Source organism: Telopea speciosissima, chromosome 2, assembly GCF_018873765.1.
Source record: "Telopea speciosissima isolate NSW1024214 ecotype Mountain lineage chromosome 2, Tspe_v1, whole genome shotgun sequence".
Classification (NCBI taxonomy): Eukaryota; Viridiplantae; Streptophyta; class Magnoliopsida; order Proteales; family Proteaceae; genus Telopea; species Telopea speciosissima.
The window spans coordinates 79,766,318-79,838,406 of record NC_057917.1 but is presented as its reverse complement, the minus strand read 5'-3'; the positions used below and the strand labels follow the sequence as shown (position 1 = coordinate 79,838,406).

The 72,089-nt window shown below is 38.0% G+C and overlaps 1 protein-coding gene, 1 long non-coding RNA gene and 1 other non-coding gene across 3 annotated transcripts; 1 reads left to right on the top strand and 2 right to left on the bottom strand.

The window, feature by feature from the left end:
- Positions 1-16,191: 16,191 nt before the first annotated feature.
- On the bottom strand, positions 16,192-16,401 carry LOC122653340. The gene has a single exon (XR_006331772.1). It is a non-coding gene; the product is annotated as a small nucleolar RNA U3 (small nucleolar RNA).
- Positions 16,402-42,107: 25,706 nt separating this feature from the next.
- On the top strand, positions 42,108-63,518 carry LOC122651960. The gene is made up of 3 exons (XR_006331535.1): positions 42,108-42,118; positions 51,866-51,873; positions 63,375-63,518. It is a non-coding gene; the product is annotated as an uncharacterized LOC122651960 (long non-coding RNA).
- Positions 63,099-70,082, bottom strand: LOC122651959 (uncharacterized oxidoreductase At1g06690, chloroplastic). The gene is made up of 11 exons (XM_043845552.1): positions 69,761-70,082; positions 68,717-68,808; positions 68,580-68,620; positions 68,228-68,392; positions 68,114-68,136; positions 67,911-67,982; positions 67,416-67,583; positions 66,741-66,823; positions 65,018-65,080; positions 63,405-63,592; positions 63,099-63,270 (listed from the first exon to the last, which is right to left on the bottom strand). The coding sequence occupies exons 1-10, from the start codon at positions 69,969-69,971 to the stop codon at positions 63,407-63,409; spliced, it is 1,104 nt and encodes a 367-aa protein (XP_043701487.1). The 5' UTR covers positions 69,972-70,082; the 3' UTR covers positions 63,099-63,270; positions 63,405-63,406.
- Between the last annotated feature and the right edge of the window lie 2,007 nt (positions 70,083-72,089).

The following is a 72,089-nucleotide window of genomic DNA, read 5'->3' as shown; positions in this document are numbered from 1 at the left end:
GATATTTCTCTTAGATATTGTATTGGTCGGTCTGTTGATTGTTCAGGAGATTTCCCAAAAAACTAATAAAGATTATCAAGATTAATTGTACATAGCATAAGCCTCAACCCTAAAGTTGGATTTTATAGATCCATCCCAATGACCTTTTCTCTCCTATATATGCAGGGTGTGGCGGAATCATTCATATTGATATAGGAATCGAGAATCGGCCTATGAATCGGTCTGATTAAAGGTTAATTTCAATGAAAATGATTAGGAATTGGTGTATTCGGATCCTATTTTAATCTAAATCGGACGATTCATCGATCTAAGGATTCTCGATTCTTAAAACCCTACTCCCATGATCCCTTTGTTGTTGTTTCTCTTTTTTTGCTCTCTTTTTGGACAAATGGGCTCACCACTATGGTGGCCTGGACACTTACTCTCATTTCATTTCCTTCTTCTCTCCCTCCTAATTACTTATTTACTCAATATCAGTGTCAGCAGTGATGGGAGGCGGAGGCGTGAATACTACTAGCACGTACAGAGAATCAGGAACTAGTTTTACACTTTTACCTCCTGGTTACAGATTTTGTCCCAACGACGATGAACTTATTATTATACACCACCTTAAGATGAAGAAAATCAATGAGCGAAGCTTCTGGTTATATATTCTATCGAACAACGGACGATTTGTAAACTATCTCAAACAGAAAATAAATGAACAACGGATGATTTATTTTCTGTCTGAGATAGTTTATAAAAAGTTCGTTCGTGTGGAGCCGTGTCTAGAAGGTAGCATGACATCTTGTGCAAACCCAATGATGAAGGTGGTCTTGGTAAACAAGTTGCCATTCTTTTTAATGACGTCATATGTAGCAGGTATGTGCACTCTCGATATCTCAATAATGGTTCAATTTGGGGGTCTCTTAATCCCCTGGCTTTGGCTCTGATAAAATATCATCCTCTCCATGTATAGTGTATGGTATGGAGCACCCATGCAATTAATGGGTCGCCAAAGAGATCAACGCATTGAAACTCTTCGGGAGAATGCATAGAGTTGTTTTCGGACTCTGATCGATCTATATTTTGTATTTCCTGCTACAATCAATGAATGTATGTTTGGATTTCAGATTCAGGTTCAGATTCATGGGGTGATTTCATGATGAGTACGTACATGTGTTTTTTTTTTGGGTTATGGTGGGTAGGAATCCAAACTTCTGTTGATAAGATTGCTACCGATATGTGTAGGAGTTCGGACTCTCAGCACGTACCAAAAGGTGATTATACATATGAAGGCAAACCACCTGTCTTATTTTTACCATTTACAAGGGGAGGAGGAGTTTTTATGGAAACAAAATTAAAGCGTGATTGGCTAGCTCAAACATGTACATACGTTCACCTGTTTATACGTGTTGATGATCCATTCTCTGCTGGAGGTGTTGTTTGGGGTGTGGAGGATCTGAGAAATTGGTGCATCTGTGAGATAAAAAAAGGAGTCTCATGGACTATCTAAAATTGTAAGTATAAAGATACTGAAAGCAAGAACAAAACTTCAGCCACTCATTCATTTTGTTCTCTTACTTGGGTTCAGAGATGGGTTGAGTTAAATGCGTTATGCATGTATTTTCTAGGTCTCTTAGAGCATTCTTCAATATCGATAGATGATTACATTAATTCATAGTTAGTTGAAGTGTTCAATCGGATTTGGCTCTCCACCAATCGTGGCTGGAGTTGGAGCCTCCAGCATCCCCCTTTCTTCTTGAGCTCAGCATCATTGGATGTCACATCTTTCACTTGTCGAGGAAATAGGTGGCCACATAATAACCTTGTGGGGTTTGAAAAAATTGCAATGTTGTGAGGCTTGCATGCTATTGGAATTTTACCTTGTTCTCCAAAAGACAAAAAAAACACAAATGACTACCCAACTTCACCCCTCCCCCGCTCCCTCCAAAACATGAATTCTTTCTAGTGAGTTATTTTCATGGACAGTAGTCTAGGAAGGAATTTAGGATAGGCACTTTAGTTTTCTAACGTGAAAGGTCAGAATGGAACAATTCTATGAACAGGTAGACCCTATGGCCATGCTTTGTCGAGCTTTCAACCTATTGGGGTTTTCCCAAGTGATAAAATAAAGCTCTGTAGAATCCAAGATTATGGGAGATTGAATGGTAATACACGGACAACTGAAAATACGAGCAATGCATGTTGCGTGGAAAGGGTATCATGATATCTTTTGCGGGGCACTGCCCTCTGCATCTTGACATAAGAGTATGCAAAATTATCCCTCTACCTTCTGTGAAATAAAAAAACTCCTCTCTTTGGATCCCACATTGTTGCAGACTCTACATGACCAGACTTTGATCATTTGCCCTTGAATTTGACTGTAGAATTTGATGTGCTATCAGGACCATTTCCTAGAGACACAATCAAAATAACACATGAAATTGCAATGTGGCAGCAGAACAAGATCTCTGTCCAACTCAACTTTTTTTTTTTATTTTTTAATAACGTTTCGCATAAACTTTTTTGCCTTCCCTTTTTGAGTAAAGTTGGGGTTGGAGTCAATGATAGACGCGCAAAGTTGGTGTTTAATTTTTTAGCGTGTAATGTTAGTATTTATTAATTTATTGTGAATAAGGACGTCATGGATATTAAAAAATTCGTATGTGATCTGCGTTCGTATCCGTTTAAGAGGATCTGAATCTGTTCAAAAACTAATTGGATACAAATATGATAATCCCCCTATTTGATCGATTGTTATCTGATTTGTTTAGCAATCTGACAATAATAAAATGTTTAAAATATATCTTTGTGTCCGTCTATCCAATTAAGTTACCTTATTGGATTTCGTTTTCTTTTTTTTTTATAATTTTATAAATTAAGATAATAAGATTATTTTTTTTTAGATTTTCTATTTGTTTATATATATTATTTTATGCACGTTGATACATGGAATCACATATCAATTAAAATAAATACAAGATAAATATCAAAAGTAAAAAATATAAGAAAATCAAGGACTAAGAATAGTAGAAGTTTTGTGGTCTTAAACCCACGAACTTACCAGTTCTTGGTTGCATTTTATAAATATTTTCAAGAATGCATTAAAATTTGGGCATTAAACCTTCACAAGATAGCTTCTTCTTCTGGTACCAAGGTTTAAGGATTTGGTATCGGGCACATAGCTAGCTAGTTTGGATATATCCCACTAACATGGGTTGGGATGGGGAAGATGGGGGAGGGTAGAGAAGTAGGGTATGTACAGGGTTGTAGGGGGAGAGGAGACTAAGAACGGGAGAGGGAGTATATGAGATAAGGTCAATTATCTCCTACTCTGGATGATCCAATCAATAGCATGTGAGACCGGGTCAATTTTCAGTCATTGGTTTTGGATACTGTGTATCAATACCTTGTGTTTATCATGCTATCTATCTATCTGTATTATGTATTTGGTTTTCTTTTGTTTGGCGTTGAGTGCCCATGAATTAATAGCCTTCTTTTCTATCGATAAATACTTTGGGGATTAAGTAAATTTTTTCAAAATTAAAACTAATAGATGTAAAAGAAATTTTAAGCATATTTATCTTGTAATTAAATTTCTTATCTAGTGGATTTGAGAAATTTGTCCTTTATCTATTATGGTCAAAGAAAATTCTTTATCACTTAAGTGGACATGCACCGTAATGAACATGTGCTCAAAAATCTCAAAATTGATGGGTAAAAACGTTATTGTCTTTTAATTAGGAAGAAATTTCTTCTTACAATCCCGAGTGCAGCTCACGTTCACATACGTGAGTGTACGAGAAGGGCTCACAGGTGTCAAGATGGAATCCACCCCATGTGGGTCCCACAGGTTGGATTTCATCTTGACGGCTTTGTGCGGTTCTCAAATGCTCACGTACGTGAACGGGAGCCCAAGTCGACCCGCCCCTTCCCTTCGTCTTATTCCTACAACACCAACCCTCCCCATCCCTTACTGAACAATTTTGTTATGTAAACGTGTTGTTTTACGTAAGGTTAATATGGGTTACATGGTAATTATGGGAAAATGTCGATATGGGAAGTCAGTAGAGGGATGCAAACCAGCAAGATGAAGCAAAAGGGCAAAGGAACAAAAGCATGAAAATAGGATTTGGATAGATTTGGATTTGATCCTGATTTTTGTTAAAAATAGGATTTTTTAAATCTTTTTACTCTTGGTCCTAAGGATGTCAGCTTGGAAGCAGAACCGATAAATCGAATTCGAATCCGGACTGAATAACCGGAACCTAACCGAACCAAATGGAATTTAGTTAAAATTTAGAATTAAGGAATAGAACCAAGGCTAGGCTTGGTTAGTTTCCGGATCCAACATAGGAACCAACAGCTAGAATCAAAATCGAACCGAATTTGGGAACCGATATATTATAAGACTAATATATTATAGTATAATACTAATATATTATATTATATTAATACATTATAATAATCATATATTATACTATATTTTACTAGTTTTAGACTTTATAATAATATTATATTATAATATAATATATTATACTATATATAAGGTATAAATCAAGTACAATAACTAGATCCAAACCGTATAAGAATCAAAATTTTAAACCGGAATCGTACAAGTTTGGTGTGAGTACCAAATTTCATAACCGAGGCAGGACTTGGTCCGTGTCTCCCTAGAACCGAACCGAATACCTATTCCAGACTGATTTACACTCTTGTTCCATATCAATCCATTGATACAAGATTCCCATAATCAATATCATCACAGAAAAAAATCCTCTCCAATTCCTTAGGGCTTCGTTTGGTTGCAAAGGGAATTAAAGGGAAGGGAAGTGAAATTTTTTAACTTAAAAGATAAACTTTTATAATCATTACCCAATGTGACTATATCACTAAATCTAAATCATTCCATATTTGATTATTAAATTTCATTTTACTCTGCATCCTTTTTCCTTTGATTTAAAAAGTGAAATAAAAATTACATGTAATTTCATTACTAAATATGATAAGAAATTTATGTAGTTTAGACAATGGAAAGCCGTATTTGATGAAAGTCGTATGTACGGCTTGGGGGGAGATCTTTCATATCTTTCGAGATCCACCCTACAATATGCGGTCAAAAAGCCAAAATAAATGATTTTAGACCTTCTAAAAAGAAAACAGATTCTTGAACCTCTTTCACGCTTTTGTCACGTTGAAGTATTGCAGAAGAAAAAACTACAAAATTCGATTCAATTTATCATAATCGATTAGTTAATATTGTTGGTTAACCGTATTCTGAAACACGGAAAAAAATCATTGGCTTATTTCTCTTTTTAGGTTTAAAAATTTTTACTTCTCTTCCCTTAAATTTTCCTTGCAACCAAACGTAGCCTAAAGGTGCAATGCGGTGTAGTTTAGGGTTGAGATGTTTACACCTAGCAGGCTTGAGATCCAACGGTACAGAGCTAGAGAAAAAAGACAAAAAAAACTGACTCAATCGAGCTCAAGCCGTTGGATGTTGCGCTTGCCAGGTGTCGACATCTCAACTCGGCACTGCCGCATTGTACCTTAGGCACCGTTTGTTTTGGAATTGGGCTCACTTGCAGGTACGAGAACGACTCACAGCCGTTCAAATGGAAATCACTCCATGTGAGCTATTCTCGTACGTTCACGTACGAACATGATCCTGGCTCTTTGTTTCACGGGGACTTTGGAGTGGGAGTCCCTGACAAGTGGTCCCCAAATACCAATTGGTCGGGTGTAAATGAATAGCCGAAATCCGTTTTCGTATTCGTGCCATATTCGTTTAGAACTATCCGAATCCGTCAGAAAGCTAAACGGATGGGGATACGGATAGGCTATAGCTATCTGAAAAGCTATATTTACATATAAATGGATAAAATAATTGATCTGTATTTAGGTCTCTATCCGTTTAGCACTATTCGAATCCGTTCAATAGCTAATTGAATGCAGATGCGGATATAGCAGTATCCAACCGAATCCGATCCGTTTAGAATTCTATCAAAACTAGTAAGGATTATTAAGGAATGGGATAAACACTAACTTAAAGGCATTTTGCTATGCTGTTTCTCACCATTTCTAAAGAAGGGAAAGTGACAGAGAAAGGAGGTGGGAAGGTGAGAAGAGAGTTGCGAGAGTTCTTGTTTAAAATATCCGGCGGATCAAATCGGAGTGAAGAGCACAGAGGTGCGATTTGTCCTACAAACCTCCAGCGATGGTCGCTTCTGATTTCCCAACCCCTGCAATTTCTGCCCTAGAAATCTCCTTCTCCTTCGTTCTCATTCACCGCTTCTGGTTTCCCGTCCTTATCGATCTCTTCATCGGATCTCTCATAGAACTCGAAAATTTCGATTGTACAACTGATGCAGAGACTAGAGAAATGGATGCTAATCGAGGTAAGCCTGAATGATTTCAATATTTTGATCGATCTCTTCATCGGATCTCTCCTGAGATTCCTGCACAAATTTTTTTTATGTTCAATATTTTGACTTTTGAGAGTTCAGTTTTACAGATAGTTCGGTTTCAGATGGGGCGGCTAAAGCAAAGAGTTCGGTTTGAGATGGGGAGGCTAATGCAAATAGTTCGGTTTCAGATGGGACGGCGAATGCAAAAGAGTTCGGTTGGGCGGAGGTCCAGACAGAGGCGTTGGTTACCGTTTTCCCTGGATTTCTGCGGGATTTTGCGGGTGGGAAAAACCAATTCTCAAAATCAAAAAGTTCTCGAGCCAATTTCCCAACCCTTGCAGACAAACGACCGAAAATTTCCCTGGGGTTGGAATGTTCGTACAACTATCCTACCCCATAACTCCCAACCCACCAAACTCCCTCTAAACAAACGTTGCCTTCGGAATTGGAAAGAATTTTAATCCTATCGTCCCCTGTCGATTCCAATATGAACCACCCCATTCGAACTATCCAATACCGATTCACCCAACTGAAATTCCATAGCGGGAAAACCTACTGATCAAGAACCAGCGTTTTTATTTATATTTTCATCATCTTTTTTTTCTTCTTCTCCCAGATTTTCCTTCTTGTTGCTCTCATTTCAATTTCATCTTCTTCCCTCCCTCCTTTCTTTGGTTCTCTCAGTGTCTGGAAGCCATGGCCAGTATTGAAAATTATCAACTCGTGCTACCATCTGGTTTCTGTTTCCGTCCAACGGACAATGAAATCTTGCACTATCTCAAACGGAAAATCAATGATCCGGGGTTCTCCCCCAACTTCTTAAAAGCAGTGGATTTCTATGCTTTTCGTCCAGAAGAACTAATTAGTAAGTTATCTCATTTCTGTACATTTTTTATTTTCTAACTTTGTTTCAGTATCTTAATATCTTCTTGTGGGTTTTCCGTATCTTTTTTTTTTGCAGGAAACTATGCCCGTCAACAGGAAAGCGCATTGTACTTTTTCAGTCCGACGAAGCGGACTGGTCCAAAGAGTTCCAGAGAAAGTCGTACAACACCAAGAGGTTTCTGGAAAACATCCGGTGCTGAAGTCGAAATTAAAGATCCAACTTTAAACCCAATCGGGTTTCGAAGGCATTTTGCCTTCTTTTCAAAGCAGAATGGACAAGAGGAAAAGACCTCCTGGAATATGCAAGAATTTAGATGTCCGGAGGGCCGGAGAAATCAAGTCGATGAACTAGATCCAATGAAGGTATGCAGTTTAGTCTCTCTCTTCTATCAGTTGATAAGTATTTATCAACTTATATCTCTCTTCCCCTTTCTTTTCAGTTGGATGATTGGGTGGTTTGTAAATTATATAACACAAGCCAAAAAGTCTTGGGACGAGGTGTAGCAGAGAACGAGGTAAAAGGACATCAAGAAGAAGAAGAAAGGTACATGATCAACTTTCAGATCTTTCTCTATCTTTTAATAGTTGTTTTTTTTTATTTTTTATCATGCTTCTATATCCTGTTAGCCTTGTAATCCTTCGCTTTGTTTGTTTCCGTTTGCCTTATTTGTTTCCTGTTAGGTTGTTTTCTCTCTTTGCTTGATTTGTTTTATGTTTATTTGCTTTCTCTCGTTATGTGGTTTTTGTTTCTGTTAGTGATTAGGTCCTTCCATCCTTGTGCTTTCTTGGTGTGATGTCGCTTTCTTCAACCTGTTATCTGTTAGTATAGGTTACTTTGCGATGTGCTTTTTCTCTGGTCTCCGTCTTCAGCTTTCTTTATCTGATCCTATTATGTTTGGCCTTCTACACCTTACTGGATTGTAAGGGTTTGATCGGTCTCTCGTGTAACTAACCTTTTTGGTCTGAAATTTTGGGAATCAGTTCACATACTGGGGGCGACTAATCCACTTGCTTCTGATTTCCTAAAACTTCCTCTCCTGTGAGAACCGAACGTCGGACTATTTCTGAACATGCAACTACCATCAGTTCTGATCTCTGAATTTTCCTGAATATATTACCTGTTTTTTGGTGAGATATTAGTCGGGATTAAGAGGGTAGGGGATTACGAATCTTATCCTTAAGTTTCATGTTATAACCCTCCCCAGATCCTACAATGCCAGGAACCTTGTGCACTGGGGACGCCCTTTTTTGGGTGATCTATTAAGGTCGGTTATACTGTCCTTAACGTTGGAATCGTGAGGAAGAAGAAGACATCCAGTCTTCTTATTTGCTTTTAAGGACAGACGTCTGAAATTACACAACCCTCCCCTGCTTTTTTTAAATTTGTTATCTCCAGTCTGAATTTTAATACCAGATTTGTCATTTTTCTTCATAATCTTAATTACTGTAACGTCCTGATCCTGTTTACTTTATTCTTAAGGGTCCTAAACTGCCAGAAATTTACAATACTCCCATTGACCGCATTATTTTGAGTTTTTTCATTCCAGTGGACCCATAGCGACCCAAATTTAGGGTTTTAGAAGCCGGGGTTGCATCAAGAGTGTTATCATTCCATACGAGCATTGAAGATGATACTTCCTACAACCATGCACATATGGCCTTCTGATTCATTGTTACAGGCAATTTAAGGGGTCATCTCTTGGGTTGGAAGTAGGATAGAAACCAGATTAGCCACACCCATTAACTGCCTGATTTTATGTACCTTTCCACCAAAAAAGGGCATCCCAATGCACGAGGCTCCCGCTACTGCAGGTCTGGGAGGGGCAAATAAATGAATGCAGCCTTACCCCCTGCTTTGTGGGAGAGGCTGTTTCCAAGTTTTGAACCCGCAACCAACAGGTTGCAATAGCACAAATGACATTTCCACCAATTCTTATTTCTTTTTACCTGTTTGAGATCATCTCAATTGGATAGTTAGGGTCATCTAGTAATGTTTTTCGCCAATACCCCATCCAAATGATGGCCCACTAATTGAACAGTCCAAACACCAAAGGGATGAGTAGATGGGCCACCATGTAGGAAGCAATATATGTTTTTTTTTTGGTCTGTCAGGGACTCAGGGCACATCATTTTCTTGAGTAACAGATAAGTACACTATTTGCTAATTGTTTCCTGTTTAAACAAAGTGTGGCCATCTTTTTCCTCATCCACCTCGTTTTCCCTTGTTGAAAGTCTACTTATTTTATGGAAAGTTCCCTCAAATTCAGGGGCAATTGATTTTTGTTTTAAATAAACACCCATAGCTACTGAATTGCATTTTATCTATTTATTTCATTGTCCAGTAGTTTACATTTTCTGATTGTTTCCGGAGATTTTGATTCATGGTAATTGTGTGATTGACAAGTAGTTTTGTGAGACTGTGAAGAGGAGCTTGAAGACAACTTTAGTTTTTGCAGTTGGCAATTTTGCTCAGCAAATCTTCTTCTCTGTGGAAGGGAGGACTTTTAGGGTTGTCTCCTTGATGTGAAATGAAGGGTCTTATAACCTTAGTGACGAGGACAGCCACCATAGAAGAAGGTTACTTTGATAATTCCTTGCGATGAAGGAAACCAAAAGCAACTATTGGCTAATCCCATGATGTCCCAGTGCCATGAAAAGGGATTGGATTTCATTTCTGTGTCATTCTACCAGCGAATTTCTTGGTTTTTTTTGTGGGTTTGTTGGCCTTAGAAACTGGCTGAGAGAGGGCATGCATTGTTCAGCTCTGCACTCCTTTAATGGCTGTCAGAATGAACTTATGTTGGAGAGATGATCCTTCCAACTGTTTGTGTATCTAGAGGTGATGATGCATTAAGGGGAGAGTTAGAAGGTGGTTTGAATGGCTAGCCTACTCAAGAAAAATTTTGGCATCATTTTTTTTTTTTGTCTGGGTAAGATTTGGCCTAGGTTCTCCTGTTTTGTCAATTGAGGTTTCCTATAAGTTCTCTTTTGGAAAAGGGGGGGGGGGGGGGAGGTGGAGTGGAGTCGTCGCAGTGTTTTCCTGGTCAAAATTTTGTACAGTCTGGCTTAGTCTTTGTTTTTTGGGTCATGATTTGAGTACTATTGTGTTCTGAATGTCTTCAAGATCTTGGCCCCTTTTTTGGAGGCTTTATTGTTCTCTTTTCTGGACTGGTTGGGCCTTTGTGGGGTTGTCTTTTGCACCTAAGTTCTTCCTACCTTCTTTTTCTTTCTTTTTCTCGTCTAATACTTTTTTTTATGATTAAAGAAGAAAGTTGAAGGAACAATCATGGTCAATATTGAATCTTTAATAAAGTGATGTGATATGCATCCTCCCATGGTGTGGAAGATAGCTCATCCGTAGGTGTGGATGACCATGGTCAACAAATGCATTAAGATGTATTAAGTCAGTGCTACATGCAACATAGATACCATCAGGCAATAATTACTTTCTGATGAGCCCAAGGTTGCATGATTTGATCTAGTTATCGTGAAACTAGTTAAAATTTGTGGTCCATGATAAATTTTTCTATATTAGGAATTCAACTAATCCCGAACCAGAAAATCGAGCAAGACACTAGTTCTTACTGGATCACAGAACAAGGAAACAACCCAAAAAAAATGAGTGAAAACTGAGTATCACAACTAATAGAAGAATGGATAAATCTGGCCTGTTTGAATAGGATAACTAGAATAGAAAGAAGGGATAAAAGGGCAGGAATCCACATGTAGTGGTTTTGGAATCTACGAAAATCCATGAAGAGAATGCACTATTCCACTAAGGAGTTCACCTTATCCTTCACTTGGAATCCACCATGCACACTACTAAATCCACAACTACTGATTCACAACAGCCAAAGTCGCAGAAAACTGAACTAAAACATTACTTCTAATTATTTGGGGAGGGCCTATAGCCTATGTGAGCTAATCCAAGTAGGGTAGTATATGGATTGATTACGGATAATCTCAAAGAAAGTAATATAAATCATCAACAGATAAAGGATAAGAAATAGAGAAATCGGATTATTAACATCAGACCAATTCCAGCTTAAGATAAGATAAAATAATAAATAAGAAGTGAAATAGAAAACAAATACTAAGATCCCAATTAATCCAGTATTCCTACCTCCTACCAATATTTTAGGATTATTAATTTTGCCCATTACAATAAAAATCCCTTGGACCAAAGGCCCAAGCTGATGTGAGGATGTAACCTGGCGCATACCTTATTTCCACTAAATAAGCCACTGCTGTGATTTATCTCCATCAGAAATATTTTGTTTCTATGTTAAGGCATCATTGGTTCCCATTAAAATGAATTCAATGTTTTTTTTTATTTGGATAAAATATTTACAGTGGTTTTTATTTTTTACTTTTGTAGAAGTGGGAATTGCTATATGATTAGTCTTTTTTTTTTTAGTGACAAATTCAATGTCGTAAACTTACCATTATCCATGGTGAATAGTCCCTTATCTCCTCTTTCTTAATATCCACAATTTGTCTAATTTTCAGGTATAAGCATTCTTTTGACCTGAACGTTGAAGCGGACCTCGATTAATAAGAGGTGGGATACTTTGTAACTGTTCTTTCCCCCCCCCCCCCTCATATGTCTAAAAGTTTGAACTCCTGCTTCTTCGAAGTGAATAGTCCCTTATCTCCTCTTTCTTTTTAAGATTCTGAAAGCAAGAATAAAACTTGAGGCATTGATTCATTCTGTTCTCTTACTTGGGCTCAGAGATGGGTTGAGTTAAATGCGTTATACATGTATTTTCTAGGTCTCTCTTAGAGCATTCTTCAATATCGATAGATGATTATACATTAATTCATAGTTAGTTGAAGTGAAGTTGGGGCTGTAGTCAATGATAGACGTGCAATGTTAGTGTTTAATTTTTTAGCATGTAATGTTAGTATTTATTAATTTCTTGTGAATAATGATGTCACGGATATTCAAAATTTCGTATTTGGGCGCGTTCGTATCCGTTTAGGAGGATCCGAATCTGTTAAAAAACTAATCGGATACAAATATGATAATCCCCCTATTGGATCGATTATTATCTGATTCGTTTAGCAATTCGACGGTTTAATAGGAAGTAAAGAAAGGACCACAGATGGAGGTTTTATGAAGAGAAAAGGCTGCAAATGGCAGGGGAATAAAAGAAAAGATTGTGATGAAATTGTGATTGACGGTGGGTATGGTAGGGATGATAATTGAAGTTGAAGAAAAGTTAAAACAGAAAATAAAGATAGTTTTAGCTGCTAGAGATCCACTTGAGCCCACCGTAGGAGTCCACCTAGGTCCACCAAAATTATCCATAGTCCACCTGAGTCCACAAGATATAATTCTTCAGAGAAGAGTTCTTTTTTTTTTTCAAATTTGGAATGGCCCTACAGCCTCCACGATTTTTGTATTTATAAGGGAGGAAGAGGTGAAACTACCTCTTGGATACATGCACTAAATACTAAATAAATGAACTGTTGGAATTCCAAAGCTGAGTGGGATTCCAACACCTAGAAACTAATCCCAATACATAGGAAATAACTCTCAAAAGAATAGAAGCTTGTTTCTAGACTTTAGAACTACAAACAAGGAAAATAATAAATCTACATATTATGAAAAGACACAAAAAACAACTAACTACAAACACTTAATGCTGTCTAGGAATTTTAAAAGACAAATAACAAATTTTAGTCTTTTGGGGCCAAACTTGAGTACCCCAAGAAGTCCGTGGTTTTGTTGAGAGGGCCAGAGTCATTTCAGTCCAGGCTGGACAGAACTGGGCTGAACTTGAACTTGGGCTGGGCTTGAACCAGCCGGATGCTCTGCATCAACTCTTCCCCAGTTAAAATTATTTGTCTCCGACGAATGGAAATGAGACAAGTAGTTGTAATAGAGATCCGGGTTGAGGTCCTTGAAGGTAGCCTCATGTATCCAACTGAGAGTTGTCTTGGGACTACCTCTCCAATTCACCAAAAACTTATAGTGACACCCGCATTGAGTATTCACAAAATTGTACCCAACAACACTTGCAATGTGTCAACGAGACGTGAGTTTCGCCTTCTTGTGAGATGAGAAAGCTCCAGTTGTGATGGACTGTCATTTTTTTTATAGGAAGGAGTTGAAGAAAATCAACTTGGGTGTCCACGTGTGGGTTGCAGTCCTCACACATCCGTGCTCCTTTGGGGTTGTTTTTCATACAATAAGTATGCTCAGCGCCATGACTACACTTGCTACAAAAGACAAGGTGTTCTCTCCATCCTTCATTGCCGCAGAAGTTACTGACTTGCTTTGGGTGGAAGACGACTTCTTATCATCAGAATTAAAGTAGTTGTTTTGTGAATATACATATGAAAGGGGGCTGATGTGGAATGGCTGATTGTGATCAATCCTCCTGCTGTCCTCAGCTTGAGTTTGGCTGCAAAGTTCAAGGCTTTTGTGGGGAGGCAAATCATTAGTGACCTCAACCTTGTGATCTAAATTTTCCTCAACCACTTGAAGCTGATGTAGAACAAGTACTGCTGGGGTATATTCAAATTCATCATCGCCATTGACCTCATTAGTATCGCAAGGTATGCCATTATTGATTTCTAGGATCGAGCCCTACCACATGATCCTAGTCAGAATGAACTTATGTTGCACGGGTCCTTGTCCTCCAAACAATGCTATCCGCAGTCATACTAGGATCAAGCCCTGCCACATGCATATCATTTCTTACCACTTATCAAATAGTCATTTTAGGCTTGTCCCTACCTCTTTTAGCTGCTTCAAATCGAATTTGGTCACTCTTCCTTACTGGTGCATCCATGGGTTTCTGTTGAACATGACCATACCACCTCAAGCGGCTCTCACGGAGCTTGTCCTGGATTGGTGCAACCCCCAATTCGGTTCTAATACAATCATTCCTTACTCTATCTCTCTTGGTCTTGCCGCACATCCTCCTCAACATCCTCATCTCCGCTACGCTCATCTTATCAATATTACTCTTCTTAATGGCCCATAAATCACTGGTCTTATTATTGTCTTGTAGAATTTCCCCTTAAGCTTAATAGGCATGCGTTTGTCACATAAAACTCCTAAAGCACTTCTCCATTTCATCCATCCTACTTTAACTCTGTAGGAAACATCATCCTCTATACACCCTCCAATTCCTCCAATTCCTCTTCCTGTGGTTGTCACGCGACCAAAATGAATCCTACCGTTCATTTCAAAATTTACTTTTTTGCTTTTCCCAAAAAATAACTTTTCTATGCTTTTTATTTTTTTCCCACTATACACATTCTCCTCTCGATTCTCTCTCATCTCGACCTCTGCAACCTATGTGTGTGAGAGGGACAAGAGTCTGCCGGAGTTCAAAATCGGACTATTTCTTTGATTCCTCTCTAGATCTGCAACCTGCACGAACCTGTCGGAGAAGTTCTTTTTGGACCGCTCTTTCTCTGTGAACCCTTACCCACCTCTGAGTTTTCTGGAGCAACCGCACTGTGGTCTGTTCTCTAGCATGCGAAACCTTACCCTCCTTGGTTCGTTCAAGAGGAACCTCTCTGTGGTCCCTTTACCCTCACTCTTCTCGGTTTGCGGTATCAACCTTGCCTTGCCGGAGGACCTCCAAGTTCGACCCCCTGTTCCTTTAACTATCAGGTTCGAGCCACTCTCTCACTCCTCTTTCTCTTGAGTTATGTTTGGTTTCTTTGATGTTTATTTAGGATAGAAGAAAATACCATTATCTATTTATTCCTTTTGCATTGCCTTTGATGATTCATTTAGGGTACACGGGGCTCATTCAATCTGTAATTCTTTTCTTGTATTTTTGGCTCAACCAGAATTGATCCCCACTTAAAGATTTGTTTCTTCTTCCCTTCTTCAATATGGAGATAAATTGGGTTTGAAATCTGCAATCAGAACCACTATTCCTCTCTTCGATGTGAATTTCCCTGTGGTTTTTCTCCTGTTCATCATCTTCAGAATGAGAAGACAGGATTCAGTAGGGCGGATGTTAGTTTCTGGACTACTTGGATCATCAGGATCGTTGTCCGGTGATTTTTCTCTTGAGAGTCCCACTGCAGCCCTCGCAGTAGCTGTTGCATAAGCTGCAGATTCAAAAGCAGCTTGAGCTGCAGAAATAACATCTCTGTATTGCTTCCTTGTCTTCATGGATTCAGAGAATTGCTCTTCTCTCTCAATGTTTCAAAAATTCTAAAAAGTCGTACCTCTTGATTCCTTGTACCTCAGTAGTCACAGAAGACTCCTCTTGAAGCTTAAAAGCAATTTCTTTTAACAACTTCATTCTATTCTCCAAACTGGGTTGTCAAGTTGAGAATTTCTGAATGAACTACAGAGACCGGAAACAAAGATTAAATCTCATTCCATAAGAAATAAACTGAATTAAAAAAATATATATATATAAGAGAATTTGTAAAACCATACCCTTGGATTAACTCCACAATTATTACACAACTCAATAGCTCGAGAAGTGAATTCCCTTCCATATCATGATATGAAAAGGTTTCGAATCTCTTAGAAGTTCTGGGAATTCCTCACATCTTCAAGCTGCAAAAACTAAGGTTGAGATTGCTTCCTTAAGCTCATCAAGGCACTCTCTACATTTATTCATTAACATGGATTAGAATCTGGAAAAAAAAAATCCATCCAGAAAAAGTGAAAAGAGAGAAACTTACTTGTCATTTGCAATGAGAACTAACCTTTCAATCAAAAGATGACAGTTGCCCTTCAATCATAACAAACGCATCCAACATGCTCTGCTCTTTGATTAATAACCTGTTCCATGAAACTTCAAATAATTATTATAAGATGTGATTGCCTTCTATGCTTATTTCAAGATTTTATCATTTTTTATTGATTACACTGAGAAATGGTATGACTACAATTGGGAATTCTTAATATGTTTAATTACTTACCTGGATAGGATAAACTGACCAAAATCACCTTACCTGGAAAGAAAAAAAAAAAAAAACCTGCAACTCATCTTCCCCAAATCGTTTAGGGTTTGGGGAAGATGAGTTCTTCCCCACCCTTCATCTTCTTCTTCCTCCTTGACTTAGGTTACTGTATCCTTAGAACTCACGGATACAGAGATACGAGCCTATAGAACACATCCTGTTCAAGTAAGGTCGTTCCTCCTTGACGACGAACACCTCTGCAACCACTCCCTCTTCCCTCCCTCTCTCTCCTGCTCATTCAAGTTTCCCCCCTCCCCTACAAACCTGACCCACCCTATTCCCTCTCCGCCCTACCACGCTCCCTTGCCTCTGCCCCTGCCTCCACCCAGCTTACTCTGCTCTCTTTGCAAATCCCCTTTCTCATTAGCTTCACCCATCAACGAAATCATTATCATCATGGACTCTTTAGCATCAGAGCTCACTAGGGAAAGAGGAGAAATGTGAAGGCCACTCAATGCCGTCGGGTTTGTTGCAATCAACTCAAATGTTATTCCATCATGAAATGTTTGAAGTGAAAATAGATTTTCCATTTCATATTACTGAAATAAGAAAAGTTGCAGATCGGAGAATCACCTCGAGTTTGTTTTGTTCTTTTATTTAAAACCCCAAACAGATTTTCCATTTCATATTACTGAAAGTACGACTACTCTTTTCCTCTGTATTTTGTTCGGCTTTTGTTTTCCTACCTTTTTATTAATTGAAAAAAAAAAACATTTTTCAAAGAATTTTGAGGATAAAAATGGTTTGGCTGGGTGTGGCTTGGGTGGATTGCAGGATCTGTTCTATAGGCTCGTATCTCTGTATCCTTGAGTTTTCTGATTCAAGAACTCATCTTCCCCAAACCCTAAACGATTTGGGGAAGATGAGTTGAAGGTTTTTTGTTTTTTTTTTTCTTCTTCCAGGTGTAAGGTCATTTTGGTCATTTTGGTCATTTTACCCTATCCAGGGGGCAGAATGGTCCATCGAAGTTCAAAAACTAGATCCGCTATGTTATAATGTCTCTGTCTAACGACAGGGACTATAGTGGTACTTAGTTTGGAAAGCAGGGGTACACGTGGAATTAGTGAAAGTTTGGGGGGGGGGGTAACTGTAAGTTTGGCTATTTGTAGGGGGGGGGCATTTGGAAATAACCCTTCTTTTAATTAGGAAGACTCTTCTTCTTCTTACAACCCCGAGTGCAGCTCACATTCACGTACGGAGCGTCAACCCAAGTCGATCGGATTCAGATCCTCTACTGCCGAGCTGTCCGGTAGGAACATGCTGCCCAAACATAGTGAGGCGCGTAATGACCGCCTTACTCCCACTCGGGCAAGGCCCTTGGGCAGGGGTAAGACGATCATTACACACCTCGCCGTGTCTAGGCAGCACGATCCTGTCAGGCAGCTTGGCAGAAGAGGATCCAAATTGAAGTCGACCCGCCCCTTCCCTTCGTCTTATTCCTACAACCCCAACCTCCCCCATCCCTTACTGAACAATTGAGTTATGTACACGTGTTGTTTTACGTAAGTTTAGTATGGGTTACATGGTAATTATGAGAATATGTCAATATGGGAAGTCAGTAGAGGGATGCAGACCAGCAAGATGAAGCAAAAGGGCAAAGGAATAAAGCATGAAAACAGGATTTCGATAGATTTGGATTTGACCCTGATTTTTGTTAAAAATAGGATTTTTTAAATCTTTTCTCTTAGTCCTAAGGATGTCAAATTGGAAGCAGAACCGATAAATCGAAATCGAATTCGGACTGAAAAACCGGAACCTAACCGAACCAAATGGAATTTGGTTAAAATCCAAAACTAAGGAATAGAACCGAGGCTAGACTTGGTTAGTTTCCGGATCCAACATAGAAACCAACAGTTAGAACCAAAACCGAACCGAATTTGGGAACTGATATATTATAAGACTAATATATTTTAGTATAATACTAATATATTATATTATATTAAATTACTAATATATTATATTATATTAATACACTATAACATAATAATCATATATTTTACTAGTATTGGATTTTATAATAATACTATATATAAGGTATAAATCGAGTACAAGAACCGGATCCAAACCGTATAGGAACCAAAATTTTAAACCGGAATCGTATAAGTTTGATATGAATACCAAATTTCAGAACCGAGGCGGGACTTGGTCCGTATCTCCCTGGAATCGAACCGAATAACTGTTCCAGACTGATTTACACCCTTGTTCCATATCAATCCATTGATACAGGATAATCAGTATCGTAATGGAAAAAAATCCTCTCCAATTCCTTAAGGCTTCGTTTGGTTGTAAAGGGAATTAAAGAAAAGGAAAGTGAAATTTTTTAACTTAAAAGGGAAAACTTTTATAATCATTACCCCATGTGAGTATGTCACTAAGTCTAAATCATTCCATATTTGGTTGTTAAATTTCACTTTACTTCATCCATTTTCCTTTGATTTAAAAAGTAAAAAAAAAATTACATGTCATTTCATTACTAAATATGATAAGAAATTTATGTAATTTAGACAACGGAAAGTCGTATGTACGGCTTGGAGGGAGATCTTTTATATCTTTCGAGATCCACTCTACAATATGGGGTCAAAAAGCAAAAATAAGTGATTTTAGCCCTTCTAAACAGAAAACAGATTTTTGAATCTCTTTCACGCTCATGTCACGTCGAAGTACTGTAGAAGAAAAAACTACAAAATCCGATTCAATATATCGTAATTGATTAGTTAACATGTTGGTTGGTTAACCATATTCTGAAACACGGAAAAATTTCATCGGCTTATTTCTTTTTTAGGTTTAAAATTTGGGTAATTTACACATACCACCCCTAAGATTTGAGAAAGGATAATTTTACCCTCTAGTTTTGAGAAATTCTGTGTACCCCCCCTAGGTTTGCAAATAGTAACAAATAAGTCCATTCCATAAGAGGAGAATTGACAAAATTACCCTTGCAAAAAAAAGAAAAAGAAAAAAACCCTGCAACTCATCTTTTCATCCCAATGTAAAGAAAGTTACCCTAATGCCCTTGCACCCTTTCCCCTTTCCCTTTCTTTCTTTTTCTTGGCTGCTACTTTCCATGTTATAAAACAAAATGATGTGTTTTTTTTTGGTTTTTTTTTGGGTCAAGTGGGCTCACCACTATGGTGGCCTGGAGAGTTACTCTCATTTCATCTCCTTGATCTCTCCCTCCTAATTACTTGTTTACTCAATATCAGTGTCAGCAATGATGGGAGGCATGACTGCTAGAGAGAATCAGGAACTAGTGTTACCTTCTGGTTACATATTCTGTCCCTAATCAAAATGAAAGACTTACCTTAGCTTTCATGACCTTTAAGTCTTAATAATTATATAATATATAGGATCAAAATGTGGATTGATCTATCGATTCTAGAACTGTTGGGGGGACCAATAACTAAATTGGTAGATTTGAAACCGAACCAATAGCTTGTCGATAGATTCAAAACTTGATCAATAAGATATTGGGTGGATCGATTTTTATTCTTAATGGGACGGTCCTGCTCTGGTTCTCAGTTCGACCCAAAATTGTCACCGTTTGGGACCCACGGGAGATTTGGCCACGTAGTATATGAGCCGGTTAGAAGTCAAGCGTAAGATTATGAGCAACCGCCTCACATACGACGATGTGCAACAAAAACCCTAATCTGACATCAGTTTATGTTATATATATATATAGACATTGCAAAACCCTAATCATCGTTAACATCTTCTCCCAATTTGTCGTCCCAGTTGTCTTTAGAATCTATAAACTGCTGCTAGTCTTGCCTTCCATCACTGTAGAGTCATGATCGATGATGATCTTTCGTATACTTCTCTGATGATATTTTCTTTTTGGTTTGATCTGAATAATGTTATGGTTTGCGTTTGGGCTTCATTCGTTTCTTTTTTTTTATTGTAAAAAACTGTAGAGTCATGATCGATGATGATCTTTCGTATACTTCTCTGATATTCTATTTGGTTTGATCCGAATAATGTTATGGTTTGCGTTTGGGATTCATTCGTTTCTTTTTTGATTTTTTTTGTTTTTGTTTTTCTTCTTCTTTTTTATTTTATTTTATGTGGGGGTGGGGTGGGTTTGTTCTTTTATTGTAAAAACATCAGATATTTCTCTTAGATATTGTATTGGCCGGTCTGTTGATTGTACAGGAGATTTCCCAAAAAACTAATAAAGATTATCAAGATTAATTGTACATAGCAGAAGCCTCAACCCTAAAGTTGGATTTTATAGATCCATCCCAATGACCTTTTCTCTCCTATATATCCATGGTGTGGCGGAATCGTTCATATTGATATAGGAATCAAGAATCGGTCTGATTAAAAAGTTAATTACAATGAAAATGATTAGGAATTGGTGTATTCGGATCCTATTCTAATCTAAATCGGACGATTCATCGATCTAAGGATTCTCGATTCTTAAAACCCTACTCCCATGATCCCTTTGTTGTTGTTTCTCTTTTTGGACAAATGGGCTCACCACTATGGTGGCCTGGACACTTACTCTCATTTCATCTCCTTCTTTACTCCCTCCTAATTACTTATTTACTCAATATCAGTGTCAGCAGTGATGAGAGGCGTGAATACTACTAGTACAGTGTGAATCAGGAACTAGTTTTACCTCCTGGTTACATATTCTGTCCCAACGACGATGAGCTTATTATTATAAACCACCTTAAGATGGAAAATCAATGAGCGAAGCTTCTGGTTATATATTCTATCGAACAACGGACAATTTGTAAACTATCTCAAACAGAAAATAAATGAACAAGGGACGATTTATTTTCTGTCTCAGATAGTTTATAAAAAGTTCGTTGTTGTGAAGCCGTGTCTAGAAGGTAGCATGACATCTTGTGTGCATGCCCAATGATGAAGGTGGTCTTGGTAAACAGGTTGCCGTTCTTTTTTATGACGTCATATGTAGCAGGTATGTGCACTCTCGATATCTCAATAATGGTTCAATTTGGGGGTCTCTTAATCCCCTGGCTAGGGCTAGTCTGGACATTGGACACATCATTGGTTCTGATAAAATATCATCCTCTCCATAGTGTATGGTATGGAGCACCCATGCAATTAATGGGTCGCCAAAGAGATCAACTCATTGAAACTCTTCGGGAGAATGCATAGAGTTGTTTTCAGACTCTGATCGATCTATATTTTGTATTTCCTGCTACAATCAATGAATGTATGTTTGGGTTTCAGATTCAGGTTCAGATTCATGGGCCGATTTCATGATGAGTACGTACATGTTTTTGTTTTTGGGTTATGGTGGGTAGGAATCCAAACTTCTGTTGATAAGATTGCTACCGATATGTCTAGGAGTTTGGAATCTCTGCACGTACCAAAAGGTGATATGTGTAGGAGTTTGGATTCTCTCATGGACTATCTAAAATTGCAAGTACAAAACTTCAGCCACTCATTCATTCTGTTCTCTTACTTAGGTTCAGAGATGGGTTGAGTTAAATGCGTCATGCATGTATTTTCTAGGTCTCTTAGAGCATTCTTCAATATCGATAGATGATTACATTAATTCATAGTTAGTTGAAGTGTTCAATCGGATTTGGCTCTCCACCAATCGTGGCTGGAGTTGGAGCCTCCAGCACCCCCTTTCTTCTTGAGCTCGATATCGTTGGATGTCACATCTTTCACTTGTCGAGGAAACAGGTGGCCACATAATAACCTTGTGGGCTTTGAAAAATTGCAATGTTGTGAGGTTTGCATGCCATTGGCATTTTACCTTGTTCTCCCAAAAAACAAGAAAAAAAAAAAACAGCAAATGACTACCCAACTTCATCCCTTCCCCTCTCCCTCCAAAAAATGAATTCTTTCTAGGGACTTATTTTCATGGACAGTGGTCTACGGAAGGAATTTAGGATAGGCACTTTAGTTTTCTCACGTGAAAGGTCAGAATGAAATAACTCTATGAACAGGTAGATCCTATGGCCATGCTTTGTCGAGTTTTCAACCTATTGGGGTTTTCCGAAGTGATAAAATAGAGCTCTGTAGAATCCAAGATTATGGGAGATTGAATGGTAATACACGGACAACTGAAAATACGAGCAATGCATGTCGCGTGGAAAGGGTATCATGAATTTTATCTTTTGTGTGGCACATCTTGACATAGAAGCATGCAAAATTATCCCTCTACCTTCTGTGAAATAAAAACCCTTCTCTTTGGATCCCACACTGTTGCAGACTCTACATGGCCAGGCATTGATCATTTACCCTTTTAATTTGACTGTAGAATTTGACGTGCAATCAGGACCATTTCATAGAGACACAATCAAAATAACACATGAAATTGCAATGTGGTAGCAGAACAAGATCTGTGTCCAACTCAACTTTTTTTTTTTTTTTTTTAATACCTTCGCATAAACTTTTTTGCCTTCCCTTTTTGAGTAAAGTTGGGGCTGGAGTCAATGATAGACGTGCAATGTTAGTGTTTAATTTTTTAGCCTGTAATGTTAGTATTTATTAATTTATTGTGAATAAGGACGTCATGGATATTAAAAAATTCTTATGTGATCTGTGTTCGTATCCGTTTAGGAGGATCCAAATCTGTTAAAAAACTAATCGGATACAAATAAGAAAATCCCCCTATTTGATCGATTATTATCTGATTCGTTTAGCAATTCGACGATAATAAAATGTCTGAAATATATCTTTGTGTCCGTCTATCCGATTAAGTTATCTTATTGGATTTTCTTTTCTTATTTTTATAATTTTATAAATTAAGATAACAATGTTTTTTTTTCTAGATTTTTTATTGGTTTATATATATTGTTTTATGCACGCTGATACATGGAATCACATATCTATTAAAATAAATATAAGATAAATATCAAAAGTAAAAAATATAAGAAAATCAAGGACTAAGAAGAGTAGAAATTTGGTGGTCTTACACCCATGAACTTACCAGTTCTTGTTTGCATTTTATAAACATTTTCAAGAATGCATTAAAATTTGGGCATTAAACCTTCACAAGATAGCTTCTTCTTCTGGTACCAAGGTTTAAGGACTTGGTATCGGGCGCATAGCTAGCTAGTTTGGATATATCCCACTAACATGGATTGGGATGGGGAAGATGGGGGAGGGTAGAGAAGTAGCTAGTATGTACAGGGTTGCAGGGGGAGAGGAGACTGAGAACGGGAGAGGGAGTATATGAGACAGGGTCAATTATCTCCTACTCTGGATGATCCAGTCAATGGCATGTGAGATCGGGTCAATTTTCACTCCTTGATTTTGGATACTGTATATCAATACCGTGTGTTTATCATCCTCTCTATCTGTCTTATTTATTTGATTTTCTTTTGTTTGGCGTTGAGCATCCATGAATGAATAGCCAACCTTTGGGGATTAAGTAAATTTTTACAAAATTGAAACTGATAGATTAAAATAAAATTTAAACCTTTTTATCTTGTAAATGAATTTCTTATCTAGTGGATTTGAGAAATTTGCTCCTTATCTATTATGGTCAAAAAAATTTCTTGATCATTTAAGTGGACACTGTAACGAACATGTTCTCAAAAGTCTCAAAATTGATGGGTAAAAACGTTATTGCCCTTTAATTAAAAAGACACGTCTTCTTGATACAACCCCTAGTGCAACTCACGTTCAGGTACGTGAGTGTACGAGAACGGCTCACAAGTGTCAAGATGGAATCCACCCCATGTGGGTCCCATAGGGTGGATTCCATCTTAAATGGCTTTGTGCCGTTCTCATACGCTCACGTACTTGAGCGTGAGCCCAAGTCGACCCGCCCCTTCCCTTCGTGTTATTCCTACAACCCCAACCTCCCACATCCCTTACTGAACAATTTAGTTATGTACACGTGTTGTTTGTTTTACGTAAGGTTAGTTTGGGTTACATGGTAATTATGGGCATATGTCAATATGGGACGTCAGTAGAGGGATGCAAACCAGCAAGATGAAGCAAAAGGGCAAAGGAACAAAAGCATGAAAATAGGATTTGGATAGAGTTGGATAGATTTGGATTTGACCCTGATTTTTGTTAAAAATAGGATTTTTTAAATCTTTGGGAAATTATCAGGGCCACCCCTGACGTTTGCCTATATTTTAAGGCATACCCACTAACTACCATAATATCAGTGCCACTCCTTCTTTACCAAATTAATTCCCAGACCCCCTATCGTTAGTTAAAAACTGTTAAGTAGTGATGTCATCTATTTAATATTTTTTAAGAGACATTTCTGCCCTTCTTAGTGGGAATTACCTAATATACCCCTTCAATTATAACACCCATAAACCCTTTTTCTTCTTCACACTGATCACCCCAACGTCCACTGCAACCTACCGTCTTCTGAGATCTACTCCGGAGATAAAATATCCCCGCGTCAACCGATCACCATCTGCCTTAGTCCGGCGACAATCTTCCTCACTCCGGCAACCATCTTCCTCACTGGGTGAGGTAGCAGGTATGTCCAATATAATAGTAATGGTGTGGATTATATTATTTACTTGAACAAGATCTGTTCTAGAGGCTCATACCTCTGTTTCCTTGAGTTCTAAAATGGGACAGGGAGCCTATTTTGTTAGAATGACAGAGGGACTGATATGGTTGTGAAAATTTTTCTCCAAAAGAACAAGCCAATGTAACTAGAGCGTAGTTGACTTGGTGGTCGTGCACAGTTCTTAATTTTGCTGGTAATCAAACGAACTGAAAAACCAAATAGAGCAGAGCTAGTTGCAGGAAGTCTCAATGGAAAATGGTTGGTTGATGGTCGGTCAGATCGTTAATTTACCCCAACTTACAGTCAAACCTAAGCACCTCTACTCTATATGTGGCCTCTGAAGAAGAACCCACACAGACATCTGAAAAAGAACCCATTTTACCTGATTATGAAAGACAAAGAAGAAAGAGAAGGAGACTCAAATACAAATCGGGGAAGAAGCTTACCTGCAGATGAGATAGAGAAATTATCTCTGAGTCAAATCCGCTAAGGAGAAAGGACCAATCGTCACTCAAGGGAATAACAGGGTTCCTGAGTGAAATTAGGGTTATTCTTAGCGCAGAAGGGAACAACAGCAGCACGACGACACTGCTTGCCGCCGTCTCCGATGGGTACTCTGGCAGCGAGGGAACAGTCGTCGCTCAAGGGAGAAGTCCGGTCAATCTTGGAGCAGGGTTCTTCTTATCGCAGAGGGGAGTTCGGGAGTTCGTTTGCAATTGGAGACGGAGGAGTGGAGAGAAAAGAGAGAAATACGGGAAAGAGGGTCAGGGTTGAATGAACTGGGGAAATTTGGATATTCAAATACAGCCGTTGGATTTTGATAAACCACGTGTCACAAATCTAAGAGAAGGTAGCCATTGAAAGAAATCAACGATTGTAAAAGGGTATAGTGGTCAAAAACAAATTCTATGTTAACACTGTTTAAAAAATGGGTAATGATTGATATTATAATAGTTAATGGGTGTGCCTTAAAATATAAGCAAACGTCAGGGGGTGGCCCTGATAATTTTCCTAAATCTTTTTACTCTTGGTCCTGAGGATGTCAAATTGGAGGCAGAACCGATAAATCGAAATCGAATTCGGACTGAATAACTGAAACCTAACCGAACCAAATGGAATTTAGTTAAAATCCAAAACTAAGGAAAAGAACCAAGGCTAGACTTGGTTAGTTTTCGGATCCAACATAGGAACCAACAGTTATAACCAAAACCGAACCAAACTTGGGAACCGATATATTGTAAGACTAATATATTATATTATATTAATACATTATAATATAATAATCATATATAATACTATATTTTACTAGTATTATATTTTATAATAATACTATATTATAATATAATATAGTATACTATATATAAGGTATAAATCAAGTACAAGAACTGGATCCAAACCATATAGGAATCAAAATTTTAAACCGGAATCGTACAAGTTTGGTACGAGTATCAAATTTCAGAACCGATGTGGGACTTGGTCCGTATCTCCCTGGAACCGAATCGAATACCTGTTCCAGACTGATTTATACCCTTGTTCTATATCAATCCATTGATACAAGATCCCCATAAGCAGCATTGTCACCGGAAAAAAACCCTCTCCAATTCCCTAAGGCCTCGTTTGGTTGCTAGGGGGATTAAAGGGAAAGATAGTGAAATTTTGTAAATTAAAAGGGAAACTTTTGTAACCATTACCCCATATGACTATATCACTAAGTCTAAATCATTCCATATTTGGTTATTAAATTTCACTTTAATCTGCGTTCATTTTCCTTTGATTTAAAAAGTAAAATAAAAATTACATGTAATTTCATTACTAAATATGATAAGAAATTTATGTAGTTTAGACAATGGAAAGTCGTATTCGATGAAAGTCGTACGTACGACTTGGAGGGAGATCTTTCATATCTTTCGAGATCCACCCTACAATATGGGGTCAAAAAGCCAAAATAAGTGATTTCAAACCTTCTAAAAAGAAAACAGATTCTTGAACCTCTTTCACGCTCTTGTCACGTTGAAGTACTGTAGAAGAAAAAACTACAAAATTCAATTCAATTTATCATAATCAATTAGTTAAGATGTTGGTTAATTGTATTCTGAAACACGGAAAAAAATATTGGCTTATTTCTTTTTAAGGTTTAAATTTTTTTTACTTCTCTTCCTTTTATGTAGTTTAGGGTTAAGATGTTTACACCTAGCAGGCTCGAGATCCAACGGTGCAGAGCTATAGAGAAGAAAGACAAAAAAAATGACTCAATCGAGCTCAAGCCGATGGATGTTGCGCTTGCTAGGTGTCGACATCTCAACGCTACACTGCCGCACTGTACCTTTAGGCACCATTTGTTTTGGAGTTGGGCTCACTTGCACGTACGAGAACGACTCACAGCCGTTCAAATGGAATCCACTCCATGAATAGTTGAAATCCGTTTCCGTATTCCTGTCCATATCCGTTTAGAACTATTCGAATCCGTCTGAAAGCTAAACAGATGGGGATACTGATAGACTATGGTTATCCGAAAAACTATATTTACATGTAAATGGATAAAATAATCGCTCCATATTTGTATCCATATCCGTTTAGTACTATCCGAATCCAATAACTAATCGGATACAAATGCACCATCCAAGCCGAATCCGATCCATTTACAGCCTCAACTATAATTCGATCAAAACTAGTAAGGATTAAGGAAAGGGATAAACAGTAACCTAAAAGGCATTTTGCTATTCTGTTTCTCACCATTTCTAAAGAAGGGAAAGTGAGAGAGAAAGGGGGTGGGGGGAAGGTGAGAAGAGAGTTGCGAGAGCTCTTGTTAAAAATATCCGGCGGACAAATCGGAGTGAAGAACACAGAGGTGCGATTTGTCCTCCTGCGATGGTCGCTTCTGATTTCCCAACTCCTGCAATTTCTGCCCTAGAAATCTCCTTCGTTCTGATTCACCGCTTCTGGTTTCCCGTCCTTATCGGAGTGAAGAACAAAGAGGTGCGATTTGTCCTATAAACCTCCAGCGATGGTCGCTTCTGATTTCCCAACTCCTGCAATTTCTGCCCTAGAAATCTCCTTCGTTCTGATTCACCGCTTCTGGTTTCCCGTCCTTATCGTTCTCTTCATCGGATCTCTCCTAGAAAATTTCGACTGTACAACTGATGCAGAGACTAGAAAATGGATGCTAATCGAGGTAAGCCTGAATGATTTCAATATTTTGATCGATCTCTTCATCGGATCTCTCCTGAGATTCCTGCACAAATTTTTTTTATGTTCAATATTTTTACTTTTGAGAGTTCAGTTTTACATAGAGTTCGGTTTCAGATGGGGCGGCTAAAGCAAAGAGTTCGGTTTGAGATGGGGAGGCTAATGCAAATAGTTCGGTTTCAGATGGGACGGCGAATGCAAAAGAGTTCGGTTGGACGGAGGTCCAGAGGCATTGGTAACCGTTTTCCCTGGATTTCTGCGGTATTTTGCGAAGCGGTGGGGTGGGAAAAACCAAATCTCAACATCAAAAAGTTCTCGAGCCAATTTCTCAATCCTTGCAGACAAACGACCGAAAATCTCCCTGGGGGTTGGAATGTTCGTACAACTATCCCACTCCATAACTCCGAAGTCCCAACCCACCAAACTCCCTCTAAACAAACGTTGCCCGTGATTCCAATATGAACCACCCCATTCGAACTATCCAATACCTATTCACTCAACTGAAATTCCATAGCGGGAAAACCTACTGATCAAGAACCAGCGTTTTTATTTATATTTTCATCTTTTTTTTTCTTCTTCTCCCAAATTTTCCTTCTTGTTGCTCCCATTTCCATTTCATCTCCTTCCTTCCCTCCTTTCTTTCATTCTCTCAGTATCTGGAAGCCATGGCCAGTATAGAAAATTATCAACTCGTGCTACCATCTGGTTTCTGTTTCCGTCCAACGGACAATGAAATCTTGTATTATCTGAGACAGAAAATCAATGATCCGGGGTTCTCCCCCGACTTCGTAAAAACAGTGGATTTCTATGCTTTTGATCCAGAAAAACTAATTAGTAAGTTATGTCATATCTGTAAATTTTTAATTTTCTAACTTATTTTCCGTATCTTGATGTCTTCTTTTGGGTTTTCCGTATCTTTTGTTTGCAGGAAACTATGCCTATAAACAGGAAAGCGCACTGTATTTCTTCAGCCCTACTAAGCGGACTGGTCCAAAGAGTTCCAGAGCTAGCCGTACAACACCAGGAGGTTTTTGGAAAACATCCGGTGCTGAAGTTGAAATTAAAGATCCAAATTCAAACCCAATAGGGTTTAGAAGACATTTTGCCTTCTTTGCAAAGCAGACAAAGAATGGACCAGAGGAAAAGACCTCCTGGAATATGAAAGAATTTAGATGTCCGGAGGGCAGGGGAAATCAAGTCGATGAACTAGATCCAATGAAGGTATGCAGTTTGGTCTCTCTCTCTTCTATCAGTATGTGTCAACTTATATCTCTCTCTCTCTTTCTTTTCAGTTGGATGATTGTGTGGTCTGCAAATTATATTATACAAGTCAAAAAGTATTGGGACGAGATGTAGCAGAGAAGGAGGTAAAAGGAAATGAAGAAAAAGAAGAAAGGTACGTGATCAACTGTCAGATCTTTCTCTATCTTTTAATAGTTGTTTTTTTTTATCATGCTTCTATATCTTGTTAGCCTTGTAATCCTTCGCTTTGTTCGTCTCCTTTTGCCTTATTTGTTTCCTGTTAGGTTGTTTTCTCTCTTTGCTTGATTTGTTTTATGTTTGTTTGCTTTCTCTCGTTATTTGGTTTTTGTTTCTGTTACCGATTAGGTCCTTCCATCCTTGTGCTTTCTTGGTGTGATGTCGCTTTCTTCATCTTGTTATCTGTTAGTGTAGGTTACTTTGTGATGTGCTTTTTCTCTGGTCTCCGTCTTCAGCTTTCTTCATCTGATCCTATTATGTTTGGCCTCTACACCTTACTGGATTGTAAGGGTTTGATCGGTCTCTCTTGTAACTAACCTTTTTGGTCTGAAATTTTGGGAATCAGTTCACATACTGGGGGCGACTAATCCACTTGCTTCTGATTTCCTAAAACTTCCTCACCTGGGAGAACCAAACGTCGGACTATTTCTGAACATGCAACTACCATCAGTTCTGATTTCTGAATTTTCCTGAATATATTACCTGTTTTTTGGTGAGATTTCAGTTGGGATTAAGAGGGTAGGGGATTACGAATCTTATCCTTAAGTTTCATGTTATAACCCTCCCCAGATCCTGAAATGCCAGGAACCTTGTGCACTGGGTACGCCCTTTTTTGGTTGATCTGTTAATGTCGGTTATACTGTCATTAACGTTGGAATTGTGAGGAAGAAGAAGAAATCCAGTTTTCTTATCTGCTTTTAAGGACAGACCTCTGAAATTACACAACCCCCCCCCCCCCTGCTTTTTTGAAATTTGTTATCTCCAGTCTGAATTTTAATACCAGATTTGTCATTTTTCTTCATAATCTTAATTACTGTAACGTCCTGATCCTGTTTACTTTATTCTTAAGGGTCCTAAACTGCCAGAAAATTACAATACTCCCATTGACCGCATTATTTTGAGTTTTTTCATTCCAGTGGGCCCATAGCGACCCAAATTTAGGGTTTTAGAACCCGGGGTTGCATAAAGAATGTTATCATTCCGTACGAGCATTGAAGATGATACTTCCTACAACCATGCACATATGGCCTTCTGATTCATTGTTACAGGCAATTTAAGGGGTCATCTCTTGGGTTGAAAGTAGGATAGAAACCAGATTAGCCACACCCATTAACTGCCTGATTTTATGTACCTTTCCACCAAAAAAAGGGCATCCCAGTGCACGAGGCTCCCGCTACTGCAGGTCTGGGAGGGCAAATAAATGTATGCAGCCTTACCCCCTGCTTTTGCAGGAGAGGCTGTTTCCAAGTTTTGAACCCGCAACCAACAGGTTGCAATAGCACAAATGACATTTCCACCAATTCTTATTTCTTTTTACCTGTTTGAGATCATCTCAATTGGATAGTTAGGGTCATATAGTAATGTTTTTCGCCAATACCACATCCAAATGATGGCCCACTAATTGAACAGTCCAAACACCAAAGGGATGAGTAGATGGGCCACCATGTAGGAAGCAATATATGTTTTTTTTTTGGTCTGTCAGGGACTCAGGGCACATCATTTTCTTGAGTAACAGATAGTACACTATTTGCTAATTGTTTCCTGTTTAATCAAAGTGCGGCCATCTTTTTCCTCATCTACCTCGTTTTCCCTTGTTGAAAGTCTACTTATTTTATGGAAAGTTCCCTCATTTGCAGGGGCAATTGATTTTTGTTTTAAATAAACACCCATAGCTACTGAATTGCATTTTATCTATTTATTTCATTGTCCAGTAGTTTACATTTTCTGATTGTTTCCAGAGATTTTGATTCATGGTAATTGTGTGATTGACAAGTAGTTTTGTTAGACTGTGAAGAGGGGCTTGAAGACAACTTTAGTTTTTGCAGTTGGCAATTTTGCTCAGCAAATCTTCTTCTCTGTGGAAGGGAGGACTTTTAGGGTTGTCTCCTTGATGTGAAATGAAGGGTCTTATAACCTTAGTGACAAGGACAGCCATCGTAGAAGAAGGTTACTTTGATAATTCCTTGTGATGAAGGAAACCAAAAGCAACTATTTGCTAATCCCATGATGTCCCAGTGCCATGAAAAGGGATTGGATTCCATTTCTGTGTTATTCTACCAGCGAATTTCTTGGTTTTTTTAGTGGGTTTGTTGGCCTTAGAAACTGCCTGAGAGAGGGCCTGCATTGTTCAGCTCTGCCCTCCTTTAATGGCTGTCAGAATGAACTTATGTTGGAGAGATGACCCTTCCAACTGTTTCTGTGTATCTAGAGGTGATGATGCATTAAGGGGAGAGTTAGAAGGTGGTTTGGATGGCTACCCTACTCAAGAAAAATTTTGGCATCTGTTTTTTTTTTTTGGGGTAAGATTTGCCCTAGGTTCTCCTGTTTTGTCAATTGAGGTTTCCTGTAAGTTTTCTCTTGGAAGGGGGGGGGGGGGGAGGAGGAGGAGTGGAGTCGTCGCAGTGTTTTCCTGGTCGAAATTTTGTACAGTCTAGCTTAATCTTTGTTTTTTGGGTCATGATTTGAGTACTATTGTGTTCTGAGTGTATTCAAGATCTTGGCCCCTTTTTTGGAGGCTTTATTGTTCTCTTTTCTGGACTGGTTGGGCCTTTGTGGGGTTGTCTTTTGCACCTAAGTTCTTCCTACCTTCTTTTTCTTGTCTAATACTTTTTTTTTATGATTAAAGAAGAAAGTTGAAGGAACAATCATGGTCAATATTGAATCTTTAATAAAGTGATGTGATTTGTATCCTCCCATGGTGTGGAAGATAGCTCATCCGTAGGTGTGGATGACCATGGTCAACAAATGCATGAAGATGTATTAAGTCAGTGCTACATGCAACATAGATACCATCAGGCAATAATTAGTTTCTGATGAGCCCAAGATTGCATGATTTGATCTAGTTATCGTGAAACTAGTTAAAATTTGTGGTCCATGATAAATTTTTCTATATTAGGAATTCAACTAATCCCGAACCAGAAAATCGAGCAAGACCTAGTTCTTACTGGATCACAGAACAAGGAAACAACCAAAAAAAAGAAGAGTGAAAACTGAGTATCACAACTATTAGAAGAATGGATAAATCTGGCCTGTTTGAATAGGATAAGTTGAATAGAAAGAAGGGATAAAAGGGCAGGAATCCACCTGTATTGGTTTTGGAATCTACGAAAACCCATGAAGAGAATGCACTATTCCACTAAGGAATTCACCTTAGCCTTCACTTGGAATCCACCATGCACACTACTAAATCCACAACTACTGATTCACAACAGCCAAAGTTGCAGAAAACTGAACTAAAACATTACTTCTAATTATTTGGGGAGAGCCTATAGCCTATGTGAGCTAATCCAAGTAGGGTAGTATATGGATTGATTACGGATAATCTAAAAGAAAGTAATTTAAATCATCAACAGATAAAAGATAAGAAAGAGATAAGTTGGATTATTAACATCAGACCAATTCCAGCTTAAGATAAGATAAAATAATAAATAGGGAAATTTAAGAAACACCCCCTGAAAATGGGTCGAAACTCAAATCACCCCCTGAAATTTGAAAATACTCAGATCACCCCCTGTATTAGAGCCCATTACTCAGATTACACCCTATCGTTAGTGATCCACCGTTAAACGATGAAGTCAGCTACTTAAATATTTTTTAAAATCCTAAACTACCCTTGTGCAATGTAAAGTTACAATATTACCCTTGCAGAGAAAAACCCCCAAATTCGAATGTTTTCCTCTTCGTTCTTCACTCTCTTCCTAAATGACCTGCAACTCCAAAACTGAAGTTCGCCGGAGTGAAGAAAGACAACGAATTTGAAACATGGCTTGCCGAGATTAAAGTCAAAAGTGATTTTTAATCTGATTTATCTAAGGTACCTACGGTTGGATGCTAATATACACCGTCGCAACAACATTCTTCCAGATTCCCTAACTGAGCTCTGCAACCTACAGTTTCTCAAAGCTAAGGGCTTCACCTGCAAACCACCACTACCGACTTGCAACCCTCCACTACCGACCTGCAACCCTAAACTGATTTTGTTTACCCTCTCAATTACCCTCTCAAAACCCATGAATGTCAATGAACAGAAACTGAAATGGATTTCAAATCCTTTGTAAGTTCTTTTTTATGGATTTCATAAAAAAAAAAGTTCTTTTTTTCTGGGAATGCAAAATGCAGGGATATAAAAGGATATAATGAGGAGGATTGCAGAGATTAAAGGGTAACAGCCGATTCGATTTCTCTCCATTGTCCCATTTCTTCTACCAACTCTAACTAGAGAAAACCAAGAAAAGCCAAAGCCCTGCAAAAACTCCCATTTCTTCTTTCTTCTCTCTGATCGCACAAACCAAATTTTAGAAGCCCTTAAAATGATGAAGACAATCATATGAGAAATCAGAAAACCCATAACCCTGTCCAAAACCAACAGAACCAACTCCCAACCCAAGAATTGCAGAAATCGAAATCGGCAGAACCAAAACCCTAGAACCTTCTCGTTTTGGGTTTTCCATTTTAAATCTCAGGCATTAAATTTTGTGAATTTTTCTTTAAATTCCCATCTCTCATGGCAGTGCCTTCTTTTGATTTTCTTCAGTAAATCAAATCTTAGTTTTAATAACCACAGAGCCCTCTGTTATTAACTTTTTCAGCATAAAGCTCCACACTGTTCTTCGGGAACTTAAATCGTTTCTGAACAACTGAAGCAAGTTCCTTGGTTCTTCTGCTCTTCTCACTTAGAATGTTCTGGGTACGAGTAGCCCTGATGATGATTTCTGTGTGCATAGGCGTAGCTCTGACATCAACACCAGAGTAGCCATCCTCGGCAAGCTCTCTGGTGAGAACCTCGTTGACCTCCGCGAAGAAAACTCCATCGGCAACGAACTTACACTTTTTGCTCATCTGAGTCACCATTCTCGGAGGAATCGTGCGGGCGTAGGATTTCTTTTTAGCTTCTCTTCGCGGGGTTATTGAAACCCTAAGTAAAGAGACGCAGTGGCAGCGGCGGCGGTGGTGGTGGCGGTGCTGCTAGCGGAGTTGCAGGGAAGGGGTGGGGTATCTTAGGTTGAAGATGAAGGAAGGGTAGTATTGTAAATTGAATTCTAATGTTTTAGTACAAGGCTAAAATAGTCCTTTTACAACAATAATTAACAGCAGACTAACACCGTTACTGATCTGAGTATTTTCAAATAAGAGGGGGTGATCTGAGTATCGGTCCATTTTCAGGGGGTGTTTCGTAAATTTCCCTAATAAATAAGAAGTGAAATAGAAAACAAATACTAAGACCCCAATTAATCCAGTATTCCTACCTCCTACCAATATTTTAGGATTATTAATTTTGAGCCCATTACAATAAAAATCCCTTGGACCAGAGGCCCAAACCGATGCAAGGATGTAACCTTGCGCATGCCTTATTTCCACTAAATAAGCCACTGCTGTGATTTATCTCCATCAGAAATATTTTGTTTCTATGTTAAGGCATCATTGGTTCCCATTAAAATGAATTCAATTTTTTTTTTTATTTGGATAAAATATTTGCAGTGGTTTTTATTTTTTACTTTTCTAGAAGAGGGAATTGCTATATGATTAGTCTTTTTTTTTAAGTGACAAATTCAATGTCGTAAACTTAGCATTATCCATGGTGAATAGTCCCTTATCTCCTCTTTCTTAATATCCACAATTTGTCTAATGTTCAGGTATAAGCATTCTTTTGACCTGAATGTTGCAGCCGACCTGGATTAGGTGGGATACTTTGTAAGTGAATAGTCCCTTATCTGCTCTTTCTTTTTAAGATTCTGAAAGCAAGAACAAAACTTGAGGCATTCATTCATTCTGTTCTCTTACTTGGGCTCAGAGATGGATTGAGTTAAATGCGTTATACATGTATTTTCTAGGTCTCTCTTAGAGCATTCTTCAATATCGATAAATGATTATACATTAATTCATAGTTAGTTGAAGTGAAGTTGGGGCTGGAGTCAATAATAGACGTGCAATGTTAGTGTTTAATTTTTTTGCATGTAATGTTAGTATTTATTAATTTCTTGTGAATGAGGATGTCATGGATATTCAAAATTTCGTATTTGATCCGCGTTCGTATCCGTTTAGGAGGATCTGAATCTGTTCAAAAACTAATCGGATACAAATATGATAATCCCCCTATTTGATCGATTATTATCTGATTTGTTTAGCAATCCGATGGTTTAATAGGAAGTAAAGAATGGACCACAGATGGAGGGTTTTATGAAGAGAAAAGGCTGCAAATGAAAGGGGAATGAAAAGAAAAGATTGTGATGAAATTGTGATTGACGGTGGGTATGGTAGGGATGATTATTGAAGTTGAAGAAAAACAGAAAATAAAGAGTTTTAGCTGCTAGAGATCCACTTGAGCCCACTGTAGGAGTCCACCTAGGTCCACCAAAATTATCCATAGTCCACCTGAGTCCACAAGATATAATTCTTCAGAGAAGAGTTCTTTTTTTTTTTCAAATTTGGAATGGCCCTACAGCCTCCATGATTTTTGTATTTATAAGGGAGGAAGAGGTGACACTACCTCTTGGATACATGCACTAAATACTAAATAAATGGACTGTTGGAATTCCAAAGCTGAGTGGGATTCCAACACCTAGAAACTAATCCCAATACATAGGAAATAACTCTCAAAAGAATAGAAGCTTGTTTCTAGACTTTAGAACTACAAACAAGGAAAATAATAAATCTACATATTATGAAAAGACACAAAAAACAACTAACTACAAACACTTAATGCTGTCTAGGAATTTTAAAAGACACAATAACAAATTCTAGTCTTTTGGGGCCAAACTTGAGTACCCCAAGAAGTCCGTGGTTTTGTTGAGAGGGCCAGAGTCATTTCAGTCCAGGCTGGACAGAACTGGGCTGAACTTGAACTTGGGCTGGGCTTGAACCAGCCGGATGCTCTGCATCAACTCTTCCCCAGTTAAAATTATTCGTCTCCGACGAATGGAAATGAGACAAGTAGTTGTAATAGAGATCCGGGTTGAGGTCCTTGAAGGTAGCCTCATGTATCCAACTGAGAGTTGTCTTGGGACTACCTCTCCAATTCACCAAAAACTTATAGTGACACCCGCATTGAGTATTCACAAAATTGTACCCAACAACACTTGCAATGTGTCAACGAGACGTGAGTTTCGCCTTCTTGTGAGATGAGAAAGCTCCAGTTGTGATGGACTGTCATTTTTTTTATAGGAAGGAGTTGAAGAAAATCAACTTGGGTGTCCACGTGTGGGTTGCAGTCCTCACACATCCATGCTCCTTTGGGGTTGTTTTTCATACAATAAGTATGCTCAGCGCCATGACTACACTTGCTACAAAAGACAAGATGTGGGTGGAAGACTTCTTATCATCAGAATTCAAGTTGTTTTGTGAATATACATATGAAAGGGGGCTGATGTGGAATGGCTGATTGTGATCGATCTTCCTGCTGTCTTCAGCTTGAGTTTGGCTGCAAAGTTCAAGGCTTTTGGGGGGAGGCAAATCATTAGTAACCTCAACATGTGATCTAAATTTTCCTCAACCACTTGAAGTCGATGTAGAACAAGTACTGCTGGGGTATATTCAAATTCATCATCGCCATTGACCTCATTAGTATGGCAAGGTATGCCATTATTGATTTCTAGGATCGAGCCCTACCACATGATCCTAGTCAGAATGAACTTATGTTGCACGGGTTCTTGTCCTCCAAACAACTCTATCCGCAGTCATACTAGGATCGAGCCCTGCCACATGCATATTCTTTCTTACTACTTATCCAATAGTCATTTTAGGCTTGTCCCTACCTCTTTTAGCTCCTTCAAACCGAATTTGGTCACTCTTCCTTACTAGTGCATCCATGGGTCTCCGTTGGACATGACCATACCACCTCAAGCGGCTCTCACTGAACTTGTCCTGGATTGGTGCAACCCCCAATTTGGTTCTAATACAATCATTCCTTACTCTATCTCTCTTGGTCTTGCCGCACATCCTCCTTAACATCCTCATCTCCGCTACGCTCATCTTATCAATATTTCTCTTCTTAATGGCCCATAAATCACTGGTCTTATTATTGTCTTGTAGAATTTCCCCTTAAGCTTAATAGGCATGCGTTTGTCACATAAAACTCCTAAAGCACTTTTCCATTTCATCCATCCTACTTTAACTCTGTAGGAAACATCATCCTCCATATCCCAGATTTTTATCTCCTCCAATTTTGACACCCTCCAATTCCTATTCCGATGGTCGCCACGCGACCAAAACGAATCCTACCGTTCATTTCAAAATTTAACTTTTTTTTGCTTTTCCCAAAAAGTAACTTTTCTACGCTTTTTATTTTTTTTTTTCCCACTGTACACAGTCTCCTCTCGATTCTCTCTTCTCTCTACCTCTGCAACCTATGTGTGTGAGAGGTACGAGAGTCTGCCGGAGTTCAAAATCGGACCATTTCTCTGATTCATCTCTAGATCTGCAACCTGCGCTTTCATCTCGGAGAAGTTCTTCTCGGATCGTAGTTTCTCGATGAAAACCTCTGCAACCTGCGCGAACCTGTCGGAGAAGTTCTTCTCGGACCGCTCTTTCTCGGTGAACCCTTACCCACCTCTGAGTTTTCTGGAGCAGCGTCACTGTGGTCGGTTCTCTTGCATGCGATACCTTACCCTCCTCGGTTCGTTCAAGAGGAACCTCTTTGTGGTCCCGTTACCCTCACTCTTCTCGGTTAGCCGGAGCAACCTTGCCTTGCCGGAGGACCTCCAAGTTCGACCCCCTGTTCCTTTAACTCTCAGGTTCAAGCTACTCTCTCACTCCTCTTTCTCTTGAGTTCTGTATGGTTTTTTTGATGTTTGTTTAGGATAGATGAAAATATTATTATCTATTTATTCCTTTTGCATTGCCTTTGATGATTCATTTAGGGTACACGGGGCTCTTTCAATCTGTAATTCTTTTCTTGTATTTTTGGCTCAACCAGAATTGATCCCCACTTAAAGATTTGTTTCTTCTTCCCTTCTTCAATATGGAGATAAATTGGGTTTGAAATCTGTAATCAGAACCTCTATTCCTCTCTTTGATGTGAATTTCCCTGTGGTTTTTCTCCTGTTCATCATCTTCAGAATGAGAAGACAGGATTCAGTAGGGCGGATGTTAGTTTCTGGACTACTTGGATCATCAGGATCGTTGTCCAGTGATTTTTCTTTTGAGAGTCCCACTGCAGCCCTCACAGCAGCTGTTGCATAAGCTGCAGATTCAAAAGCAGCTTGAGCTGCAGAAATAACATCTCTGTATTGCTTCCTTGTCTTCATGGATTCAGAGAATTGCTCTTCTCGCTCAATGTTTCAAAAATTCTAAAAAGTCGTTCCTCTTGATTCCTTGTACCTCAGTAGTCACAGAAGACTCCTCTTGAAGCTTAAAAGCAATTTCTTTTAACAACTTCATTCTGTTCTCCAAACTGGGTTGTCGAGTTGAGAATTTCTGAATGAACTGCAGAGACCGGAAACAAAGATTAAATCTCATTCCATAAGAATAAACTGAATTAAAACAATATATATATAAGAGAATTTGTAAAACCATACCCTTGGATTAACTCCACAATTATTACGTAACTCAATAGCACGAGAAGTGAATTCCCTTCCATATCATGATATGAAAAGGTTTCGAATCTCTTTGAAGTTCTGGGAATTCCCCACATCTTCAAGCCGCAAAAATTAAGGTTGAGATTGCTTCCTTGGCACTCTCTACATTTATTCATAAACATGGATTAGAATCTGGAAAAAAAAAATCCATCCAGAAAAAGTAAAAAGAGAGAAACTTATTTGTCATTTGCAATGAGAACTAACCTTTCAATCAAAAGATGACAGTAGCCCTTCAATCATAACAAACGCATCCAACATGCTCTGCTCTTTGATTGATAGTTCTACCTGTTACATGAAACTTCAAATAAGAAGTGTCTTGACTTTTGGCGATGACGATCAAAGCCTGAGTAACTCGCATGGTGACCAAGTGGCATAAAATTACCAATTTATCTTTACCTCACTTATTGTAATGAGACTATCCCAAGTAGAGTCAAAATCCCTAGGATAGCCTTATTTCACTATTTTAAGCCCCACACGAGAAATTTCACTTGAATCAGGCAATTTTTGTGAAAATGATTATTTTGCCCTTGACATATTTCTCGATATCCCGACTGCTCGATATGGCCCAAAACACTTTGGATGACCTTGTTTGGTCATATTAAACTTCCACAAAGTTTCGGCCAAATCCGACAACTTTTGCAAAAATGACAATTTGCCTCTTGTGTGTTTCTCAATATCTGAACCGCCCGATTTGACCCAAAATACTTTGGATGACCTTGTTTGGTCATATTAAACTTCCACGTAAAGTTTTGACCAAATCGAACAACTTTTTGCAAAAATGATCGTTCTGCCCCTAGCACGTTTCTCAATATCCAATCCACTTGATGCAACCAGAAACCATTTGAATGATCTTATTTGATCATATTATGCTTGCATGTAAATTTTCATATAATTTTGGTATCGTTTGGATTTTGATTGGCGTAAAACACAATTTATGATTTGAGGCCCGATTTTAGGGCTGATTCTGATCTGATCCGGATCAAAATCGACACGAAACGATTGTATCTTCGATTATGAGTTTAAAATCCTTGGTCGAATTGGCCGATTATATATTTGATCTAGAATGGTTGATTTTTGGTTTGGAATCGGATCGTTGGGAGACGAGACAGTAGAAGGGATTAGTGCGAAGTTGGAATTATGGAGATATTGCTTGGAATCAAGAAGTTTTAAGTTAAACAAAACAAAGACAGAATATATGATGTATAACTTTAGTCAAACCACGAGAAGCAATGAAATGTTGAAACTCAAGGAGCGAGAGCTATCACATAGTGAGTGCTTTAGGTACTTGGGGTCAACCATTAACAAAGAGGGTGATTTAGGGATTTTTATCTCAAATTCTGACACCCCTCCAATTCCTCCAATTCTTCTCCCGATGGTCGCCATGTGGCCAAAACGAATCCTACCGTTTATTTCAAAATTTACTTTTTTTTGCTTTTCCCAAAAAATAACTTTTCTACGCTTTTCACTTTTTTTTTTCTTCCCGCTATACGCATTTTCCTCTCGATTCTCTCTCCTCTCTACCTCTGCAACCTGCGTGCGAGAGGGACGAGAGTTTGCCGGAGTTCAAAATCGGAGAGGATATTTTCTTCTCTCTAGTTCTGTAACTTCGCTTTCCTGTCGGAGAAGTTCTTCTCGGATCGTAATTTCTCGGAGAAACCCTCTTTAAAATCACGAGGCCTCTCCAGGTTCGAAGGAAGTCTCGCCTTGCCCTTGAAGAACCTCTGCAACCTCGCTGTCTCACTTTTCGCCTTGCCGGAGAACCCAGCGGAAGGCAGGTTCAAGCCCCCTCTCTCTCCACTTTCTATTTCTCTGTTTCCGTTGCTTCACGATCTCTTTGTGTTTCCGTTGCTTGACAATGTGTGTATCAATGTCAGGGCACTCTCTACATTTATTCATAAACATGGAATAGAATCTGGAAAAAAAAGTTTGTTTGATTAATAGTTTTACATTTAAGCGAATCAAGTTTACTAAACAAACTGTACTAAGAAAGTTTAATGTTGGTACAATCTACAGTGAAGTTCAGACTCCAGATGTGGTATAGATTCCACAACTTTAAATCGGCATCGAAACACTTCTACTAGTTACCCCATCTCTCTCACAAGACATTTATTTTCAGATATAATTTTTCCATTCACATCTCTGCAGTACCCATTAGTGCACCTGCAACTCATTATGGTACCCAGCAGAGAAGCACTTGAAAAGCAATGTGTCCATGACAAAACCCCATAAGCCTTTCATCGGCAGTTGGAGGAAGTAATTCATGTTTTGTTGTTTCACTTTCATTGATCAAGAAGTGATGATTTGGGCTGACCGTGGGATGTGTTACAGTCTAAAAACTCTTTAGGATCAACATACTTGGGGTGAATTGAGAGAAATGTCCACCTCTAAACTATAGCAGAAGATGTTTTCTGGGCATTTTGTTACTTTCTTAATGGCAGTGGAAGTGATTTGTCCACAGTGGTAGCTCTTCAACACACCTGCTCATCCAGAATAGCTTTTATGGAGCACGGTCCCTGCTGTCAATCTCTCTAAGTGGAGAAAATTTGGAAGTTTGATTTAATAGGTGGCAAGTATTGAAGATCTTTGAGGAAGTCTTGATTGAAACTGTATGTGATCTTGCAAGAGGTCTATATTGAGATGAAATTTAGTTGCTGAATTGCAGAGAAACAAACCAGATTATAGGCTTTCTACAAAAAAGAAGCAAAGTAGATCGAATTCTCTTTTTTCTTTTCCTTTTGTTTCATACATTTTTTTGTGGGCTCATAGCTTAATCAAGTTCAGTTCATTGGTTCATTATTTCCATCTACCTACTCTATTAGAATAATCCCACACCTATAGCTCTCCCTTCTCCCCTACATTAATAGTGTCTGCAAACAAAACAAAACATAAGAGAATTCTTATTTGGAATCGATGGGAATTGGCTTGTACTATGAGTAATGGGTGGAAGCAATTAAGTGCTAATGCATCATGAACCAACCCAAGACTTCCACCAACCTTAATTTGATTTTTTTTTTTTTTTTAATCTTTGGTAAACAAATTGTTTTCTTTGTTGAAACTTGGAAATAGTTTTTTTTTTTTTCTCTTTTTTGGCCTCAAGGATCTCAAATTTCCCATAAATATCTTCATGAATTATTTTGTTAGGGTTAGGGAGATGATTTAATGAGCCTTTAAGACCCTGAACTGATGTTAGTTTTGGCCTCTCCGTGTGCAGCTTTCCTACTGAAATGGGCTGCTAGCAGTTCAGTTGATCTGATATGATGCAGAGACAGTTTTTGGCTGTTTGATGGAGTGAAAAAATTCGAATTTGAAGATAAGCTTGGATTGTCCAACTGATGGTCGACATTTTTGGACAAAGAGGCGATGCTGATATGAAGCAGCTTTTTTTTTTTTTTTTTCCTGATGGGGACAGTACTTTGGTGTTGCTCTCTGTTTCTTTTAATAAGATGGTGTTGCTTTCTGTGGATGAATGGAAATATTGGTTAATGGCTATGTAATCTGTTCACTACTATTGTTGCTGTATATTTTTCTCAGCAGGACTTGGAAGTGTGTTCTAATATTGTCAAGTCACTCAAATTTTTTCAATTAGTTGTCAGTGTTGCATCCTATTAAGGATCATATTTTATCCGTATTGAGGCCTGACTTGGTCCATCCATTGGACTTTTGTATTGTATGTGCCTAAAGGCTGGGTGCGTTGGATTGCATTGATTTTTTAGCTTTTTGGTTTCATTGGCTGTGAATTCAGGTGTTTTTTTTTTCCTGCTTATACAGGGCTTCCTAGCACTCAGCTGGATCATCTGGCATACTGTGACTGCTGTCTACTGTCATTGGGGAGACCCTTCATGGTCTATGAATTGAAGCTCATATGCTTTTTATCCATCCCATTGTGTGCTTGTTCTAAGTTGCATTAGGGAAATGGTTATCCCCTGCAAATGAAAAAAGAGACTGTCATGGTGATATTGTAGAAACAAATAACGTGAGAAATGAGAACTGAGTTGAAATTTTTTAAAACCTTATCCCCTCCTTCCCTTCTTTTCCGCTTTCTTTCATCACTGTCTAGCAGCTTTTTCTCACTGTCGTGGTCCCCTATCAGGTGATATCTACACTTCTTTTGTGTTTACTTAATCCAATAATATTGTTATCCAAGTTCTCCTTATATTCTGTTGTTTGTAAGTGCAGTAAAAGTCTGCGATAGGAGTGTTTGACAGCAACAGGGTCTGAAGTTCAGTCATTAATTTTTGAGAATTTAACTATCAGCTTGAACTGATATTTGACTATGTTATTCGCTTCCCCTTCTATTTCCTTTGACCCAACTATGGAGTCCATTGGGTTGGTAGATCAAAACTTGTGCTAATTCTCCAAAATTATTATTTCCTGTATTCCACTACTTTGTATTTTCTGTCAATGCATAGTGTGCAAGTTCTATTCACAGTAAATTTTTGCTCTATTCCTTAGATTTTTGATTCACTGCAGTTCTGATTTCTTCACTTCAGGTTTGCTAGTGTTTGCTTGTTTCAGCCTAGCTTACCTCATCACAGAGTACGAGAGGAAAATTTTCAAACAATTCGGACCAGTTTCCGGCAAGGCATCATTGGCTTAGGATTCCTAGATTTGAGAGTCTCCCAGAACCTTTCTTGTTTCCTTCTTTCCCTTTTATAAAAATCATTCCTTCCATTTTCCCGTGCTGGTGTGGTTCAAATTATAGCCAGAATCTGGCTTTAAGTTGCACACACCCCTAGTTTCAACTTAGGGTTTTGCCAAGGTCACAAAAAATGGGCTGATTTTGGTCTCAATTCAAATACAAAATAAGAAAATGTCTTTGGGTATATCACAAATCCTGTAAAAATCCTGCAAAAAGGGATAGGGGAGGGGTGGGGGATCAAGCAAGCATTTTCCTTTCAGCCATAATATCATCAATTCACCAAAATCCTTTAATTACCACTCAACAACTACTTGTAGACCATAATCCTTGTACTTATTCTATTTTTCCAGTCTAAAACAAAAAGAGAACAAAGGTTTATTGAATACATTTCTGAGTACACAAAAAGAGGAAAAGCCATAGCCTGGTCTTGCCATTCCATTTTGACATCCACCACCACAACGTACAGAACCAATGTAATTGATGAATCAATACATTAATGACCCACAACTGCCAAGTGCTGCCACCATACACTAATACCAAAAACCCAATTTGCTACGGATCAGCAAACAAGTCCACTATTGAAGCAGCAGCTGCGGACGGAAAGACAGTTTTGGAAGTCAGATACATTATCGTTCACATACTCATGAAGTAATTAAAGATAATGACAAGTAAGTTTCTCTGATCGGAAGAGATCGGTCATGGCTAATTCTGATCCGAATCGGCTGATTCAAAACCCGATTCAAACCAATATGTCACACTCAAATGATTCATTCATCAATCATGGCCAACAGATCCCTATCAGTTAAACTTCGATTCGAAGAGCGAACCAATCCCTATTGCTTACGATCTGGATTGTCTAGAATTGGTCCCCAAACCCTTAGAATCAGTCCTCAAATTTAAAACCGAACAGTCCACTCCCCAAATCTCTAGAATCGGTCATTCTAGAATGGTCAAAATTGGGATAGGTCACGGTCTTTTCCTATTTGAATCAACTAATTTGACGAATGATTTTAAACTTGAAATTGCAAATCGAATGAGTCACAAACCCTAGAATCAGCCCTCAAATTTGAAAATCCATTGATTCAATATCAAATCCGTCGTTCCAAAATGACCGAAATTGGGGATTGGTTATGGTCAACTTTGATGCGAATTAGTCGATTCGACAAGGATTTAAAAATTGAAATTAAAGATTGAATTGGTCCTTGTCCATATCTATCCAGAACATATTGGAACTGGGCAGAATTGGTCATGGCTGATTTTGATCCAAATCAAAATGACAACACCCACACAAACACTCCTTAGGTTATCCCAAAATGATTATAAATAGGAGGCTAGGCCCCCATTATAACTCATTCTTACGATTTTTGTCTAATAAGTTAACCTTTTCAATTTTCTTTTTTCATTTCTTTCTTAAATGATTGAAAACTATATGATATTATCTTGGGTTTATTATGAATTGCTTCTCGTTTCTGCTTCCTTCTTCGTTTAATTTCTTATTTCTGTTTTGGGGGTTAAAATAATAGGGGCATCCTTCGTTCATGTAACAATAACCTGAAGGTACAGTGGGTGATATAGATTTCTCTCAAAGATCTCCTCTATAGACCTTGTTCAGTTTTTTCAGGCTCACCTCATATTCTTCACTGGATACCCTTTAATTGCCAATCCTCATATTTTTTATTTTCTTCTTCTGATTTTTTAACCTTTTTTTTTTTTTTTTTTTTCAACTCAGAGCTCCTCTTCTTCCTCTCTGTGTTGTTTCTTCTTCTTCCGCCACCACCACCATCTTCGCCATCACTACTGTCGTCGCCGATCCTCTTCCACCCTTCACCTGAAAACTAAATTTGGATTTTATAGATTCCTCTCAATGACATTTTCTCTCCCATGTAGGGTGTGGTGCAATGGAGAATCGACCCATGAATTGGTCCGATTCAAAGTTGATTACAAAGAAAATGATTAGGAAGCGGTGGATTCGGATCCAATTCTGATTTAAATCGGACGGTTCACCGATGTGATGGATGATTCTCGATTCTTAAAACCCTACTCCCATGTTCCCTTCCTCTTCGTTGTTGTTTTTTTTTTTTCTCTTTTTGGTCAATTAAGTGGGCTCATCACCACTATGGTGGGCTGGAGAGTATTAATTAATTTCATCTCCTTTTTCTCTCCCTCCTAATTATTTTGTATACTCAATATCAGTGTCAGCAGTGATGGGATGGGAGGCATGAATACTACTAGTAGAGAGATTAATCAGGAACCAGTAATGTTACCTTCTGGCTATTCATCTATCCCAACGACAGGACGATTTTTTAAGCTATCTTAAGAAGAAAATTAACTTGCGAGAAGAAAATCAATGAGGGAAACTTCGCTCATTGATTTCGCTCCTTAATTTTCTTCTTAAGGTAGTTTACAATACGTTCCTTTGGGGAAGGTATTCAGCAATAAATAAAAAAAAAATCCTATGGGGGGATCGGAAGGACGTAGCATGACATATTGTGTGCAAGCCCAATGCTGAAGGTGGTATGTGCACTCTCATTCAATTTGGGGGTCTCTTAATCCCCTTGCGAGTCTGAATATTCGACACATCATTGGTTCTGACAAAATATCATCCTCTCCATATATATAGTGTATGGTATGGAGCACCCATGCAATTAATGGGTCGCCAAAGAGATCAACGCATTGAAACTCTTCGGGAGAATGCATAGAGTTGTTTTTGGACTCTGATCGATCTGTATTTTGTATTTCCTGCTACAATCAATGAATGTATGTTTGGATTTCATTCTCTTCTCTTATTTGAGGCATTCATTCATTCGCGAGTATGGATCACTTGGTTATTGGAATAGTCTTTCCATATTTATGAGTGATTCTACTAGCTATAGTGTTCCAAGGGAGTGGTAAGTGTTTTTAGGTAGGCATGAGTGATTGTATTAAAATCTTCTACAGTGCGGGCATCTTGTGGTGCATTGCAGTGTGGGTCTGAGAGCTCGACATGTGGAAGAAGCTTCATCCAACGGTGCAAGTTTGATGCAAGAATTTTTTTTTTTCCCCTTTCTTCTTGAGCTTGGCACCGTTGGATGTCTCATCTTCCATGTGTCCTCCAAGCCCGCACTGCAGTGCACCGCAAGATTAGACGCACTACAAAGGATTTTTTTTCCAGAGTGATTCTACTATATTGTCCCAAGGGCGTGTTGTTTCTAGGTAGGCCGGTTTGTAGAGGGTTCTCTAGATTGTAACTTTGTGGATAACTCTCTCCTTTTCTCACATATCAAGTTTTATACTAATCAGAGTTGGTTAAGTTTAATTAATGGTAAAAATAAAAGGAGAGGATTTTCTGAGAAAGTGGCATAGAGGAGCACACAAACGAGGTGCTTCAAAACGGTATAATGCATGAGAGGGTAGTGAGGTCATTTCATGTTCAAAAGAGAGATAGACACTGGCATGCTAGTGTACCCTGCCCAGCTCAGAGAACTTTTTCCCCTAGGAAATATAGGGATGCATGGATCAACAAACTTAGGACCAATAAAAATTATCTCTCCACCTTCTGTGAAATAAAAAACCCTATATATATTGATGCCTCTATGCATGTTCTCTTTGGATCCCACATTGGTGCAGGCTCTATATGACCAGGCATTGATCTTTTGCCCTTGGATCTGAGTCTAGAATTTCTTAGGGACCCAATCAGATTAACAAATATAATTGCCACGTGGCAGCAGAACAACATCTCTCTCCAAATTCAAAATTTTTTTTAATACCCGCATAAACTTTTTGCCTTCCTTTTCTGAGTGAAGTTGAGGCGGAGTCAATGATAGATCTTGGATATCCGAACTCTAGTCTAGTTGGACAATGGAATTGTTTCTTTTTCGCGTATAATGTTAATGTATATTCAAAAATTCGTATTCAATGCACATTCGTTTCCGTTTAGGAGAATCTGAAACTGTCAAAAAAATAATTGGATACGAATATGATAATCCCTCTATTTTGATTGATTATTATCCGACGATAATAAAATGTCTGAAATCTATTTTTGTGTCAGATTGGAATTAGGCAGAATCGGTCCCAAAAACCTACAATCGGTCAACCATTTCTGAACAGCTGGAATCAGGATCGATAATGGCTGATTTTGATTCAAATTGGCCGATTTGATAGAGGATTTTAAGTTCAGAATCAGTGATCAAATTGAATCGGTCTCAAAATCCCTTGGATCGGTCCTCAAATTAGAAAACCCAACAATCCAATCCCACAAAACTTACAATCGCTAGTTTTGGAATGATCCAAAACTAGATTGATTAAAGCCAAATCCAGCCTAAACCGACCATTTCGACGAAGGATTTTAAACGTGGAATCAATGATCAAATTGGTCCCTGTTGATTTCGAACAAGGTAGAATCGATCCCAAAAACCCTAGAAAAACCCTGGAATCGGCTTCAAATCCTAAAATCATTCAAGTCCCGAAAGATATGATCTAAAGGTCATAAGCAACCGCAGTAATAAATCACTGTGATGACACTTTTGTACCTACATAAAGGATGGCAAAATTACATGATTACCCCTGACAACGAAGATTCTTAGGTCAACAATTTAAAGCGCTTAAAATTTAAATAACATAATCTTCTACCCAAAAAAAAAAAAAAATTTAAATAACATAATCACCCCTATTTGAACTTTCGATCTTATGCATGATACAAGCAGGGCAATTAAAGAATCATAAATCAGGTTATAAGGTCTTTTGTAACCTAATCGGTTACATTTTGACGGACGAGATCATATATGGGGCTTACAGTAATGTAGTATGAACGTATACATGGGAATATGGGATATTAACATGCAGTAGGACTTTGAGTCGAACTTGCATGTTGGTTTCTCAATTTCAAGTAGAATTAGGAGTTCGAAATTCTCTTATAATAAAAAAGGCTCGATCGTCACCCCTCTCTGCTTCTTTGTTTACTTTTCAATTCGCCACTCTCATTCAATCTCCCTCCTTCTTTCCCTCCTTTCTTGGTTACTCTCATTATCGTGTCTGCAAGGATGGAAGGCAAGATCAGTACAGAGAATCATGGTGAACCAGTGTTACCTCCTGGTTTCAGATTCTGCCCCACTGATGTAGAACTCATTGTAAATTACCTCTGGAGGAAAATTAATGAATCGGGTTTTTTCCCTAACATCATTAAAGATGTGGACTTTTATAAGTTTCACCCTGAAGAGCTCATAAGTGAGTTGGCTTAATTACCATTTTCATCTTCTTAATTTTCTTATTCCCGATTATGTTATTCTCTTGAGTTTGTTCTGAATTATTTTGTGCTTCCATGGTTTCTGCTTCTTACATGATTGAAACTATATATCCCATATTTTTCTGATATTCTTTTCGATTTGTTTGGACTTATGTTTTGATTTACTTTTTCTCTTTGCTGATTATTCCTTATTTTCTTTCTTTTATCTAAAAACATGAGATTCGTTTGTTAGCAACTGTGTTGCGACATTGCTCAACTCCCAACTTAGACTGCAGGGACCCAAGATCATAATATTTATAATATTATCCCAACCCTAGTTCACTTCCATTCTGAATACCTAATCCTAGAAATAAAATAAAATCTAAATTTTATATGCATTATTATTATCATCCGTCAAATGCTCACTTGTTGAACGCTTGGTCACGGGTTCAAGTCCTGAAAACAGTCTCTCTGGAAACAGGGGTAAGGCTGCTTACATTTGACCTTCCCCAAACCCTGCTAAACACGGGAGCCTTGTGAACTGGGTACAATTTTTTTTTTTTTTTAATTATCATCCGTCAATCATTATTGAATGAACATATATGAATAATTGTGTAGGGAAGTACGGGAATAAAAGAGATGATTCCACATATTTTTTCACCCCAACGAAGCGGAAATATCTAAATGGCAAACGGCCTAGTCGTAGTGCACAAGGTGGATTCTGGAAGGCCAGTGGTGGTGATAATGACATAACAGTCGATAAATCCAACATTATTGGCTGCAAGAAATCTCTTGTCTTCTATAATGGGACCTCCAAAGAAGGAAAAAAAACCAGTTGGATTATGCAGGAATTTCGAACCACGGAAAGAGAAAAACCTAAAAGTAATGAAAAAGAACCAATGAAGGTATGTAACTAGGTTAATTTATTAATGTTTACATTTATAAATGTTGATATCTATTTCGGTATTTAATTATAAACCTTCTTAATTACAGATCCTTTTATTAATTATTTTTTTTAAAATTTTTCTTTAGTTGGACGAATGGGTATTGTGTAAAGTATACAAGGTAAATCATAAAGCCAACCAAGAAGAAGTGAAGAAAGCAAAGGAAGAAAAAGAAAAAGAAGAGCAATTGGAAGGGGAAGAAGATGGAAAAGGAGAAGGAATCATAGGCATGGAAGAAGATATTATCAGCAGATTTATGGATGGTAGCCATGATCATAAGGCGGCCTTAGTTTATAACCAAGACTTTCTAAATTTCGAACAATCTCTTCCTTATGATGTTGAATATCCATATCCCATTTCCTATGAATACCCAAATTTTTATCCTGATGCATGGAACTGTGGTAACCCCTTTGATGTCAGTTTCAGGTCACAAGCTAGTGGATCTTCAAGTAACAATGGGTTACAGGGGTTGTTATCTGACATTGTAGCAGCGAACAGTAATGTGTTCCAGAATTGTCCTCCTCCTATTTTCACATCATTCAATGCTGATAAGCTCATAATATCACCGAACCCAATATCGCGAATGTTGGTGAATCAAACTTGTGTTCAGAAAGAAGAAAGAACTAATCAGCAGCAGGAATTTAAGGAGTCGTCTTGATCTTCTAAGATCTAAATTAAGCCACAAGAAAATGTAATATAAATCTAACACCCTCTTTTAATACATGCATTCTCTTTGTAGCCCTGAGTTCATTGATGCTTTATTTTGTCACTTGGCAAACTCATTTTGTACTTAAACTTGACATGTCAATGAGGACCTTAGGGTCCTACCTAAACACAAAATTTGGGATTCACCGCAAACTTCTATGTGGTAGATATTTTGACTGCTTAGAATAAGCTTTCGAGACCAGATTTGGTATGATTACAATTTCAATTTTGGATCGATTTCATGAAATAGTCAACAAAATAGATTTTTGGTCAAGAAATTGAAATTTTGGTTGCATCAATCTGAAATATTTCAACAATAAGAAATCTATTTGTTAGTTCAATTTCTTATAATAGATTCTTTATATTTCTTTGGAAGAGAGCAATGGTGGTGAGGGTCGAAGCACGGGTGGGATCAGGGTTGGGGCTGGGAAGGGGGTGGTGATGGTGGTGATGTCGATTGCCTAGCACATGTGATATCGATTTCCCTCTTTCAGTCTCTCTTCTATTGAGCGATCCTCAACCTCTTTGAAGGAGGTTCCCATTAAACTTTTGTGTATTTTGGAATGAAACTCGTATCAGTCCATTTATTATTAAATTAGTGGTGAGATGTGGAGTGAGTCCTATCTGGTCCTCTTGGTGTTGGTAGGTCCTTTCGGTGAGGGTGTTGTAGATTTGTAGCCTCTGGTTTTTTCTTTGGAGTTGGGCTCATGTTCATGTACGTGAACGTATGAGAACGGCTCACAGCCGTTCAGATGGGATCCACTCCATGTGGGTCCCACAGAGTGAAGTGGATTCCATCTGAACAACTATGAGCCATTCTTTGCCTGGTGGAATGTAGGATTTATCCCTATGCATAGCTGGCCAAGTTGTCCCCTCTAGGGGTGTCAATGGGCTGGGTGTGTTAAAACCTTAACCCAACCTTAGGGGTCTTAAAGTCTGCCCAACCCAGCCCAGCTCAGCCATGGCCTAACATACTCTTGACCTAGGCCCAATATTGCCAGATCAGATCCTAATTAACCCTGAATTGTAATTATAATATACTAAAGTCTGCCCAAGCCCAGCTGAATTGAGAATAGCCCCTATTAATATATGCATAATAATGCATTAAAGGGGCGGGCTCTACTTCACAGTCTATTAAGATAATAAGTTCTCCACATGACCACATGGACCCAAATATCTGTCATGTCACATTGTAGCTTAATACGTTAAGGCATTGTTTGATATGCATTCTTGAAACGCATTTCAAGTCAAATTCGCATTGTTGAATGATAAAAAATAGTTATTTCTATCGTCTGAAACTGCAAAATCGATCAAGAATACATAAGAAACACAATCTAAATTAATTGGTGATCCCCTAAAAACGCTACAGCCTAAATGTCTAAATTTTTGGGATGGATGATGAATTGATGGTTACCAAGTAATAGACGTCAACTATGTTTAGCAGAAAACAATGTTTGAAAAAATTCTGATGATGATTGATGGATGGGATGGCTCTTATCTTACATTAAATTATTTGCTGACGTGGTGGATCTCGGCATAAGATTGGCACCGCAAGCGCTGCAATGCCTCAGTATTTGACAAGTAGAGATCATTATGATGTATTTCTAAAAGCTTCTAATCGAAGAAATCTAAAAGTGTACGTCAACGAGGTATAAAAGTCAACAAACTTGTTCTCTGTGTCTCTCTTTGTATACGTATATAGAAGAAAGAACCTGCTCTATTGGATTTATTTAACTTGTTCCCAAGTCTCTCCACTTCCTACTTCAATATCTAAGCTAGCCACTTTCTTTCTTACCAAACTTATATATTTTTGTATTTTCTTCTTCTCCTCATCACTTTCTTTTCGTCTTTGTTATCTTTGGGGGTGGTTTTCATATTTCTTCCATTAGTAATGTATTCAGTGAAGAAGAAACTCAGTAAAATACGGGCAAAGATGATCAGTTACAAATGTATTGGAAAGGTGGAAGAGAATGAAGATGGTGGTCGGCCTTCAGTGCCTAAAGGTTGTTTTCCGGTATATTTGGGTGAGGAATGTAAGAGATACGTAGTTCCGTTGAAGCATCTTTCTTCACCGGAGTTCCAAGCATTACTGAAGGAATCTGAGGAGTTGAATTTTAAAAGTGAAGGTCCTATTATGTTGTCATGCTCCATCCAGAAGTTCGAAGAGGTATTGAAGCAATTGGATTAACTATTATTATTATTACTATTTTGGAGTTGAATTCCAAATGTATTTTCTTAGTACTCAAGAGATAACATGCACCAAAACATTATATAGGATGATTTGTGATGTTGTTGATACTTGGTGGGATTGCTTTTGTGCGATGATTTACCATATTTGATGGGATCGAAGCAAGGTTTAAAAACATGGATTTTTTTTATCAGGTTTTGACTTGGTCAAAATCGAGTTTTGATAGGTTTTGATCAACATCAGGGATTTTCCCCCATTGATGGGGAAACCAAAGTTTCGACTTTCGATCCCAAAACAAGGTTTTTTAAGGTTTGATTTTTTGCAGGTTGCCTATTTTTCACATTTTAAAAACAATCCATGAATTACATTCACCAAAAAATCATTGAAAATGGTACTTGTGGTTATTGATTCAAGTTTACTAACGTACGCGTTGATACGATATAGACACTGAAGTGGTTTTATACTATTATAATTAGTTCACATAATTATAAAGTACTTGAACCCTGAATAACATATTGAATCCAAATAAAACATAAAGATGCCCCTCTTTATCCTTTTAAGAATGTAAACATTGTCTATCATCATCCATTCAATGGGTATCCTAAATATCTACAGAAGTATACACTTACGTAAGCGTCTAAAGTCGAGGTCTGAGTCTGACCTTTCACCCATATTTTTTAGGTTCAAACTTCTAAACTGAGATGCATAGTTACGAAGTCAAAATTCTGTTTGAATGGTGAGAGTTGAATCGGTTCAAGAATCAGGAATCGACCAATGAATCGGTTTGATTCAAGATGAATTAGAAAAAGAAAATAACTATGAATCGACCAATTCGGATTCAATTTGGACTATCCGATTCCAATTCAGGTAATAACAATTAGGATTGGTGGAAATCGAAGTCAGTGTCAGCCGGTTCCAATACAAATTGCTAGATTCCCCAATTCGATTCCCGATTTTTTAATCATGAACTAAATACTTTCGACAATGCTTGATAATTGGATAAGGCTTGCGGTCGAATTAGGTGATTTTAGAACCTAAAGAAGATAAGGTTCGACCAGATGTTTCAATCGAAACCTGGCCGAAACATGATCGAAACAATCGATTTAAGGGCGAAACCAAGGATTTTTAAAATTCCCCTTAGGTTTCGTCTTGAATGACCACGAAACCGAGTTGTCTCGATCAAAACCACAGGTTTCCATCGTATTTTTGTTCCATGGATCGAAGTGCGATAAGATGGACTAACTCGGTATGAATTTAACTTTGCATCTACGTGAAGGATGATTAATATTTGTATTCGCACATGCATGATCCCTATTTTATGGGTCTCGGTTGGTTTCAGACTTGGGAGAAAGTGGGCCGGGTGGGGATAAGGGTTTTAGTAATCAGGATTGGTATCGATATCTGTATCGGTTGATATCAATATGATATCAATCCGGATAGGCCTAAATCGGTCTTGAACAGACAATTTTACCCCTAAATTTTACTAAAAATAAATTTTATTTATATTTTTACCCTTGGTCAGTAAACTTGGATTGGTATTGTATCAGTCAAGAATCGATAGCGGTCTCTACCGATACCGATACCAATTCCTTGAACTAGGGTGGGGATAGGTATTAAACTATTAATAGACTAGGTGATGATGAGCTGGGGGTACTTTGCATGGAAGAGTACATGAGAGGAGTCGACATCGCACGATTGCCTTGTTCACATTTCTTCCATGATGAATGCATAGTCAAGTGGTTGGAACACAAGAATACGTGTCTGTTCCCTAGCAAGGAGGGGTCTTTTGGTAGCGTTTACGACAGTTTGGCCTAAGGGTGTCAATCGGGACGGTTCCCGGTTTTTGGGATGGGACGGTACCGGTACCAAAAGTGCTAATCCCAGTACTGTTCCATTTAGTTAACGGGACCAAACCTAGATCCCAATCCCAATTACTAGTGGGACGGGACGGTATCGGTTCTTAAACGGTTCTAGGCACTGTAGAAAAAGGGAAAAGAAGTTTAATTGTTTCTAACAAGGTGGGTTTATTAGTGTTGTGGAATTTTTTCACTATCATGAAATCTAAGTTGTCTACTGTTTTTTATAAAGCAACTTAAATTATGAAATCATAGTTCGTACCAAAAAAAAATTATGAAATCATAGTTTTACTTCTTCAAACTCCCTAAGATCACATGTAATAAGCTTCTCATTTTTTTAAATCTAGAGAAGTCCTACAAAATGGAAGAATCCTATTGTGTTTCCTCTTTGATTTTCCCAAACAAAACTCTATTTATCACACATGTCACATGGTAGTATGGTACGAAGTACCTAGTGCAAAAAGGAAGAACCTAGTAGATATAGTTGGTCGAGGGAGGAGGGAGTAGCACTGTAGCAGGTTCTATGAAGAGAGACTTCAAGCTACGGCTGTTGACTTGTTGTTCCTCTTCGTATTCAAAAGGCAATTAGTGAAACCCTAATGAGTCGTAATTCTTATACCCTTTCTAAAAAAAAAAAAAGATCTTATATACTCTTTCTTTTTAAATGGTACTAGTAGTTTCGGTACCATCCGGTACCTAATTGGTATTTCGGTACTGGTACCGTTGGGAATCCCATCCCAGAACCGTCCCGTCCCATTTATCATTCGGTACCAAAATCAGATACCAGTACCGTCCCATTTACTAATGGGACGATCCGGTACCGGGTTTTAGCGAGACGGTATTGGGACGATTCCTGGTTCCGGTCCCAAATTGACACCCTTAGTTTGGCCTAATTCCAATACACGAATTGTGGATTTGTGTTTTTCCAGATCTAGGTGTAATACATGTTCATCTTAATAAAGTTTCTTTCCTACTCTTACCAAAAAAACAAATCTCATACTCTCAACTTCTTTTCTAGGTCTCCGGTGCGTTCAAAGTTGCACCTCTTCATCCGCCTTATCCCTGTCCCGAGCGGGATAAGGCGATCATTGCGCTCGCGGCCCAGTCTGCACCGCACAGGCCGCTACGGGCAGCTGTGCCGTGGACGATCTGAATTGCTTCTTCTCCCCTACCATTTCAAGAACCCCTGATTACCCCTCTATATCCACGTAACCCCTTCCATATTCTCCACCATCACCCTACTGATAAAGTCCACAATAAAAAATATCCCATCGCACCCAATCCATTAAAGATCCAAAATCAAAGAAACGTGAAAAACAAAAAGTGAAGAATATAGAATACCCAAGTACAGACGATCTTGAGACAGTTGTTGAGGAAATTTCTGGTAGTCCGCAGAACCAATGGGAACATTGAGAAGGGAGGGGTGTGGAGGAGGTTTGGAAAGCTGAGGCGGAGGAAGGTCATTGATCTCGAACACGTCGTCATCGGGTTCAACAGCGGCGGATGACGGTGATTCTTCCAATGCTGACGCATCCTTGGCCAGAATTCGTTGGAAACATCAATAAACGATCCATCCAAACAGATAAACTTTCACACTTGAAGTTTCTATTCCTACTTCAACTTGACATACCAAAGTGGAAGTGTAACAACAATTAAGTTATGGGTAGAATTCTAATAAGACTCTACTTAATTACTTAATTCCCAAACGCTGGAATCAAATGCATATATACATGCAAGGGTATATCAGTCATTTCAGCTAAATCCTTTTTGAATTATCACACTTGTAATTTTCTTTCTCAAGTTCTAGTAGAAGTATGAATGCTGGCATGGCCTTACCCTCAGCTTCTTTCTTCACTCTTCAAACTATTACTACTAACTCTCACTTGATCCATTCTTCCTCTTCCTTCATCGAGAAAAAAGATCAATCATGATTCCCACAGTTATTTCATTCATGCGTTCTTTCCATAGCACTGGAATCCCCATAAACTCCTTAAACTCAGAACCTATAGCAACAATCCGTTTCGTGGTTGAACGTCAACAAGTTCTAGTAACAACCACGAATAGAGGTTCTGATGAAACCATCCTTGGGGAGACAATTTCTGTGTCTCCATGGCAAGTTTTCAACATTGAATTCCCTTAATTACCTGCTTATTCCTCAACTCAGCGAGTGTTGCATTCATGCTATGCTTACAGACCTAGAAATCCCTCCATCCTCCATTGAGGGACTGAAACAACAGATAACCATGCACCTATGCTCTTCAAATGGCCTTATTCTGCCGAGAGAGAAAGTCTCGATCGTTGCATATCGTCATAGCTCTTAATGTTCCTCTTGTAGAATATTGCTCGAGTATCGAAGAAGAAATTGAAGAACTCAAGTCCAGTCCAGGTTTATGGATATCTCTGTAGATGAAGATTTTAGCTTGGTTCCAGCTTCACCATCTTTGATTGAGGCTTTGGAGATTAAGAAATTTGATGATACGACTTGTTTGATTAGCGTGGATGAGTACGTGAATGCTTTGTCACTTGGTTGGAACTTGCAACACAAGAATTCATGCCCGTTGTGTCACTTTTCATTGCCTACAGAAGCTGAATTTGTTAAATTTTATGAAGTGGTTTTCATTTTGTGATTAGGGTTTTCCTTAAAGTGATATATCATATTCTGAATTCTGATCAGTAACTGTACTACTGATTCATTACCACCCCCCCCCCCCAAAAAAAGTACTGCTTATTTGTTGGAACTTTGTTTCTAATTGTTATACTATACTGCTATGTGAATAATGCAATTAATTTTTTTTTTGTTTTTGTCAAACAATCAAAGCGATTTCTTTGTTACTTTTTACGGCTTTTTATCCTTGTGATCAAGTTTAATATAGTGATGAAATAATCTTTTTGTCGATGCATTTAATAAGTGTAATAATTATTCGAGTCTTGAAACAGTCTCTCTGTAAAAGCAAGGGTAAGACAGCTTACATTATGACCCTCCCAAGTCCCCATATTGACAGAAGCCTCAGGCCTTGGGTACGCCTTAAAAATTATTAGACATGTAATTTTTTTTTTTTATTACCTAAAAAAAAATACTGTGTACGGCCTTTTTTTTACCTAAAAAAAGCCTGCCTCCTGTCTTCTCATTTTACTTGTATGACATTTTATTTTTTGTTGTTAAATTAAATTTTTTTGAACTCCAAAAGGACTTCTTGGATGTATGGCCTAATATTTGGGGCATGAAAGATCAGATGGTGTCTAGATTTTGGGAAGAGGGAGGGAAACCTACATTACCCAACTGACTCATTAAGTTTTGAGTCTAATAAAGTTGGTTGCACGGCAAATCCTTGAAATTAACAAAATTTTTAAATTTGGAAAAATAGTTGCAAAAAGAAAAAAAAAATTTGGTGCAAAAAAGAAAAAATATTAAAAAAAAAAATTTAGTTGGAAAATATGGATAATTGAAAATATAGGGGAAAATGGCAATTAATACATGACCATAATTTGAATTATTTGGCTTTAAAATTTGATATGTGAACAATCCATATTATTGTGCCATATCTATTTGATGGTCATAATTACCCCACAACAACCTTTTGTGTAAGCACAAATAAGGAGCACTAAAGAATCTCTGCAAGTCTAGTCATAGAGCCAAAGTGTCGACAAGTAGGAGAAGAAGTGTAATAAGAGATGCAAGACTTGAAAAAAAAATAAAAATTGATAACATTACAAGACATGATAAGTTCCTATTCTTTGATTCTTATTGCACAATTAATTGGTTATCCTAAGATAGATTTTCATTCAATGACAAATTAAGGCCCTAATGCCACTTGTATCATAAAGCAAGCTGATTAATAGAGTAGTACACTGGAAATTAAATAAATAATGCCTACTGAGCAGCTTCATTAGGATAAGGATTGGAATATATAATTAACAAGTAAGGATTAATTAAATTAGATTTGGATCAATTATCACATAATTTGATGTCTGTCTCACAAACGAAAGAGAGGAGTTCAGTTAGCTTTTCATTCGAGCATGCATCCTTCAACCTAATGAAATGCTGAGCATCGATCCAAAGAGTCTATAGCATATGCCATATGGGCATCATCATTGGATCAAGCGAGGCTTTAATTAGATGAATCAAAAAGGTTTAGTATTCTATTTATTATTTTCTTTTTCACTTTCTTTTTGTGCACTTTTTTGGACAGATAAATAATATATATATATATAAAACCAAAGGGTTAAGAAGTGATACAAAGGGAGTAAGCAGCAGAAAGCCCAACAAAACAACAAAATACAACTTTAGATTAAAGTATATGTAGCAAAGACCAAACCCAGACACACGCAGGAGCCAACCAAAGCCAAATGAAAGGGAGAGGGGGATTTGGAGGTAGAATGGGAGTGAGGAAGGGTACGTTAGGAGAAAAAAGGGGGGGATTATATCGGGAGGTGAGTGGGGAATCTTTACGTACGTGAGCGAACGTGAACGACTCACAGCTGTTCAAATGGAATCTGATCTGTGAGAATATTTCATCTGAACGGCTGTGAATCATTCACATAAGTAAAGATTCACCGTACTTGATTGGGAGGAAGGGGTGTGTTGAGAATTACTGAAAAAAGGGATATCCCAAGAGGTAGCAATGTGTTATTTCTTTAATTGTCCATATGTAGATACGAGGAACAGATAGAATAATTTGGATCCTCTACTGCCGAGCTGCCCGGTAGGACCGTACTGCCCAGATACAGTGTTGCACGCAATGTCCACCTCACCCCTACTCAAACGCCTTGCCCGAATGGAGGTAAGGCGATCATTGCACGCAGCACTGTTTCTGGGCAGCACGATCTTGCCAGGCAGCTCGGCAGTAGAAAAGGCCTTCTACCTAAAAACTGTAGCTAGCTACTCTTGTACGCACGCAGTTGTTGATAATATGCCAACAACTTAAACTGTACAGAAAATTGAGCATCCTTGACAAATGATCGATAACAACCATTTCTATATATCTAAAATAAATCATACTTTAACTATTTTAATCTTAGATTGAATAAATTCACCATATATTTCTGATATATGGGAAAGAAAGTGTACGCTGCCCCTGCGCCCTCTGCTTGAAATGAAGAAGATCTAAGAGATCAGCACACGATCGAAATTCCATTTGAACATAATTAAATCATACTTAATTATTTTAATCCCTTTAACAGAAGATATAAAGTACTAATTAATGAACAAAGAAAACCCATTTTGATTAGTAATCTTCATGGACTACATCCTTTTCAACACATGAAGGCACCTAGCAGCTGGGGCAATCTTAGTACTTCAACAGTTTCATCTCTGCATTGCACCCACAAGGATAAAACAAACCAACAAAAAAAAAAAACATTGGAAGACACAAATGAAAGGAAACGATTTGATTGAGAATGAAAAAATTGATCTATATATTATTCAGATATCATAAGAGTTACATATAAAGTCCCAATTACGAAAACCAGCAGTAGAGTTAATGATCGATCAGAAAAAAAAAATTAATTAAGCTTTTGTAGTAGGCATTGCAAAGCCAAAGCCACACATCGGGCACGTAGTCTTCTTTTCCAACCACTTGCCAATGCATTTACTATGGAAGCAATGTGAACAGGGAAACCGTGCGATGTCGACTCCTCTCACGTACTCTTCCATGCAAATCATACAAGTCGATCATCTCTTCTTCTTCTTCCTTCTTTTCCTGTATCATCATATTTTTTAATCTCCAACGCCTCAATCGAAACTCGTGAAGCTGGAGCCAAATAAAAACCTTCCTCTCCATTCGTCTCGTGCTCTTGAAATTCTTCTTGAACGATATCTCTGTGATATTCTATGTGAATTAATTTAAGACGAACGAGCATAACCAAGGATGCAATATTTCTCTCTAGGCAGGAAAGGGCCACTTCGTGAGCATTGGTGGATATCTCTCGTTTTAGTAGATCAATGGAAGATGGAGGGATTCCTAGGTCTGTAAGCATAGTGCGGATGTAGCACTCGCTGAGTTGAGGGACAAACAGGTAAGGGAACTCAATTTTGTATACTTTCTCTGGCAACATAACAGTTGTCGTCCGGGGAAGAATGGTTTGGCCTAATACAATATGCTCACGTTCAACTATGAAACGGATAAATGCTTTGGTTTCAAAGTTATTACGACCATCGGAGCCGCTTATGGGGTTTTCATGATCAGTCAAGTTTGAACGCCAAGATGTCATAACAGCGAAAGACATGATTGATCTGCTCTTCCTTTCTTGATGTAGGAAGATTAAAAATGGGAGAACAGACACAGACAGACAGAGATAGAGTTGCACAGTTCCGAGACTGAACAAAGCAACTGAGACTGAGAAAAGAGTGATGACGACTTAATTAATTAGACCCTTTTTTATAGGACAAGAATATTAAAGACTCCTAGTTCTACTTGAACTTGAGAAATGTGAAACCGATTAAATTGGAAGCGTGGAAACCAAGTTAAAGTTTTGACATGAAATGATTGATATACCCTTTCATTAACTAGGATTTTTTATAAGTCCAGTGTTGGATATAAATAAGATAAAAAAAAAAAAAAAAGGATATGAACGACAATAAAGTCATTGTGTTTAACTGTATATAACCATCACATGCCATGTTTATTGCCAACATGGATTGATGATTTTACATGAAATGACTGATATACCCTTCCATTAACTAGGATTTGGTGGGTTTATGTGATTGATGATTCTCCAACATCCCATGATTAAATTTATAAATCTGACACTATCAACGGATGTACTTATACAAAAAAAAAAAATGAGATTATTATATTTATTATTTTGTAATGATACCACTTCATTGGCATGGAATTGGGTGACATTTCTATAATTTCTATTCCCTTGAACTTACTTTTAATACACGATATTTGCTTCTTGTTTTGGACTGAAAATTGACTAGTGAGATTGATACATGCAGGTAGGGGTGCAAATTTGGCCCTAACAGTCCGAGTCCGCCCTTGCCTGTCTTGAGCCCGAATAGAATATGGGTTGAGTAAAATTCGGTTTTAGATGAAATATCTACTATACCCTTCCATGCAATAGGATTTTAATAGGAGAAGATAATCAAATTGTTTGTCTTTAAACTGATCCTAATTCGATTTTGATTCCTGACATATGCGTGGACTACAAGATTTAATTGGTTGAATACACGTAATAACCCTACTGCTAGGATATAAGGGCCAATACTATAGCTAGGGTTTTTGGGACCGATTTCGATTCGATTCTCAATTCCATGTTTCGAATCATTGGTCCCTTTATGGAATTCCTTGGCTACAGTTGGATGGGGGGAGGGGGAATGCAGTAGGAGTGTCAACTGATCAGGTTTGGTATGGCCTAATCGGTCCCTACTAATTTAAGGACCCACACCATAGGTTAGTGGGTTTATTAGGCTAGGGTATGGACATGTTTCTATTATGTCGGTCAGTTTTCGATCCATAAACGGGTTCAAGGTAATTAGGACAATCGGGATTTAAATGGATTAATTGACTAATTGAACTATAAATGATCCTTAAATGGTCGGTTACCGGTCAATCAATGTCAGGCTACTGTCGAACAACTACCTTGCACTGTTACCGCATGATTTTTAATCGGTCAATGCTTGAGCCTGTAGATACGTTTAGTAAGTGACCGGACTAGTCTTAGGTTTCAACCATCGATTCAAGTCGGGCCTACCGGTGTAAGCCAACTTTTGACACCCTTGTGTCCTTCGAGCCGACTGGTTTTAGTAAGAGTGAGTGATTGAAGAGGTTTGATTGTCACAGGGAAGGCAATTGCAAGTAATGAAAATCCAAAGACAAAGGTTGCCTTTGGTAGTGGACATTGAGGTCGGGTTTGGGCCGAACCATTCTAAAAAATCTGTCTTTCCTCGTCTCAGTCACTTTTAGCTTTCTTTTGGTAGAAAGGAGATTTACTAATCTGGATAAGCATGTATACAACCTATGGCCTCAGCTTCACAAAGTCAAGAGAGCCAAAGAATGGAATGTGACCAATCTGTCTTGCATACACATGATAAGACAAGGCCTTCCTTGTCAGGGCATTAGCTACACCATTGATAGCCCTTGGAATACAAGCTTTCATCCCAAAAAGAGTTCAACGTTTATATTATTCCAAATCCTCCCCCCCCCCCCCCCGCGCCTTTCTCTTGGAACCTATTCTCAACCTTCCGAGTTATTAAGGCTGTGTTTGGTATGCAGTCTTGAAATGCATCCCAGGTTGATTTTGCGATTTTATCATCGAAGAATGCAAAATCAACCTGGAATGCATACCAAACGAAGCCTAAATTTCAAATTTAACCAATCTTGTTTTCACTTGTAATAATTTTACCTTCTGAGTTATGTAGCATGAAAACTTATTATGTATGGATGGCTTTTCCATCAGTTCCCTGCTATTTATTGAATTTGGTATATGAAATGACCACAGATCATTAGGCTTGCAAGAAAACTAACTGTCCACAGGCGATGTGGGTGCAAACAAAGCTGAAACAGGCACGGAAGAAGAAATGTCATGGATGAAAATGATCTCACTTTAGCTTCCTCCATTAGTGTTCCACAAAAACAGCTTGCCAAGAACTGTCTGCTCTTCCTGACAAGACGAAGTTATCAGTGTAAGACAAAACTTCAATGTCTCATTAATAATGACAATGTGCTCTTACATCATAGTGAATGAAAAGGACATTTTGTTACTCATTGCTAAGAAGTTACAAGTTTTGAACAGGATGCCATATGACCTCTTTTGATTAATGATCACAGAAGAGTCTCCAGGTGAAACGAATCCATTTTCTTCCTTAGAAGAAAATTCAGAATAAAAACTTCACTGGGAACATAATCTCTTCTCACAATGTGGAGGGAAAAACCTTAAGCCAGATATTAAACTTACTGCCATTGCAGTCATAATGGAGGTGATCAATGATTCTGTACAGTTACAAGTTTTCAACAGGGAACCCAATAACTGGTTTTGTTTCTGATGCCAATGATCGAAGCTCTGCAATCTCCTCTTCTGTGAGTCGCCACCCAAGAGCACCTGCGAATTCTTTTGCCTGTTCTGCATTTTTGGCTCCAGGAATGGGTATGACATTCTCCTGGGCTATTAGCCAGTTCAGAACCACCTGTAAGGAGGACCTTGTTCTTAAGAGATTTGGTCCATCAATAAATAGGCTATTTTTCTGTAGTGATTATAGAATCATCTTTACTGTCCAGACACAGTACATCAAATATTCTTGATTATGCAACAATATAGTTGGGATGTTGCATGCATAGTATCTAACAATTTCTTCATACTGTTATGAACAATTGGGTGAATCTGAGGAAGAAATATGCTAATGGGTCTGGTGGGTATGCTAATACAATGAGTTCAGTTTCTAAGCCAGAGGTTTACTTGTTTCCTTTCAAAACATTGTTGCAAAGTGGTCAGTTTTAAACATCCTAGAAATAGGAAATCTAAGATGATTTGTTATGAAATCAAAACTCATTCAAAATAAAAAAATAATGATAATAACTTGGTAGCTGTTTAATATCTCCTCTCTTCCTACGTTTGAAACTCTTATCTTGAAAAGCAATTTGGAGATGTCTGTAACACAGGGTGAGTGTCATGTACCCCTGACTAGGAAGAGGAACAATTTCTCTTTTATCGAGTTTTACTTGGCAATGGCAGAAACGTTTAATAATTTTCTAAAAGAACAATGCCGATCGGAGACAGCTCATCCTCTCTTAAAAGACATTCCATGGAGCCACTTGGTTCAACAATAGTCTCAGCTCATTTCTGCTAATCATGTTAGGAATTGGATCATGTCTTGGTGTTCCAGCTACAATCTCCTGTCAATTTTATCAAGGTAAATTTATATTTGTTCTCCCGTTCATTCTCAGACACTTGGGAAGATGATATCAGTGTATTCTGGTACATTGGAGACTCAGATAGGGCTGAACTCTCATCCTAGCTTGTAGGATTGGAGTTATCTCTAAGGGCAAGCATGAATAACATTATAGTTGAAAGTGACTTGGCAACTGTTATGGGTTCCATGCTAGGGAGTAATAACAACCCTTGGAGAATTCCCAATGTTGTTATAACACATTGGTTGCTTGGCCGCTCTAGTAAATATCTTGTTCCAAGAGAGGCCAAATTCAGTGAAGACAAGAGGTGCCTTGGCCAGACTTTGTATTGGGATCGCATTCCTCTAGGAGGCTGTAGCCCTTTTTTGCTTTGTGAATTTTTTTTCCTTCTTCATCTTTGTGCTTGGCACTGGCAGAGGAGCATAGCTTCTGCTTCTGTTATAGTATATGTAATCTTGTTCTTTCTGATTAATCATTTTTCGTAAGAAAAGAAGAGGCATCTTTTTCTTGTTGATCTCAGTGTCAAAGAGCATATGTTTCAGGAAAGAAGGGTCTGAACAAAGCCCCACAAAAAAATGTATTACACATAAAGCTTCAACTCAAAATGTTTTGGAATGTTAGCTCTTCTATTTCTTTAATCAATATTTTTTTTCCCTTTCCATGTGTCTAAAATAATGGTGAAAAAGTTGAGTTAAAGAGAGAACCTGTGTGGGAGTTTTGCTGTAGTTCTGTCCTATCTCTTTGATTCTGTTCAACAGAGGTTGGAGCTGCATAGCACCAAAAAGAAAGTTAGGCCAGGTGAGAATGCTTGTACTTCATTCTTGGTTGAATGCAAAGATAAAGTATGTTTTAATTCTGTTTTGTCAACACATTCCTGACATGCATAAGTACTAGTCCCTGTAGAAGTCAACTGACCATAGTAACACACTATTTCTGAAAGACTCCTAGTCCTTGTCGAAGTCGGCTGACCATAATAACAATTTATTTCTGAAAGACTCTTAGGGTGTGCTTGGATCGTTTGTATTAGAGCCTGGGAAATTGGAATTGAAAGGTGTAATTGTAACTATGGGTTCTAGGATCATCTTAAATCCTGTCATTTTAAGTATCCTAAGAATCAGAATGTAGGAATTTTGTAGGATTACAAAAAATTGCTGGGAAGCAAACCAAGCCAATAACAGGGAGCGATATAGGAGAATTTGGTGGGTGTTGGTGCGTCATACAGGGGGATCCGCATATTTAATGAGGAGAGAGTATTATTCTTTGTGAAAGGGTGTGTACTATGGGTAGCTTGCCCTTCCTTTTCCCTTCGTTTTTCGCCTAAGAGACTAGATCTCTGCCCTACATGGTGTAATATGGTTTAATGGTCAAACCCATAACCTTTGTTCATGGTGAAAGATATGAATATGTGATTCATATTATAATCATTCACCTCAGTACCTCACAACTGCAAGATCCCTGCAGACTGAAGTATTCCTCTGATGTGGTTGTCCAGATGCTACGGAGAAACAAAACATCAAGCTCTTGGCATCAAATGGTTGCTACTGGAAAACATTTCACTGTGCCATGATGGTTGTGGGGATTGGGGGAGAGAGGAAGGGGAAGGGAGACAAGGTGCCTCTGTCATGCTGTTGCCTGGAGTTACAGTAGCCATCCATGAGTTGACAAACTTTATGAAATTATCACTTTACCCATATGAACACCAAACCTAAAGCCCAGGTGGGAAATTTGGAATTTTAGGTGAAAGCTCTCACTTATTGTTGCTGCTCTGGTTTTTGTGCCTGGTTCAATGATGGTTATTGCTTTGTGTGGAAGTGATATGGGTGCTGTGTGGGAATAATGGATCCAAAAATCAAAATCAATGGGGATTCAAAAGTTATTTTGGTGAAAGTATTGTTTGAGAACACTCAGAAAATGTTGGTTTAGTTTCATTTCCATGCGGATTACTACCCTATTTTAGATGCTTTATAGCAAGACCCACTGTACTTTGGCTTTGATCTCCATTGCGTTTCTTCATGGTCAGAAAATTCATATGAAATAATACATGGAAACAGATGGAGTACAATAGTAAAAATACAAGAAGGAAGCTGAATGTCAACCAAGCTCTGTTTTCTGGAGTGAAAGCCTCTTGCTTTAACCAATTAAGCAATTTACTATGGAATCAAAAAAACAGAACAATGATGCTTTTCAACACCAGTTTTCTATTTAAAACCACTTCGGAAGACATACATTTTAATGAATTCATATCAACCTTCCAAAAAACAACACTTAAATATTCAGTTTCTTAATGCATAAATATCCGAATTGCCATACAGCAACATTCTATAGATATTTAAATACGTGCAATCCAAATACATTCTTTATGGCTTGCTTACTTAGTAATCTTATTCCTAGTGAATTATATTAAATTAGAATGTGTTGTTCTATTACCTTCGTGAGGAACTCAGGAGTGTATATCCGGCCTCGGGGGCCAGAGGGTGGATTCTCTGGTGTGTACTTTCCTGTAAGAGCACCTACAAGCTCCAAAAGATAGCCATTAATGTAAAGTTACATTAAAAGAAAATGGTAAATAAATGGAAAGGAGAAGAAAGAAGAAGGGTTTGCAGTGAGTGCAGAGTTGAAGAAACTTCTGAAGCAATCCTTTTGGACTCAAAAGTATAGAACTACAAAAGTTATACACTTTTATTAATTGAACACTACAAAAATAAGTGCTAATCACAATGAAAACCTAACATTTTGACAGCCCGATGAAATTTCTCTAGGCAAAGAATAAGTGAAGAAAACACAAGGTCAAACTAAAAGTCAGCCAATTTTGTAAACCTTGAGAAGAAAGCACTACAGAAAATGCTTGATGTGGTACTAGGGAAAGAATAGTTATAGGTACTGGGGTTAAAAAAAAATCCCAAATAAAAGTAAAATGCAGTTAATCCAACACTCCAAAGTCTCATAGACTTACTGGACAAATCCTCAACTTGAAACTAAAGTTGAAAATGCTGAAAGAGTAGTCATCGAGGTTCTCCTTTGCATCCTAAGTTGAATTTTGAATTCTAACTTATATTTTTAGCAAAAGGTTTCTAGGTACATATGAAGGTGTAGGAATCCCACCTTGGGCAATAGGAGAATACGCAATCAGAGTGATCCCCAGCTCATCACAGGTGGCTTTCACACCTTTTTCCTCTGGAGCTCTGTATATGAGGCTGTAATTTACCTGGTTGGAAGCCAGTGGAATACCTCTCTTCTTAAGCTGCTCATAAGCATCACGGAGACGTTTTTCTGAAATCCATAATGGTCATATAATTAATCAAAGCTATAAGTTGTGCAAGAAGAACCTAGATCTACCTGACAAAATTTACTTACATATAAGATGTTAATTTGAGACTAAAGAGTTTTATACAAGTTTGCTCTAGTAAAGAATAGAGGTGTCAGTGTCCTCGGAGTGACTACACAACTTTGGAATCTCTAAAAAAATGATTAGATGGTCTGAAGAGAATTCACAAAATTTAATCTGTTGTAATCCAAGGATCATCTTATTTGTTTCCCTTTGTAACTTTTTCCACACAAAAACCATAAACACCATGTAGCTGAAAATGAGAAAATTACCGTTGTAATTTGAGACACCAACAGCCTTCACAAGGCCCTGCTCAACCGCATCTCCAAGGCCATCAATGTAACCTGCAAAGATCTTTTAATCAATCTATGTGAGTCTTAAAACACTGAGCATAAGAATGATAAAAATTTTGTTCTCATGGCGATATTGACTTGTTTTCTGTAAGAATGTAATGAAAGTAACAATGAGTAGTAACCTTCATTTCCCCAGACTCCTGGCCTGAAAATTAACAAAACTACTTTCATTAGCTATTAAGTTTTCCCAGAGAAATCCACAAAAGCTACTAAGTATATGCTCATGTAATGCAAACCAATGAAGCTGGTATAGTTCCACTGAAGAAAGACCAAGGCGGCATAGGGAATCCTTGAGGGCCGAGACAACACTCTCACGACCAAACCTCCATGGCAGAGCTGCAAACTTGGTTGCAACAGCTACCTCTACTGATGGATCTTTCTCTTTCCTTTCACTGATGAATCTACAGAAAAGGGGTAAAGGTAGACTAGATTTAGGAATCAATCTCAAATAACAGGGGAAAGAATTAAAAACATAACATTTCATTCTTATTAACTTTGGCCACCATACTCTTTTTCAGTTCTTTAGCCTCAAGAAGAATCAAGAAAAGCTTTTATTGCTTAACAACTAGGTCCTGTGGCTGGTGTTACCTTCCCAGTAATGTTTCTGAATTAACTGCACCCATAGACAACTGCAAGAGCAGAGAAGGTATGTTTACAAGCTAGAATTAGATCAATTAATGCTGTGGACAAAGAGACAAAAGAATGCAAGAAATCTCTGTTCTCACCCTTGAGCCATAAACCTCAGCAGTATCGAAGAGACTTATACCAGAATCGATACTGGCTTTGAAGGCCCCATTAGCCGCCTTCAGCTTCCTATCTGTCATATTAAGAGGTAAATCACTAATAAAGTTTACAGACTCCATATGAGATAATTCGCACATAGATCAACTAAATTTAATGCTCCCTGGAAAATACAAATATAGTGACTGATTACAAATCACGCCTTTATGGTCCCTTGCAAGATGAGAATATAAAATAGGTCCAATCTCAAAATAAGGTAAATTTTCAAGTCTATAAATTTGTCAAGTTCTCTTCAAGATAACGAATTTACAGATTGACCACTGTTACCATTAACCCTTGATTGAAAATTTGAAAATTACATGTACCAAAAAGATATTGACTTCATCAAAATGGATTGGGAGATCATTATAGGAAACCGAATCCATGGAAATGGAAGGAGCCATGGTTTCAGAATAAAATGTAATTTATAAAACAACTAAATGTTCTGTAAAAAATAGGACTAAATTGAGCATTGATCGAACAATCAAAAAAGCCTCATTGATTATGGCCAAAAAATTGACAACACTTCCATTATCCAATCCAAAGAATATGAAGAACCAGGAGAAAACAAAATGATGCATCCGAAAAGAACCTAAAATTATTGAAGAATATATAATGATTAAGTCATCCATAAAACGATAAGATTAAGAAACCCAATAATTAATAAAGAAAGATTAAGAAATTCAATTATCACATTCATGAATGATTTAACAGCACAACTCCAGTATTATATGTAAACTGCAAGAAGATGAACTGAAATTCAAACTAGAGTACTTTATTCCATAAAATAATTCAAATTTACACTTTTTTTATGAAAATACTCTTGTACAAATTTCCAACTTTTTTCCTAACAAATTTGAGTTATTGCTGTTAAAATATATTCTCAAATTCGAGTTATTACTGTTAAAAAAAAAAAAAAAAAAAAAAACTCTCTAGCTCTCTCATATCATTTAATCTTGTTTCATTTTTCGTTTGTGCTTGGTACATACCGTCCCATTCAAAGTTATTCCAGTAGCTTGTGTCACCCCAAGACCAAGCTCCAATTCCCAGCTTTGTGACCTTCAAATCAGAACCACCCAACTTTACCTTATCTTCTTCTGCTTTCAAAGTAGCAAATTCCTCAGATGCAACTGCTCTTATTCTCAGAACTCTTCTCTGATGAATCAGAGAGAAACTTGAACTGCTGATGGGAAGAGCCATGACTTCCTTCAAAAATTCTAGTAAAGCAAATTGAAAACCTGAAATGGGTTTTCCCTAAATTCTAAGATTTCTCGTCAATTCAAGCAGAAACTGGGTTTCCTGAAACGTGGAGACTTCAATGCTCCAACGCGATATCACTCTCACGGTTGAAATACTCTCCCTCTGGTGGGCCCTATTATTTTCTTCTCCTTTCTCCAGTGGATTTGAGGGGATTCTCATTTAACTCGGAAGAATCATGTAAAAGGGCATTCTTCTCAGAAATTTCGTGGGAAGAAAAACCATATGTGGCCTCTGTGTTGCATACGTTGATCCATCTGATCTGTAGAAAGTTTTACTTTTAAGGTCCCTTTCTAGTATCTATGGACATCCGTATGAATCGCATCAAAATATTGCTAACAAATTCTCTCTTTTTTTCTTAACTTCCCACCCCCATCTCCATTTCCTTTCCTTTCCTCTCCTTTCTTTCCCAATTCATTTCCCAATTCACAACACTTTGGGTTCCACCTCACAACCCACCCCTTTTTATCCGTCATATAAGCGGGACCTGAGAAAAAGGAAGGAAATGTGAAATAAAGGATATTTATAAAATATGGTATAAGAGTTGAAAAATATAATGAATAATTCGGCATATTTATAAAGGATTAAAATATGGGGTGGTGGTTGTAATTCTTGTGGGACCCACCATGCTTTATTCCTGCAGCATAATCTATTTTATTGGCTTCGGTTTTTTTTTTTTTTTTTAAATAAGAAAGGAATACTATTAAACAACATAGAAAATTACATCCTAATGTAGATATAGCCCCTCGCATCTTTACTTTGGTCGTGTAGTTCTTGCATAAGTATGGGGCCAATGAAAGCACAAGGGCATGAACATTGATGGGGTTTCTAATTTAAGGAGGGGTTGGGTGGCAATCCCGCGCTCTTTTGTGTCTAACCGCAAGAATCATGCAATCAAGCAGCATTTTTTTTCTCTATATTTTTATATATTATTAATATAATTTGGTGAATATTTTCAAAACAAATTGCTCTGAGAATGGCCCAAATGGAGGGTTGGTCTTTTGTGGGGGAGCATGGCCCTTGTCCACGTGTGGGAGCTAATGAGAGCACGCCCATTGGCATCATGGGGTTAGGGTAATCACTTCACCCCTTTCCTCTGTGTTTGGACATGGTTGGTACGTTTTCCCATAAAGAATTTTTCTCTTATGTAGGATGAGGCCAAATTTTGTGGACAGATACACCTTTAGAGGTAGGAGCTTGCTAAGAGGCAAAATAATACAAAAAATGTGGATCTAAAATAGTAGAGCTAGCTAGCAAAAATATAAAATTGTATGGATCAACGAAGCAATGAAAAGAAAAATGGGAAACAAGTTATCTTATTGAAGATGAATTCATTCATCATGCATCATATAAAATTAAAAAGACTACATACAATTCTAAGAACTCCGTAACTAGCTCACATATATATATATATATATATTCTAGGAAGGGATTTGATTTTATTTGTCTTGTAAGTCGCTTCATCGATCTTACTACGAATGGATTAACTTAACAAGTCTCTTCATCACATCATCGGAGAGAGACACCGATCGATCATCAATGTAAAAGGTTAGAGAATTTATCAGTAACATCTCCAGAATCGCCTTCAAACTGTTTGCATGCTTCTTCACAACTCTTCTCACAAACGCCGAGGGTGGCACCATCTACCCTCAAGCATACTGGCATACAATCCTTTCCACATTGTGTAAGCCCTTCACCCACTTCAGCACAACCCATCATCACCACCATTGCTGAGATCAAAACCAGGGCAATCACCTTCTTGTTGTTGCTACCCATTCTTAATTATTCTCAGATCTTGCTTTCTTTCTTTCTTTCTTTCTTTCTTTTAGGAATTGTTCAAGAACCCTTGGATTATGGGGAGTTGACAAGAAGACGTGGAAGGATAGAAGGATTTGAATGTGTTATTTATATGGGTTTGTTAGTTGCACTAATTTTGAAAAGGAACGGCAATTTCTCAAATGTTGTGGTGTGGATGGAAACAAGGGCAATCAAAAGGCAAGAAGAAACTATGAAGGGCTAGGTTTCCATGGTGGTCATCTATATATGCCTTAAAAGGTTCTT

Bases quoted from the DNA above. Each gene is read 5' to 3' on its own strand.
- LOC122651959 (XM_043845552.1), bottom strand. From the start codon at position 69,971: ATGGCTCTTCCCATCAGCAGTTCAAGTTTCTCTCTGATTCATCAGAGA. The intron at 68,809-69,760 runs GTATGTACCAAG...TTAATATGACAG, and splicing joins GAATAACTTTGAATGGGACG to ATAGGAAGCTGAAGGCGGCT. The intron at 66,824-67,415 runs GTGGGATTCCTA...TGGAGCTTGTAG, and splicing joins GTATTCTCCTATTGCCCAAG to GTGCTCTTACAGGAAAGTAC.